At 44.2% G+C, this 69,666-nt stretch overlaps 5 protein-coding genes across 10 annotated transcripts; 3 read left to right on the top strand and 2 right to left on the bottom strand.

The window, feature by feature from the left end:
• Window positions 1–15,512: 15,512 nt before the first annotated feature.
• Window positions 15,513–31,808, bottom strand: cd109 (CD109 molecule). Of its 3 annotated transcripts, XM_028953545.1 has the most exons (33): window positions 31,687–31,808; window positions 31,365–31,525; window positions 31,260–31,288; window positions 30,566–30,802; window positions 30,344–30,469; window positions 30,051–30,090; window positions 29,840–29,921; window positions 29,511–29,604; window positions 29,245–29,386; window positions 29,054–29,163; window positions 27,830–28,087; window positions 27,647–27,745; window positions 27,505–27,567; window positions 25,445–25,621; window positions 24,764–24,913; window positions 24,316–24,405; window positions 24,140–24,206; window positions 23,939–24,047; window positions 23,493–23,607; window positions 23,114–23,227; window positions 22,479–22,697; window positions 21,946–22,087; window positions 20,969–21,145; window positions 20,547–20,628; window positions 20,221–20,449; window positions 19,962–20,133; window positions 19,495–19,685; window positions 18,343–18,498; window positions 18,187–18,252; window positions 17,440–17,573; window positions 17,195–17,351; window positions 16,809–16,911; window positions 15,513–16,477 (listed from the first exon to the last, which is right to left on the bottom strand). In XM_028953545.1, the coding sequence occupies exons 1-33, from the start codon at window positions 31,755–31,757 to the stop codon at window positions 16,290–16,292; spliced, it is 4,350 nt and encodes a 1,449-aa protein (XP_028809378.1). In that variant the 5' UTR covers window positions 31,758–31,808; the 3' UTR covers window positions 15,513–16,289. The 3 variants fall into 3 exon arrangements, with proteins under 3 accessions (XP_028809378.1, XP_028809376.1, XP_028809377.1); XM_028953543.1 differs by having other exon boundaries at window positions 19,962–20,449; XM_028953544.1 differs by having other exon boundaries at window positions 19,962–20,449; window positions 23,939–24,044.
• An 823-nt stretch (window positions 31,809–32,631) lies between these two features.
• On the top strand, window positions 32,632–35,111 carry naa20 (N-alpha-acetyltransferase 20, NatB catalytic subunit). Its single transcript, XM_029002617.1, has 6 exons — window positions 32,632–32,761; window positions 33,047–33,071; window positions 33,316–33,406; window positions 33,853–33,988; window positions 34,390–34,535; window positions 34,860–35,111. Exons 1-6 carry the CDS (start codon window positions 32,709–32,711, stop codon window positions 34,943–34,945), a joined length of 537 nt encoding a protein of 178 aa, XP_028858450.1. The 5' UTR covers window positions 32,632–32,708; the 3' UTR covers window positions 34,946–35,111.
• A 7-nt stretch (window positions 35,112–35,118) lies between these two features.
• crnkl1 (crooked neck pre-mRNA splicing factor 1) lies at window positions 35,119–40,459 on the bottom strand. 2 transcript variants are annotated; one of them, XM_029002616.1, is made up of 14 exons: window positions 40,269–40,459; window positions 39,359–39,511; window positions 38,968–39,059; window positions 38,730–38,888; window positions 38,476–38,642; window positions 38,182–38,360; window positions 37,915–38,085; window positions 37,633–37,824; window positions 36,721–36,780; window positions 36,559–36,639; window positions 36,244–36,483; window positions 36,063–36,164; window positions 35,730–35,978; window positions 35,119–35,641 (listed from the first exon to the last, which is right to left on the bottom strand). In XM_029002616.1, the coding sequence occupies exons 1-14, from the start codon at window positions 40,314–40,316 to the stop codon at window positions 35,252–35,254; spliced, it is 2,283 nt and encodes a 760-aa protein (XP_028858449.1). In that variant the 5' UTR covers window positions 40,317–40,459; the 3' UTR covers window positions 35,119–35,251. The 2 variants fall into 2 exon arrangements, with proteins under 2 accessions (XP_028858449.1, XP_028858448.1); XM_029002615.1 differs by having other exon boundaries at window positions 36,244–36,639.
• Window positions 40,460–40,492: 33 nt separating this feature from the next.
• Window positions 40,493–62,692, top strand: cfap61 (cilia and flagella associated protein 61). 3 transcript variants are annotated; one of them, XM_028953556.1, is made up of 25 exons: window positions 40,493–40,531; window positions 40,740–40,888; window positions 41,614–41,755; window positions 41,855–41,931; window positions 42,278–42,345; window positions 42,458–42,578; window positions 42,842–42,974; window positions 43,572–43,772; window positions 43,974–44,095; window positions 44,573–44,612; window positions 45,407–45,546; window positions 45,798–45,924; window positions 46,791–46,868; window positions 46,971–47,177; window positions 48,183–48,299; window positions 50,696–50,823; window positions 53,919–54,011; window positions 54,891–55,059; window positions 55,757–55,931; window positions 58,200–58,492; window positions 58,566–58,893; window positions 60,087–60,163; window positions 60,709–60,914; window positions 61,508–61,604; window positions 62,174–62,692. In XM_028953556.1, the coding sequence occupies exons 2-25, from the start codon at window positions 40,746–40,748 to the stop codon at window positions 62,375–62,377; spliced, it is 3,486 nt and encodes a 1,161-aa protein (XP_028809389.1). In that variant the 5' UTR covers window positions 40,493–40,531; window positions 40,740–40,745; the 3' UTR covers window positions 62,378–62,692. The 3 variants fall into 3 exon arrangements, with proteins under 3 accessions (XP_028809389.1, XP_028809388.1, XP_028809390.1); XM_028953555.1 differs by having other exon boundaries at window positions 40,512–40,614; XM_028953557.1 differs by lacking the exons at window positions 40,493–40,531; window positions 40,740–40,888 and having other exon boundaries at window positions 41,643–42,013.
• A 670-nt stretch (window positions 62,693–63,362) lies between these two features.
• On the top strand, window positions 63,363–66,027 carry insm1a (insulinoma-associated 1a). The gene has a single exon (XM_028953182.1). The coding sequence runs from the start codon at window positions 63,947–63,949 to the stop codon at window positions 65,144–65,146; it is 1,200 nt and encodes a 399-aa protein (XP_028809015.1). The 5' UTR covers window positions 63,363–63,946; the 3' UTR covers window positions 65,147–66,027.
• The last annotated feature ends 3,639 nt before the right edge of the window (window positions 66,028–69,666 follow it).

Here is a 69,666-nt window from a genome sequence, read left to right as displayed (position 1 = left end):
ACTAAAACAGATTGTGCTATTTATTGGTTGCTAATGAAATTTGATCTTAAAGATGCCAAAATCATTGGCTTTTTTATTGCAAAGTGAAAATGTGCATCAATGTGCATTAACAGCATTAATGACAGTTCAGAAGTGGAAATATAATAGGGCAAATAAAAAAGTTTTCAGTCTCCATTTAAGCTGTGTTAATTTAATCAAGTAAAATAAAATATTTTGGTTTTATGATTTGCCATTAGAGGTTGCATTAGAATATAAAAGAAAAAAAAATAGTGATGCACTAGTAGAATAGTAAACTAGTTCTCTCCTCTGTGACCTGTATCCTTACTGTAAACCAGTTTGTTAAAAAGAGCATGAAAAACCGCCTCTTGTGACTGACAGATCCTTCCTCCAGGACATGCCTTGCCCTTTTAACTTCTTGTCTTTACATAATATCCCTGTCTGAAGGGCAGGAATTCCTCAGGTCCAGGCCTGAATCGCCCTCTCAGCCACCAATGAGCCTCCTCCTTCTGGCAATGCATTTAACTGAGTGTTGCAAAAAGGTAAAATATCCACAGTAAAATGTGAATTTAGATTTGTACTGTCTTGCATGTATGTAGCTGAAACGACAATAAAGCTCAACTTCAACTTCAACCTAGCCTAAACGTACACACCACCAGTTTACCACCTTTGTATACCGACAATGAGCATCTAGCAGTCTCCCCGGAGCAAAGAATCCCCCAGGTACAGCAGTAGCCACAGGCGAATGGCAGGGTAAGCATTACATGTTTCTTTCCCACTACAAAAATTTATTGCTCTTTTTCCACTGGTGATGTATTGGCTTGGGAGGTTTGAGAATGCGGAGTCTTCTCCGTAATGACAGACCACCTGCAGCCTCAGACATTTCATTTTCCATCCACAACGTGACCCGGGACTCGGTTTTCTCACACTGCCAGATCCGTCTGTGTCAGAGAAATCCTAATGTGTATGGTAAAACACAAATTTGTACCTTTTTAAAAATACATTAACAGAATTATTTAGGTCTGGTTGGTTACTGCCAGCCCTGCTTTATTTATTCATCAGCCTGGCATCACAGGGGAACGTGGAAGCTAAACAGGAAAAGGGGGTGAGAGGAAATGAACCAAAAGCCCCCAGACATTCTCTCAGCCCCACAAAAATGTACTTGGTTAATTTATTCATGTCAGCCAAGGTGTGATGTTTCCATCCTATGACACTTGTAGAGGTACAGAAGGAAATTCTTAAAATTTACACTATTAAAACATACCTAGAAGACCTGGACTTCTTGGGAATAGGTGTACTGGAAAGGTTTGAGTAATGCTGTGTTTACATCGTTACAATCTGAAGTGATAGTGAAGTGAAACTGATTATTTGTCAGATGTGACACACAACAGCACAGCACCCAGTGCACACAGTGAAATGTGGTCTTTGTATTTAGCCCATCCCCTAATGGAACAGTGGCCAGCCATGAAAGGTGCCCGGGAAGCAGTGTGTGGGGACGGTACCTAGCTCAAGGGGACCTCAGTGACACCTTGACTGTTTAGGATATGAACCCGCAACCTTTTGCCTTTGGGGTATAATTTTTCCTTCAAAGAGGTACAAATGACATTGTGTGAATTATGGTAATCATTGGCATATTTCTGAGACTGAATGTCATTATTTGACTGATTTTCCCCCTACTGCTGAGAGCAAGACTCCAACCGAAGAAGCATTCATCTTTGGACATTATGAAACATGACTAATGTGCGATCGATAACCTCTGGAGCACTGGATGAGCCAGAACTGCAAGTAAATCAAAGAGTCTGCAGGGTGATGCTTGCAGTTCCTGTGTGACCTGAAGACCTTATGAAGAGTTAACTAAACTCTCCCTTCAAGCTGGTCTACCTCTATGTACCATCCGACCTCTACAACTAATACAAAATGCAGCAGCGTGACTGCTTTTTAACCTTCCCAAATTCTCACACACCTCCCTCTGCTACGTTCCCTCCACTGGCTCCCAGTAGCTGCACAGATCAGATTCAAAATACTGATGCTGGCCTACAAAGCCAAACACCTCGCACTGCACCTCGTACACTCCGAGCCTCCAGTACTGCTCGCCTGGTCCCTCCATCTCTGAAGGTAAAAGGAAGACACTCATCTAGACTCTTCTCCATCTTGGCCCCTCGGTGGTGGAATGAACTTCCCCTCGAGGTCCGAACAGCTCAGTCACTGAGCACTTTCAAACGACAGCTCAAGACCTTCCTCTTTAAAGAATATTTAGATTAACTTGTAACCTTCTTATTGTCTTACTTATGTATAAAAACTACAGCAGAGTGAATAAAAAGATGTTCACTTCATCAATGGTAACTTGAAAGCACGTTGTAAGCCGCTCTGGATAAGGAGGTCTGCCAAATGCCTTAAATGTAAATGTAAATGCAATGTAAACGTGCTTTTTGGTACCTAATGAATGGATGATGTGTGCCTGAGTATGAATATTTAAACTTAATTTTGTTCAACACAAAAACAGCAACATGTTATTTTACTTTCACATGGAACGAGGGAAACCTCATTTAGATCAGGCACTGGATTGTTCATCTTCATTTGTACTGAGGTAATGGAGCTTATTCCCAACTAATGTAAACCAACAATGCATCTAGTGTGGCCTAATGTCATGAATTCTGTGGAGACGTTCGGTTGACAAACAAGGGTCATCTAGAAGCTGGGTGAGTAATTGTCTCAATATAAACACTCCCATTACGGCCCTTGCAAAAACACTTATTTCACCGGCCTCATCATGTGGAGCATTATGGGATCCCTTGATTAAATCCTTTGAAGTTGGTTTTAAAGCAGTCCTATCAGTCACATTCGCTTACGAGATATTACCTCACATGGACAGCTTTTCAAATCTTTTATAATGGGTCAAGTATTCATCTGTTCATAAAGCACAGCATTACATCATCGTGCGTAATCGTCTTGATGTAAAAGGACAAGTATGGCTTTAAGCAGAAGCGTATGTTGAGTTGACATTTTTTGTCATTTGGGCACCAGCTGGTAGAGCTGCTGAGGCCAAAGGGGTGGGCATATCGTATTCTCGTGCCAGGGAAATTAGGTTGCCTGTGATGCAGAGCTGGACTCCACATTAAAAGCCAATCAGCTGCTCATTAAAGCTCAGCGGATGTTTTGTACTGACCTCCACAACAAAGCAGTGCCTTTGCCGTCACCTGCTTCCTTTTAGCATGGGCACACCAGATACCATGGAGTGCACTGAGAGACACAGACAGACGGCAAATGAATTCACTTCGAAATTCTTGGAGCAGCTCTGGTATTTGGAAAGGAAGGGAAAGTGCTTCCCTTATCAACTGAACAAAATGTATCTTGTCTAGTGTTTGAAAAAATAGACAACTATTTTCTTATTAAGGTCTAGAGTCATGGTGACCTAGATGCTGGAAACCATTTGAGACACGTCCCGGACCAAAAACTCCCTACAGCTCCCTACAGCAGACAGACAGATTTAATCAATTCATCAATTCATTCATTTATTAGCTTTTTGGTAAATTATCTGATTGAAGTAGCTTTAACCTATGAGTTTGTTAATGAACAAAGAACACAGCAACTGTGGATTGGGATGTGATGTGTAATTGAAACCTGACAAATAACAACAGTCCTGACAAGCAATTTCAAAGGAAAAGAAAGCCCAGTAGCCCAGTACGTAACACACTCGCCTATAAACCAGAAGACCCAGGTTCAAATCCGACTTACTACCCTTATGTCCCTGGGCAAGACATTTAACCCTAAATTACTCTGGAGGGACTGTTGCTCTGGATTAAGCCGTCTGATAAATCCTGAAAATGTAAAAAACTAATGTAATAAGTTCAAGTGAGCTGTTCTGACTCAAAATGATCAAATGTCATCAGTATTTGTTGGTGAAGGCATGGGTTCTAGAGCTTGGAACTGTACTTTGTAACCGAGCACTGGAAAATTCCATAAAACATGTATGGTAGATTGTAAAATTACACTTGCCAGCTTGCTGGCTTTACCTCACAACAGCAAAATAACCACTGTCTATCAGCAAAAAAATAACGCTCCCTTGAAGTGCCTGTAATTTCAATGTTACAGGACACCAATAGGACATTGTTGGGATGTTACCTACATGTCCCAGGAATTTTCTTGCAGGACAACAGTCTAACATTAGATATCTGTTTTACCAGGATTTGATGCATTGAGGATTTTTTTACCAATGTTTAGGCACCTTATTAAACATATGCAAACTGGTGTCTAACCTTGAGGCACTTTTTTTGCCTCGTCCAAGAGCACAGTTATGTGGAGCCAATCCCCTTCTGCTATGGGATAAAAGTCACAAACACATCAACCAAACTTACTGTCACCGTAATAGGGGTAAATAAATTAGCTCCACAATACAAGGGCAACAGATCCACATTCAAATCCCCATCAGACAAGTCCACTAATGTGTTGCACAGTGTATACTGGAAAGTGACTAGAGACTGGCCTTTGCCACTTTTAAAAAGTAAGGGTCCCTGGAAAATCCCATTATAATATTATGCTGGAATGGGATATTCATTTTTTTAAACTTTGTTTATTGGAATTAGAGCATGAGAAATAATATTGGAATGGGATATTCTTGAAATTTAGAAGTACCAATTTAGAATTAAATAAGAATGTTCCTAGAATCTTCCTCAGAAAATCACACATGGACCAAACTAGAAGTTGTTCTAGGTGTCAGTTATGTCTTGGTGTCTATAGTGAAGAACATTGTTGTGGGGATGCACAAATGTCCACACAATCCCTGTTGCTACAATGCAACTGCAACAAATCATTTTAATGGATATTTTTGGACACATTCCCTAGATACTTACTTTGCTTTATGCCATCAGAAGGAGTGCATATACTTTTTGCATCTGCCAGCCTCTGGTTGAAAACTAGAGTCTGTGTACTAAGATGCATGGTAAAACATTGTCAGGGAAAACATTGGGCTCCAAATGCAACAAATGAATAGACTGTATTTAAATACAGCATTTCAGACACCATAATGCCTTTTTACACATATATATGCATTATTTCATATTATGCAGCAACCACATAACAATAAAGTTTAGTTAAATGCTGGTAAGTATTTGCCTTTTCGATATAGCCATATGTATTTTTTTTGTTCTCTATGTGGAGTCTGGCCTCTTACACCAAGGCAATTTTACCTGAGAAAAATGTATGCTTGCAGCCGGAGTTCAACGCCACACTATGTGCTGCACCACTCATTTCCAGCAGATACTATGTATTTAACCAGCAGAGGCCGTTTCAAAACACTTCCGATGGCTACGAGAAAGTCCACATATCAAAAAATTCCACTGGTTGAGAAAGACGAAGTGCCAGGTACTCAACGACTGACTGAAGATGTCCAGAGAGGTTTGGTGGATAGCTTTCTTGGCAAGCTGTGTTTCCTATATAACCACTTGCCATCGCCCACGTTTCACATCAGTTTTCCTATTTCATATGTTGAGTGTCTGCCTAGCGGGTTTGTGACCAGAGGAGACTGTCAAGAGGTTATTGAAGTACAAAATTACATGTGATCCCAAGCTGCCAAATTCTGCTGCCATTGAATCCCTTAGCCATTCGGGTTTTAAACCAAATATCCCATTGGAAAAGACCCCACTGACCATTTGGGCTGGCCAACCAGTGTGTCAACTAAACTGTTTCCATATCCAAAATGTCCCTGACAACCGTCAGAACAAACCAGTCTGTGTTCCTGTTACTCAATATGGTGTCCATAAAGATATGTTTATGTTGACTCCTATACTGCTCCTGCCAGATGATTTATCTGGAACAGCCCCTCAATAAATCAAGGCTTGAGTATTTGGCTTGAGTTCGGGAGACTTCGAGTCAACAGTGTGCTCATTTGTCGCCATTCAGAAATTTAAGCTCCCTTTTGGAAAATGGAATGCAGAAGGGACAGGCATAAAAAATCGGACTTTCATCACACTTTTGGGGCTATTGAAATTGTAATTTGTAAGAAAACACTTTCTAAAGCAAATAACTAAGCAAATGTTTGATCTTTTCTTTTGGGCCACTAGTCTTTAAATACAAAGTACAGGGATGTTGCTGCTCGGGTTTCCACCCGGCAGTAGTGGGGGGATCCAGAAAAGCATCTCTGTGGGCTACATTTTCCGTTCTGGGCACAGAGCCCTCATAGTGGCTATGATTCAGACGGCAGTGGAAAATACTGCTTCTGTGGGTTTTATATTGTTCTACATGCAGCCCTTAAAACAACCCCTGGGAAGATAACGTTAAATAAGACCTACTGTATGCTGACTGCTGATCATCTATTGATTATGCCTACAACATGCCTTATAAAAAAATGACACCTAAATGACACAGAAATTTTTGTTGCCAAGTCTTTTAGTTAGCTGGTTCTTTACACACTGATGGCCAGTTGTGCACTAAGGTACAAAACTATATGTCGGCCAGTTAACTCCTGCTGGCTATCTCAGCATCCTTCTAAGAGGTATGTAAAAATACAATTGCCAAAATATATTTGTATTTAGAAATGAAATCAAGGTCCAAAATGATTGGACTCATTTATGGTATTGAGTTTTAAACTACATGATGTGACAAGAATAAATACTAGTGTTGATTTAGATAATATTGGCATTAAAACCGTATGGTTATCGTGTGGTCAAAGGTTTTCTTGCCATTTACAAAAATCAATTGATAAAGACTAAATAAAGTTAAATGCCAAAAGGACAGGAGGTGAATAGGCTATGAAGACTACAAACAATCCTGTCACACAGGCAACTTGAAGGACACATTGCCTACAATTCCTTTTCCTGGCTCCACTCAATATGTTTTCAGGTTGCAATGAATCTTCCAGAAACTGGAGCATTTGCTCTCTATGGGGCTGCAAATGACCAGTATTAGGCTGCCAGTTGCCCATCGTTTGCTCAGCGCTGCACTGGAGAATGTGACCTTTGACCTCTGCTGAATGACAGACAGGTTTTTCTGATTTGCAACAGGAAGGACCTGGACCAACTGCTTCCCTCACTTTTTCTCTCCTTCTAGGCTCCATCCATAAATCTTCCATGATCTGCACGGTTTCGTCACTCCTGGCTTTAGCCATGATTAAATGTGCCCTTAAACCTTAAACTCTTTCTAATGTTTGTCCAATCAACTGCAACTCACATAAGATATGGTTTGGAGGGAAGCCTTCATTTAATTTTGAATCAGACAGCTTTAAGGAGGGTTTATGTGTGTTCTTTTTATGTGTCGTTTTGGCCGTCTCTGTGTTTACTACCACAACTAGTACAATATCGGCTCCAATGAATTAAATCAAAAGAGAAGAATGATTCAAACAATTCAATTGATCAGTTTTGTTCAGTTATGGAACTGGCTGTTACATAAGTGACCTGTTCTCTCACTAAGCTGCAGCATTAGTCAGAGCAATGATGAATCCAGGGTTAGAAATATGCAGTTGTGTGTCACCTGGCACACACTTCAGTCTATGGAGCCAGGCCAGACGGAATTATGATTGCGCTTGTTAATAATAATAATCATTTTAAAACAACGAACATAGGGTGGGGTGAACGCGGGAGGATTTTCCATGACTCCCCCGCGAAGCTCTGAGTCCTGGAGCCAAGGCGCGCTGAGCTGCTCACCTGAAGTGAATGCGAATTTTCCATCTGGCCGCAGGGACAGATGAGGTCACTTTGATCTCCTGCCAACTGGAGTCTCTGTGATGCGTTGATGCATGCCGATTTCCACTTTCAATACTGTTAAGGGGGATCATGAGCAAGTAGTGATAACTTGATAATTTCCGATAATTTTCAGACAGGAGCCTTCCTGATGCTGACCCTCAATTTACTGGACTATGTTACAACATTATTACTAATTCATATGATCTATTAAGGCAGGTCTAATAAATGCCGTCAATAACACTTAGATCTGACTAAATTAGAGTCCATCAGTGTGGCAGTGTTGTCTTTTCTGAATGTTAAGACAAATGTTAAGACCCAAGGTGGTCAGATTGACAGACCAGCAGCCCGGGGAATCATTCATACTAACATCGACATTTCTGAACTCTCTGAACTTTTTTTTACATTTCTGTTTCAGGTTGAAAATCTGGAATGAAATAACAAGGATTACAAACAGTTTTTGAGACCCATTGCGTTGTTGTTTGTATGTTTCGGTTTGCCTGGAAACTGTTGTTGTCACGACTACGGACTTACGAGGGAAGGAAGCGCAGAGGTTTGACATTCTGGGAAGGGGGTTTTATTAATACAAACAATAAAGAAATACAAATAAACAGCGGCGCGGTGGCCGAAAACGATTTAACTTAAATAAAGAACTGAAACAAACCCGTAGGCGTGTGGCGATTGCCAGAACTCAAAACACATAAAACTAAACAAGGTCAAGTTCGTGCATAGAGTTCACGAAAATGCCAGCGACCCCGAACGGGCGGAAACTTCCGGCATTTATGGGGCGTCAGGATTGAGTTCCGGTGTGGAGCCCAGCTGCAGGCAATCCTGACAGAGCCCCCCCTCCAAGGGCTACGTCCTCGGAGCCCCAACAGTACCATCAGTGGAGGCGGCGGGGCGGACGGCGGCAACCACAGGGCTCCTGCCCTGCTGTATCCTCCACTTGGAGGACCCGGTCCCTCGGGCTGGCTCCCCGGCGTGGTCAGGCGTGGCGGCCCCGGTCCCTCGGGCTGGCTCCCCGGCGTGGTCAGGCGTGGCGGCCCCGGTCCCTCGGGCTGGCTCCCCGGCGTGGTCAGGCGTGGCGGCCCCGGTCCCTCGGGCTGGCTCCCCGGCGTGGTCAGGCGTGGCGGCCCCGGTGCCTCGGGCTGGCTCCCCGGCGTGGTCAGGCGTGGCGGCCCCGGTGCCTCGGCCTGGCTCCCCGGCGTGGTCAGGCGTGGCGGCCCCGGTGCCTCGGCCTGGCTCCCCGGCGTGGTCAGGCGTGGCGGCCCCGGACCCTCGGCCTGGCTCCCCGGCGTGGTCCCGCATGGCGGCCCCGGACCCTCGGCCTGGCTCCCCGGCGTGGTCCCGCATGGCGGCCCCGGACCCTCGGCCTGGCTCCCCGGCGTGGTCCCGCATGGCGGCCCCGGACCCTCGGCCTGGCTCCCCGGCGTGGTCCCGCATGGCGGCCCCGGACCCTCGGCCTGGCTCCCCGGCGTGGTCCCGCATGGCGGCCCCGGACTCCCGTACCTGCACACAATAATCAGGGCCGATCCATCTGGGTACGTGTGGGCCCTGTCTCCACATGTCCCCTCTGACACGTCTTGTGTCACCCCCTGCACCGCGCAGGGAGATTGTCCCAGAGCCTCCGGCGACTGTTCCAGGCACCCCAGGCTGGTGCCTTCTGGGACTATGCAGCCCCTCTCGCTGCACGGCCCTGGTGCCAAGGGGGGGGCATTGCCAGACCATCCGGCTAGCCCCTTCTGCGTCCGTTGGGACAAGCAGGCCCTCTTCCTGCCTGTCCCAGCTGGGTCCTCATGCCTACCCGGGGGCTCTATGGCGCTCCACCCCTCTGGAGGCAGACGCAGGCCCATGCCTGGCCCGCCCTCCTCACTGGCTACCGGAGGACCCAGCTCCATCGCTTCCCCACCTCCCCTCCCCTCAGGAGGAGTCCCCAACCCGAACTGCACCCCCCCAAAAAATTCTTTGGGGGAGCACCCCCCCCGGCTGGACTTAGGGGTACCTTGGGGCTCGTCCACCTCGCCTTGGACCGGTGCAGTCAGGTTGGGAACTCCCTCCCTGGGGTTCGGCTCTGCTGCTGGGTCACCATCTGGTGGACACAAAGAGGGGAAGTGGGGGCGACATACGGACACATATGCCACGCACACACACACAGACAGAGACAGACAGAAGAGAGGGTCGTCTAGTTCCCTCTCTGAGCACTCCGGGACCTCCTCAGGGGGCACAGCCAGGATCTCGGGAGGCGCGACCTTCTCGTCGCCCGCCAGTGCTTGGTCTTCTTGCCCCGGATCCTGACTGGCGCTGGATGTGGTGGAGGGGCAGAGTTCGATCCCTGGCTCAGGCTCTGGCCGATCAAACTCCGCCCTCAGTCTCTGCTGGAAGTCCCGAAAACTGCTGTCTGTCTCTCCCTGCTGCCAGAGGGCTGCGCTCCAGCCCCATGCTGACCCAAGCAGACACGATAGGATGGTGGTGGTCTTATCAGTGTCTGCTGCCCCACTGAAGGGTCCCGGGACAATTGGGCTGTCCCACACGGGGCTGGGCACGTCGCTGGAGATGGTGGTAGGTGTGTGGTGTGGAGGGGGGTGGACGTCTTCTCCAGCAGGTGTGGGCGCTGGTGCTGCGCTGCCATTTCGCTGGGGAACGTCCGAGCAGAGGGAAGGCGGGTCGGCGACTGGAGCAGGAATGGAGGATTCCCTGCGAGGCAGTCCCGGCAGCGCAGTTGCTGGCTGGCGACCTCCCGTCGCCCTCTTCCACCAGCTTTCCTCACACTGCTGGGAGGGACGTGGGTTTCCACGGACCTCGTGACGATCCTGGATGGGCGCGATGGGCGGAGCCATCCCGGCACCGACTGCCCAAACGGCGTCATCCTGGTCGTCGTCCGTGTCCACCTCGTACCCCCGGAAGTCACATGGGTCATCACGGACGCCGCGATGATCTCGGACGCGCACGCTGGGCGGAGCCATCCCGGCAACGACCGCCCACCGAAAATCCACGTCATCATCGCTTTCGTCATCCGTGTCCTCCCACCGGTGACTCCGAGTGTCGTCCACCCTGCGGACATCCTGGACCCATGGCGCGATAAGCTCCCATGGGCAGAACTCTGGCCATTCGGGCTGGAGGCTGCCCACCTCCTCGCTGGAGGAACGCCGCCGTTGTTGTTGCCGCTTCTCACCCCCCTGGAAGTGACGTGGGTCCCCACGGACCTTGCGACGATCGCAGACTGGCGCGATGGGCGGAGCCCAACTCTCATCTCCCGTGCTCTCGTCGTCGTCCGTGTCGTCCCAGTCCACGGGGAGCCTGGCCATCAGAGCGCAGAGTTCTTGGCTCGACATGCCGAAGATCGTGGGGGTCGCATCTTCTGCGCTCGCTGCCCACGTCACTTCCTCGCTGCTGCCGACGCCAACGTCCTCGCTCCGCCCACTCACCCGCCGACGTTGTCGCTTCCGGGTTTCGCGGAGTTTCCCGGGGGTGACGTCATCACGCGGCGCCGCGTACCACGGCTTCTCGGGGAGAAAACGCTCCACCAGAACGGGCGGCGCGTCTCTCCCCTGCCGTCCGCGTTCGCCGCGCCGCGCTGCGTCCTTCGCGGCGTTTCTTCTCCTCTGTTTTCCACCTCCGCGCTTTTGGGTGGGTCGCTGGCATTCTGTCACGACTACGGACTTACGAGGGAAGGAAGCGCAGAGGTTTGACATTCTGGGAAGGGGGTTTTATTAATACAAACAATAAAGAAATACAAATAAACAGCGGCGCGGTGGCCGAAAACGATTTAACTTAAATAAAGAACTGAAACAAACCCGTAGGCGTGTGGCGATTGCCAGAACTCAAAACACATAAAACTAAACAAGGTCAAGTTCGTGCATAGAGTTCACGAAAATGCCAGCGACCCCGAACGGGCGGAAACTTCCGGCATTTATGGGGCGTCAGGATTGAGTTCCGGTGTGGAGCCCAGCTGCAGGCAATCCTGACAGTTGTACATAACTTATCATCTGCAGACGGTTGGTTCTTGTGTCTCTGCGGTGGGAGTGATGGAGGACCGTTGGGTTGGCCCACAAGATCGGATCTGGAAGCCTCTCCCAGAGCATCAGGCTATAAGCACCAGGCTACAGGGTTCATACTGTTAATTCATTTTTTTTTGTTGGTGAGCATTCCTGTTTATTGCGTACATTCTTAATTTGGCTGTAATCCATGTCTGGCTGGACAAGAAGTGTTTCCACAGATTAGCCTTAAATAAATTAATCATCACTTGACTTGCACTTAGTGGGGAATTTACTATCATGTATTTCTTTGTGGCTTTTCATGCCTGCCTGTGATGTAGGGAGACACAAATATAATAAATCTGATTTATGCGAGGAACTAATCTAAGCCTCAGACCGACGCAACAGGAAGTACGCTAAAGCCCTTTAATGGGGAATATGGCTGACTGTCTCTTCTGAGCAGGCTGAGCGGGGATCCGGAGGTGCAGGCCACGTGATGAGTAGCACGTTTCTGAATTTGTTTTAACTATGACAAGTAAAGTCAGGCAGCTACTGCAACAAAGCACATCTCAGGATCCCAGGGATGTGCTTGTGCGTGTATGTGTATCGGTTTTGGGTCAGAGGAGGCTTCCAGGGACCAGGGATGTGTGTAATTGCAACCAGAGTGGAAAGAGCCCTTCTTGCCTGCTGAGGTCATGAATTGAGCTCCATCGCCAAGATCCCCCTGAAAGAGACAGATCACTATCCATCGCAGACATCACCCTGGGACTGATGTCTGCTGGTCTTGGTTCTGAAGGTTGCAAACTATTTCTGTTCCTCACAAACATTTCCCATCAAAGCTTTTAAAACGATCTTAACTAAATTCATTTGACCTTCTATTAGATTGTATACAGTTTTAGAAGATGCCATGTGGAGGTATAAACATGGCTCCAAGTTGGAAGAATTTTTTCCATCACTGTTCAGCGTCTTCAAGGTCCTGTCGTCTTCTACATGAAGATTTGATCTGTCCTAGTCTGCCATCTAGTGGTAGGTGACAAATGTTCTGCGTGGCGCTCCACATGATGACTAGAGATCAACTGTTGAAAAGTGATTCATTTCCTGAAGTCAATGAGGACTTGTCTGAGACGGGTGTACTGGTCTAAGTAAAAAGTTCAGGCCTGGCTTTCCTCATCCAGACCCAGTTGCCTTCTCTTCAAGAACAAAGTGCCGATCAGTCGCACAACTCTTGATAGGCATATTTAATGTTTTGTTGAGACCCCCTCTAGTTATATGCAAAATTAGATCAACTTTCGTTGCGGTCTGGGGTGGAATTTGAAAGTCCAATGCAAAACAATTTCATCCAATTTTAACCACCCATTGAACTGGAAGAGTCTCTGTATTCTCGATTCTTATTAATTATGAATAGCAGCTTCCATAACACAGCACCATGCAGTCAAATCTGGAATGTATGTGTTGAGTAGATGTGTACACACAAGCCTGAACGTACACACTACACGTTGAGTAATGATGTATTCAGGAGATGTGTTTGGTTGGACAGAGGAGCGCAGCACAAGAAAATGTTTTGCCTCTGGGGAAGTGTTTACGTTCGCGTGGACATTGGACGCATGCGGGCGGGACCATTCTGCAACCTGTTTACTTGAGATGGTGTCTTTGATATGTTTTTTTTTTTTGCTAGCGTAAAAAAAAAGGAAGTGGCGAAAAGGGGCTTTACCACAAACTGTCCTCTTCTGAAAACAAATTCTTATGGAATGTCTTTAAAAAAATATCAATAATACATTGCTTACAAAAAAAAGCAAAAGTGCACATCTTGGCCATACGTTTGTCACCATGTTAATTTGAACAAATCCACCACTGGTGGGACATCTGGAATAGTTCCTCTGCTCCGGGCAGCTGGATTATTTCACCAAGTAACAGTACTGAGCGTGACATCAGTCTCGGGCTGAACCAGGATGTGTATTAACCCCAGTGAAAGATGTACATATTGGGTTAACACTGCATCCCCAGACCTCCTGCAGTGCATTCGTATACAGCCTGAGCACTAGGGGTGGGGGTCAGAGGTCCTACCTGAGCTCCACGATGTGGGCAACAGAACATCTACAGTGTCCTGCTCTGACTTTATACAGCAAGATACTTGACTCCACATCCACACGCAGCCAGAGCCAGATGTAAGCACAAGTGAGTCAAACTCTGCAATTTACTTCACATTGCGTCCCAGACCTACATGAACATAACAATGATAACATATATATAAAATATGTCAGATCAAAAAATGAAGCATAATTTAAAGCGATATGTAATATTTTTATTTCAACCAAGTAGGATTTATAAGGCAATTTTAGTTATTTGTTTGTTTGTTTGTTTATGAAAATGAACATTACAAGCTGCAGTAATTCTACTGGGTTTCAGTCTCACAGTAATAATTGGTCTTCAGCTTAATCTGTGGAAACTCCAGTGTTCATAAAATCAGATAAATGGCATTGATGTACCTTTGACAATAACCACAGCTTGAATGTGTTAGCATGCCCTGTGGGAGACATTACCTCTCGGGGTCTTTGATTTTGATTCAGAGAAATTCTGAAATTCTAGATATATTGTCTTTAACTAAGAGCTGAGGACTCAGTCACACCAACACAATCAGTACATTTACATGTTAGAGAATATGGAATTATAGCGTTAGTCCAACAAAAAAAACCAACTAGAACTGAAACTGTATAAAATTAAACTTCTCAGATTATGTGACTAGAGGTTAAAGACACTCTTGCATGTATACATTTGCATTTATCTGGACCCAAACTTCCCTAGGCACACTGTGCATGCTTCAAAATTTCCTTTCTGGAATTTGGCTGATGGGGGCTGTAATGAGCATCACATTTTGAAAATAAGTATAAAGCAGAATATAACAGCTAAATGCATGCATCTGTTGATCTGTGACATAAAGGGTAAATCAGAAGAAGCACAATACTAATATGCTGTAATTGGCACCTATTTTAACATCAGTTTCCTTCTATGCATGTATACGGGAACAAGAACAGTTGTCTGACTAAATGGGGAAAACTGTGCATGGAATCATTCTGCATGTCAACTGACCTGCTCTTGGCTGCCCTTGTTTGTCAGATTCACTCTCTCTCTCAGAGTTTCACATCTTAATAACTTCAATTAATTTTGCTGTTCCATCTGTTCAGCATTGTCCTGAGCTCAAATTTTTAGGCTGTGTAAAAGTGGTGCCTCTGTCTTTTTTCCCCATGTTTGTCCTGCTGTGCCATGGGACTAACCAGTTAATGACTGGCCAGCTCAGTTCAGCAGGGTGACTCGAAGCACGCTGGACCTTAAAGTGATTATTTTATAGTCGTGTCAATGGGACAGGCAGTAATTCACTTGAAAGGGTTTTTGTTCCATCTGGGAGGTGTGAGGTTGTGAACCCTTGGACAGGCCATCATGAGTTTTACAGACTGACCTTCACATAAAAATGTGCACTAATGATCCCCTGCTACTAATGAACATCACTCTGTATCACAGATCTCCGAGTTTGTCTTTGTGCTCTTCTTTATGTTCAGTTCTTGAAGCACCGGGGAGGCGGCCAGACATGGTTGCTCTGGGCCAGGGCATTGTGGGGGGTTTTCTGACCCCATGACCTCCTGACATGAACTGGGTCAACTGGGTCCATGAAGCATTGTACTAATAGCATCAAGGGAACTATGCATTATGTAGACATGCTTAAACTTTATATGTCTCATCACAGCTGTATTCTTAAAAGAATTCTTAAAACTATCTAATGCAAAAGGTCTAGAAAGCACATTTGAGGATATTGCCAGGTACTGCACTGCAGTGGTTCTATTTTGGTCACTTTGTAACATGACAATTACAGAAATAGGTACAACTAGTTCAACTTTTTATTTACAGTGCAGGTCTATTTATTCATTATTGCAATCAACAACACATTTCACAGATTGATGCAACTTATAAACAATAAACCTTAGCCACCCATGACAACATGATGGTGATCCTGTACAGAGTGTTACAGCAACAATCTACTAGCAATCAAATAATTAAAAACAAACATGGAAAAAATACATGGCAAGGCAGTAGCATAAACATTTGGTAACCACAGGCGTGTGTATTTATTTGTTTAATTTTTTTTTTTATATTTTGCTTTTTTAAATAATTTAAAATGATAAAGGTTTTGTTGTACTGACTAATATTCTAGAGAAGAGTGATCTACAAGTTTGGGAGACCAAAGTGACTTTTAAAAACATTTGGTTAATGTTGCAATAAAACTGCAATATATGTGTGTGTGTGTGTGTGTATATATATATAAAATACACTATCAAATATATTTATACTATATATAAAATGTAGTTGATCCCCAAAAATGTATTTTAAACTGATTTAATAAGGAAAAAAATGTTTTTTAAAAATCTTTCAGACATCCTCAAAAACATTATCAAAAAAAACAGGGTAATCACCTGACAATGGATTTTCTCAAAGATAGTGAATTAATAGCATGCTGTGTTCTAGTGTGTAGTTTTTGTGTAGTGGGTCCTAAGAGTCTATCAGGTTTCCATGAAACAGGTTTCACCGGTTAGCTCCATTTCGAGTTTCTGGGTGGAATACCCCACAAAGACGATGATATGTATATGGCCCTATGTTACAGCCACAGAGCAATGATAAGCAGCACGGTGAGGGCTAGTGCATTTACTGCTATGCGGGGTGAGTAAGATATAATCAAAAAATAGCTATGGGACTCTCCGCAGGCACTGCAATCATTTCCACAGAACCAGCATGGAGAGACGTCTTTCCTCTGCCACGAAGAATACGTCCCCACCGTCCTCCGTCCTGGGGCACAGAATTCCATTTCATTGAAGATATCAGTTACATCATTGGATCAGAAAGGATATTGTAGCAAGAACAAATATTTGACTGTGTATAATAATATCAACAATAATAATAATAATAGTGGACATGCATTAAAATCAGTAGTCATTTAAGTTAGATTTCAAATCAAATAAATTGACCTTCCATTTCTGGAATCGTAGCTTTTGGAGATCACAAGGGTTCAATATAAAATTAAGCAGCCACAGAAACTAATAGAATAATGCAATAAATTATAAAATTGTGTTCATGACATTTCATACGACCAGTTGTATGGCCAGTTAGGTGTACATACTGGGCTCGTAGTAATCGTAGAGGACCACGGCTGCATCCTGAACCTTGGCCACTTTGTAATCCATCACAATAGGTATATTTAAACACACTTGCTCAGTGGACACCTGAAAATAAAATGAAATGAAATGATTCCTTTTTTTGGGGTATTTTTCAAAATGTACCAGAGATTGTTGGCCCTTCTTGTTCGTATCCGTCTGTTTCTGCAAATCCCGAAGACGTACTTGACGTGACATTAATAAACATGCCCCCAGTGCTACATTGATTATAGCATTGTGAAAAAATGGTTAAAGTAAGAGCTTTTGTTTTCAAATAGTGGCATGCAGAAATTAGGGGATGGATTCATAGGCCTTCTTCAGCTCATGAGAAAGGGAAGAATATTTGACCTACTGAGTCCAGGTAAAAGATGACTTTGCCTGGGGCGGTCTCCACTTTCCGAATCAGGTCATCAGTTTTAATTGTATCCTGTAGCAGACTGAAGCCACTCAGCAAGCCCACCTCCATGATGGCCATGCCTGTCTGATTCAGTCCCATGTCTTCATAAAGTCTACAAAATACATATTCAAATAAACAGAGGATATAGAAAGCAAAGAAAAGGAAACTACAGACCGTTTGAACGTTCCCAGGAGTCTTACCTTATGCAGATGAGGAGATGAACATGATAAACATCCATGTCAAAGACAGCAATAAACAAATCAAAAGCCTCTTCTTCAGCATCCCTGCGAGTCCGGGAGAATCCCTGACTTTCCACATTATAGAACGCAGTCATCTGTAGGCAAGAGGCATATGAATATTTAACACTTTTCTTTTTTTAGTTTCTTTCAATAATTGTAACAACTGTACCCCGGTTCCCTAAAGGCATGTGCCCGTTGTTGGGACATATGGGTTTTATTCTCATGTTCAAAATTTTACATTGTTAAATGTAAATATTGCCGACATGAATTCCTGCTTTATATTATCATAGCGGTGGAGGGGAAGCATCTCGTAAAGAAGATCCTCTAAAGGCCACTGGCAAACCTTGTTTTTTCCAAGATATTGCGCTTTATTGGCTCAGGCTTCAATCAAGTGAGCAGAATGATGCAGGCGGGTGGGGGATTATCATGCACAGCTGTTGAACTTTTATTTTCACATGGGATGCATTGTTAATTGGAGACTCCCAGGCACTGGCAAAGCTCTTTGGGGGAGAATTCCAGCTGCTATTGTACCGTGGACCCAACGTTCATGTCGACAACAGGGCCTCTAATCACAGACCAACGGGGAGCGTAAAAAAACGTGATCTAGGACACGTTTTTGTCTCATTGTCATGACTAGGCTATCCCATGGAGTCAAAGAAACAAATGTAGACATGAACTTGGCAGACACTGTGGACGGGGCACTGATACCTGGAACAGAGCGAACCCTTTGCCTTGAGCAGTGATCTGGAGTTTTAACTCTTTATCTGCTTGAATCTAAAGTGTAAGAAAACAGAAACTGCATTATTACGTAAAAAAAAAAAAAAAATGAATAGAAATTTAAAAAATCCTGATTTGAATATTGACCTCTTCACTCTGTTGGATGAGGTGGTTGCCTTTGTTGATGGTGAATGTGGCCACAGTGTTGAAAGGAGACGTGTGCACAACTATTTTGAGATTGATGAGACTGGATCCACTGATAACTGCATACTCAGACAGGGCCTGCAGAGCGATAATGGTGTCCTGTACAGAAAGGGAGCCGATTTGGTGAAATGGTGGTGAGTTCTGATCGGGTTCCGCCCACTGTGAGAGTGTGTGTGTGTGATTGCGTAAGAGCTAGCAGGTGTCTGTCAGCTGGGATCTTGGAATTAAATCTGTGTCATATTGCAACCATTAGAAACAGTAACTTATGCAAAGCCTCAAACTTCACCCAAAGATTATAGTTGCGGTGGTGGCGTCTCTGGCTGCTTTCAGTCGCCTTTCATCTGCACACATTTGGTTTGCCTTTCATGACACACAGCCTCTCGCTCTTATTCATATTTCTTGAAATGGTTTTAATCTGTGGAAAGGCTGCATTCTGTGTCTCAGAGAGGGTAGGGATTTGTGGTTTTTTATTTTGAACCTACCTCAGGAAAGAAATGCTCTGTTTGTGGACTTGGTTTGAAAATTTGTACTTTTGTTTTAGATTTTCTTTTTCTTTGACATTGAATTTGATCAATGAAAATTACATCCTGGTGTTAAATTCTGATGTTTCTAATGGGTAGAGGACTCATTTTTATCAACTCAGTGTTTAATCTTATGCAGACTTTGTTTCATGCAATTGGTCAACCTGAATCCCAGTTCTGTATACCATCTGATACACTTCTGAGCCACTTTCCTTGGTTGTGATAAATGTGTTGTAGTAGCCAAGTGGATAAGACACTCTCCGATGACCCAGAAGACCCTAAAGTCCCAGGTTTAAACCCCACTTACTACAATTGAGTCCCTGAGCAAGACACTTAACCTGATGTAAAAGAGACAGTATCAAGATACATGCAGTAGAGATTAAGGTTGCTTTATATTGTGCTCAGCAGTGTCTGCTCGCTTTTTCAGGTGCGAAATAGTGGTAGAAGACAGAACTTGCCAGCCCAGACTTTCATTCTACATGGTCTAAATGGTCGTGTGAGGTCATTTTGTAAAGATGACATCATAAAGGTATTAAAATGCAACCAAAACAAACTTTGCTGCATTGAACTGAACCTGAGTGGAGCTGTATCCTCCTAGATGGTTTCTCTGCTGGCTCAGCCACTTCATGATGGGAATGCCTGCTTCCAGCTGGCCCATCCTTCGAAGAGAGAGCAGCACGTAGGCAGCCATCTCAATGGCAGTTGAGCTAGGCTGCCAGGAGTCGGAAAGCCCTGTGTCCCCCAAGGTCCACACCGGCACCCCGTCTGCACACAGACATTGCAGCTGAGAAGAGCAGCTGTGCAGCACGTCTAGTTTAACTGCAGCGCCCACAGTTCTTTATGGCTTCAGCTGTACTGCAGACCTTGGCAGGACATTTAAAGAGCCTCAACAGGTTTGGATCAGATCATATGCGTTCTAAATGAATGTAGATGAACTGCATTTAGCTCTGATGGATAAATGCGATGTGGTCCACTGAGCACTCCTAGAACAGGCTTGCAGTTTTACGTATTTAGTTCTGGCTGCAGTAGATGGTCACCCACCCTGATACTCTGCTCTGGCCATCAGATCCTCCAGGGCGGGCTCAGCACTCAGGCTGTTGGCCAGTGACAGAGCGTACGTCACCAGACACAGGCTGTAGTCGCTGTAGACCCCCTGGGCCAGTCTTGATGCGAGAAAGCTTACTGCCGCAGACACCTGGCTCCTAAACTTGGTCTGGGAGCGTGAAAAAAAAATAGAGTGCACAGCAGGGATTTTCACAAGGAGGCAGACAACTTGCATTCCTGAGAAGAGGATTCTCACCCTATAAGTTTCATCTTCCAGAAGGGCCATTAGGACATATGCTGTGAGAGAGGCGGGGCTGTCCTGACCTCCCTGAAGCTCTGTGTGGATGACCCGGCCGGGCTCCATAAAGGCTCCATCGGGCCCCAGCTGGGTCTGGAGCCACATGACTATCCTGTCCAGGACCAACTGATCTATGGTGATGAACTGTCGCGCCTGCAGGAAGCATCTTAGCACAAAGGCTGAAAGCCTGAATTTAAGATAGGATCATCACAACTTGGACGCTGTCTCAGTCAAAAAAAATTCACGTCATTGTGAATTAAAGATGTAAGAGTGACTGTACACACCATGTGCTACCAGATTTGTCACTGTCACCAAAAGCACTTAAAGAGCCATCAGTCCTTTGGTAGTAGAGTTCATGTTCATAACCTGAATAAAAACAAAAGGTTAAACTTAGTAATTCACAGTGTAAATGATAAAAGACTAAAGAATAACCTAATTAACATTATCGCAAAGATTAACTTAATTTTGCTCATCCAAATCATACATTGTTATTTAGTTATTAACTAATGATCTACAAATAATAATATACAGCAAATTCAAACCAACTAAATTATAGTTATATAAGAATTAAACCATAAATTATATCATTAAAATGTGCATAATTGCAATATAATGTTATATAATATATGCATTGTATAATTCTATGCATTTTAATTTTTTGCCGTTGTGTTTATGTCAGGTAAATTAAAGTGTGAAAACCTTTCACCTTTCATCATGTATGATATCGCTTTCTCCCTGGCCTGTTTGTCATCTTGCCCAGTGCTGATGAGGTATCGAAGGACATAAATGTTTGGTGCAAAGTTAATCATATTTTGTTCCCCGCATCCATACGGCATCTGGATGAGAGATTCAAGGCCAGTAATAGATGGCCCGAGGATGTCACCTTTCGTGGCACAAAACATTAAGAAAAGGCAAGGTTTTTGGTCAGAGATAAAAGCAGGAAAAAATGTGCAGTCAGGACTTTTAGCCCTTTGATTTAACAAACTGATTGATGTTGAGGCCCCACCGATTGCCTGTTTCCCCCCACAGCTGTACACCAGTTGAATGACGTCCTCCAGACTCATGATGGACGGCTGTGGATGTCACATTTGACACCACAGAAACACAAACAGGAAACAAGAAGGCTCAGGACCTGGCAACACCGAGCATGCAAATCCCAAACCACAGAATGTCCTGCTTCGTCGAGCAGTACTCACACAGTAAAACAGTGGACCAGGAACAGACTCTTCCTCTGCATTTACAAAGTCCGCCACCTAAACAACATGTCTGTTTACCGCAGGGACCAGCAGTCACAAACTCACACAGAGTCGGGCTGTGCACTTTACTGCAGCAGGTCTCAAAAACAATCACACAGATGTCGGCCATAAAAATGCACCAGTCTGCATGCTTGCCAGACATGCCTTTATTTTTTCACATTTTCCACGGATTCTTGATTAACGACTGTGCATGTCTGATGTCTATCACCCTGTGTCAGTGTTTCCAATGAACGGCAACTTCATACATTTTTTTTTTTTTTATAGGCTAGCAAAAAACACAAACATTGACAGTTTACTCTCACAGACCGACCGCAAAGCACTGACAAAATGTATACATAATAAATTATATTTCCATTTATACTATCTGGTATGTGACATTTTATGCTATTTTTTCATCAAAAGGTCGTCGACGAGGGTGCTGACGTACCAACTGCAGACACTACAATCCTCTCGCTGCCTTGCACCACATTTGAGGGGAAGCTGAAGTTGATCTTCTCAGAGATTGTTGTCTGTGTGGGCACCAGCTCCAAAAACAGACTCTTAGAATAGGACTGTTCAATTCCTTCAGGCTGTAAAGCAAATAGTAATTAACAGTGTTTTAATTAGGAACATTACTACTGTCATCACAAATGACAACCGCAGCGTTTTATTCAAGATTAATTAAAAAACTTGTTTTAAAATATTATATTTGCCACCACCTACCTGTGTTCAATTTATTAACAAATGTAAGACAACGCTACTTTTTCATATGTACAGTACTTTGAGCCAGTAGAACATATAACTCTATAAATACAATACTGTAAAACTGCAATTACCATACTAATACTAATATAGCAGAATCAAAATGACAGATTATTAATTATATTACAGATTATTATATTAGAGTGTATATATGTGTTTGTGTGTGTGTGTGGTTTCTCCATTATGTATTCAGTAATGTAGTGTTTTGCCATACAGCACCTTTACAAGAATTGTCTGGAACAAAGAATCGGATTTGAAGGTGGAGATGGCATTAATTGAGATTGGCAGCTCCCCCGGAGTGATGGGCCTTATGGGAAACAGGACAGAGGTGCTGTTCTGGCTCCAGACTGACACTGTGCGTGTGCTGGCCATGGGGATCCCAGCAATATCCGTGAACACAAACTCAAACGTGTCACTTTCTGCAACTATCACCATGACCTGGGAAAACAGTGGGGTGAATGAAAGAGGGTTGAGATTTCACCTTTATCAGCACAAAGATTACAAAAGGAAAAGGACAAAAGACTTTTCATTCATTCAAAGACATGCTGATCCTTCCAATCTCTTGTCTTGTAAACCTGTGGTAGTATTCATCCATTATCTGATACGTTTATGTTCCCATAAACTTGAAATTACTTTTTCAGGAGTAGCACACCCTCCACAAAACATGCTGAGTCATGTCCAAAAATTAATCATACATACATATAGGCCAAGACTGTATGCAGCGTCCCATTTTTCAATTTAGTGTTATAATGTCAGTAGACGCTGCTCCTCAGACTGATGTGGCAGATGTAAGCTTTACTGTCAGAGCAGGTTGCAGAGCGGTCAAATGAGGGGCTACAAAGACCCTGCATTACCTCCAAATCCACATCCAAGTAATTGAATATGTTGACCTCCAGAATCAGCACCTCTCCTCTAACAATATAAGGTGGCAGGTTGAGAGATATGAAGAAGTCCTGGAAAACAGTGAGCTGAGAAGGAGACAAAGTTCATAATGTTTTTAGTAGACATTCATATTCTTGTTTTATACAAAAAAAGGTCATTTCTTTAAAATTGTACTAGGAACTCATAATTCAAACTCTGAGCAATGATTAGCAAATTAAAAATCATAAATAAATATAAAAAAAGAAATATGGAATTATTCAATAAGGATGGTAATGAATGTTCCGCATGGTTATAGTTACATACACCTTTTAGTGGATTATTCAGAACAGAGAGGACATTGTGACGTATCACCTCTGCTGGAGCACTGACAATACCCAAACCCAGTGTCTCCGACATTACAAAAGCTGTGGCCACCCAGGATGTAATGGCATCTGGCACCATCACATTGAAAGAAGATGTGACATTTCTATGGAAAAAAAGAACATAGATCCAGATGGAAATACTAATACATTTAGTAATAACTAATAAATTGGATGAGGTTCTCTGGATAATCTTCCAGAAAGAAAGAAATGTGTAGACAAAACCTAACACTAGTACGCTAGTATGCAATGGTTTAGTGGTTGTCAATATAATTTAGCTACCAAACATTACATCTTACATCAAAAAACTATACTGTTTCATGCTTTTCATTGGATTTGCACCAATTAAAAGCTAAGATCAATATTTGAAGCACAGTAGATCACAGTAATCACAAAATGAAGCCTGGGTGCGTTATGGCCTCTAACTCAAATCATTACCCTAAGCTTGTGTCCAGCCACAGCCAAGTCTCCGGAAAGCTCTTGCGAACCCGTGTCTCCTCATTCAGACTGGTCAGAACACTTTCTGTGAACATGTCTATCTCTCCTGCTGTGGGACAGAGCCGAGTCAGAAATAGCCATGCTATAAATATAAATCATGAAATAAATAATATTATCAAAACTCTCCATTTTAAAACCTACGAAATTCTGGCATGTAGTTCTCCCTTGGATTTAAGCTTGCATCTGTGAGGACCACAAGGTGAGAACCCTTCAGGGGAGAAATGCACATTGTTTACTTAGTTCAAAACCTGCAGACTGATTGTAAGGTGATAAACATGAGCTAAAAATGTATCTGGTGCACTGGGCATCAAACGTACTGTAAAAATGGAGTACGGATCTCCCATTGTCATGGCATCTGGCACAACTCGGCTTCCGCCCATGTTGTACTCAGCTAGTTCCTCCAGTACCTAGGGAAGAACAAAGGGGGTGCAAATCCCAATACCTTTAGTCCTATGAGACCAAAAAACAACACGACAAAAGAGTCCACATTGTAGTGAGAAAATAGTAGTGAAGAAGGGAGCTTTGTTCTTCTGTTTACACCTAACTGATACTTGGGCGGTGGTCAGTGATAGGGTTACACCACAAAACCAACTGCATGAGAACCAGCTGGGTTTTTAAAGTGGTCCTTGGTGAAAACAAGGAATTGCCCAGCTAAACCGATCTGTTATGTGTTACAATATTTCAGTCAATTCAATATATTTTGATGTGCAAGTTTGCACTTGCTCGCAAAAATATTCATTTATCCAATATCCAAACCTTCCTCACCATTTCATTTGTGATGTCATTGTCCTTGACTGACATTTTTGTTCCTCTGTCCACCACCAGAATTCCCAGAGTTCCAGGCTCTGACACAGACACAGTCAAATCCACGTGTTCACCAGGCTTCACTCTGTCCTGGCTCCAGTTCAAGGACACCTACCATGGTATAAAGATGTTCCATTTAAAGCCACATTAAATATGTATTAGCAGAAGTAGTAGTAGTATTAAAAGGAGTAGTAATTTTAAATGCCTTATTCATAATCTTGTGAAATGTAAACATTGTTGGGAAAACATGACTGTAAGTATGAGTAATTTTTATAGTGTTTGGTTCATTTCCTTCAGTTATCAATCACACTTCTTTCTGAAAATATTGATTATCTGCCCCCCCCTTATTTGTGACCTTTGTTAAGTAACTGGCAGGACAATTTAAGGGACAGGTACTGTAAGAGATCCTTTCTTCTTCACCCAATGGAAGGTACAATGGTTTGAAATTCTATTCAGTCACTGAAATTTCTGCCCAGGTCATGGTGAGAAATTCTACACCTATTTAAAGTTTAACCTGAGTTCACAGCACTGAAGTGAAATGAACCACAAAAGATTTTTACATTACGATCAATGGCAAAGGAGACAATGGCAAATGGGTTTTGGTTGCAGTAACATTTCAACAGAAAAATCATAGCACATTACTTTATTCCTGAGGGCCTGCTGGACAGGAATATGCAAAACATCATTGATGATTTCGCCATTGTTCTGAACGCAGTACACCAGCACACAAGCCTCTGGTGCCCAGGATTCTGTTGGGATCAGTGTGAATGATGTTGATTGGCTCACTCCGGCTAATATCACAATTCCTCGTCCAATTACCTATGGGCATCAAAGTTTAAAGTCACACTTCTCAAACTGAAATGTCACAACAATATGAATATTTCATATTATTCATGGTTTTAAGGACTAATCAATGGATAAAGCACTATACAAAATCTCTGCCCCTCAGAATTCTTCCAGTACCTCAGTTTCAGTTTCACTGCATGTACAACCTCCTTGTTCTACACTAAACACTTGTTACAACATTTGTCACAATATATAGTATTTGCCATGGTTGGTTGGTATTGAGTTTTTACTAACAATCCCAAATTTAAGGAGACACCCCTTTTTCAGACCCCATACAAAAATACATTTCTACCAATTACATTTAAATACAATCACACAAAAGTAGAACATTTACATTTACATCTGTCATGGTAGCTGAACATGTCGAGGAAGGAGGACGCATACTCACAACGTCTCAAGACAGGGAATTTAATACAAAATACGATATGGGAAAACATCACCAATCAACAACACAACGGAAAACAGTCACGAACAGCTTTATACAATCATACACAGGTGAGAACAATCTGGAAACTTCATCAAAGGATGAATATGGAACTCCAGTCCAAACCCCGGAGTAGCCCCTTCAGACTGGAATCTGACAGTAGCCTCCCCCTAGGCACGACTCCTAGCGTGCCACCCAAAACAGTCCATGAAGGGAGTGAGGAAGTTCATACAGACGAGTGGTGGCTGTCCTGTGCCCACATCTTCAGGACCAGGCCAAAGCATGGCCCATCTAAGGGGGAACGGCACCCTGTCCACCATCCACAGGCACCCGCCACGCTCAATGGCAGATTCTACTTGCCCAGAATGCCACCAGACATGGGACAATGGGGCAGGCGTTTTAGGGTTTAATGTCTTGTTCAGAGACAAAATGGTAGATGGTGGGATTTGAACCTGTGTTTCTGTGGTCATTTGGTTTTGTAGGTGAGTGTCTTACTCACTAAGGTCACAAGTAAAAGGACCTTTCCCACTCTTACCCACTAAGCTCACAAGTAAATGGTCCTTACCATCTCTTACCCACTAAGCTCACAAGTTAAAGATCCTTACTCACTCTTACCCACTAAGCTCACAAGTAAAAGGGCCTTGCCCGCTCTTACCCACTAAGCTCACAAGTAAAAGGGCCTTGCCCGCTCTTACCCACTAAGCTCACAAGTAAAAGGGCCTTGCCCGCTCTTACCCACTAAGCTCACAAGTAAAAGGGCCTTGCCCGCTCTTACCCACTAAGCTCACAAGTAAAAGGGCCTTGCCCGCTCTTACCCACTAAGCTCACAAGTAAAAGGGCCTTGCCCGCTCTTACCCACTAAGCTCACAAGTAAAAGGGCCTTGCCCGCTCTTACCCACTAAGCTCACAAGTAAAAGGGCCTTGCCCGCTCTTACCCACTAAGCTCACAAGTAAAAGGGCCTTGCCCGCTCTTACCCACTAAGCTCACAAGTAAAAGGGCCTTGCCCGCTCTTACCCACTAAGCTCACAAGTAAAAGGGCCTTGCCCGCTCTTACCCACTAAGCTCACAAGTAAAAGGGCCTTACCCGCTCTTACCCACTAAGCTCACAAGTAAAAGGGCCTTGCCCGCTCTTACCCACTAAGCTCACAAGTAAAAGGTCTTTACCCGCTCTTACCCACTAAGCTCACAAGTAAAAGGGCCTTGCCCGCTCTTACCCACTAAGCTCACAAGTAAAAGGGCCAAGGGCCTTACCTGCTCTAGGCTAAAACCACCCAATAAACTGTTCAGCTTCTGGATGTGTGAGGATATTTACTTGGTTACAATACAGCCTCTGAAAATGGCTCTAAATACCATGATGTCTGCTTATCTAGCTGACCACCACATGATCCCATTTCCTTAAAGGAATGTTTTAAAAAAAAAAAAAAAACCAACCAGGTAATGGAACTCCTGTAGTAGGAAGCTGCTCTGTATGCTGAACTGGAGGGGAACTCCAACCTGAAAAATAGAGCAGCTAAATTACCAACTCAGACAGCATTCTGGACATATAATAGTATCTTGTGTAGATTTACTCTACCTTAGGCTTGCCATGTCTGTGGAGCTGTATGTATGACTTGCTTGGTGATGAGTAGCTGTTGTACAGCTGAAGTCCCTTGTGCGTGTCCTCAAACTCTGCCTAAAAATAAAACAATATGAAACATCTGGGCGGAGGCAATTTTCAAACTCTGATTGTGTAGAACAGCCTATATGAATGTTTCACCTCAACATTGAGTGTGGCAATGTGATCTGAGAGTTGGACATTAAAAGACACAACACCATCAGCTGGTACAGGCAGCTCCATCACATATGATGGTGAAAAAGTAACCATTTCTGAGCCATTGTCTCCACGTGGGACCATGAGCAAGTCATCCTTTTTCCAGGTCCAGGGGCTTAGTTTCTGCTGAATGACTGTCAGGCGCAACATCTTTCCCTGGTCTTTTACACTTAATGGTGTCATATCGTAGGTGGAAATCTTGACCTGCAGAAACACGGTATGATTAATAAAGCTTCACAGATTCTGTCATGTTGATTGAGTTAAAAGAGCAGACTGGATGCTTCAAAAGGAGGGCGATGCATGAAATCATTGTTCTTCCTCTGTTAACCATGGTTACCAGCAAGGAAACACATGCAGTCATTACTGCGTTGCATAAAAAGGTTTTCACAGGCAAGGATATTTCTGCTACTAACATTGCAGCTAAATCAACCATTTGTCGGATCTTCAAAAATTCAAGGAGAGAGGATCAGGTGTTGTGAAGAAGGCTTCAGGGTGCCCAAGAAAGTCCAGCACGCACAGGGACTGTCTTCTAAAGATGATTCAGCTGCGGGATTGGGGTGCCACCAGTGCAGAGCTTGCTCAGGAATGGCATCAGGCAGTTGTGAGGGAATCTGCACGCACAGTGAGGTGAAGACTGTTGGAGGATGACCTGGTGTCAAGATGAGCAGCAAATAAGCCACTTCTTTCCAAGAAAAACGTCAAGGCCACCATCAGTCCTGTCTCATGCCAACAGTTAAGCATCCTGAGACCATGCAAGTAAGTGGGCTCACTCACAACACAGCCATGAATAAAGAATGGTACCAAAACATCCTCCGACAGCAACTTCTCCCGACCATCCAAGAACAGTTTGGTGAAGAACAATGCTTTTTCCAGCATGAAGTGTCTCAGGTCACAAAACAGTGAGCAGCCATGACAGGCGCCCGGGGAGCAGTGTGTGGGGACGGTGCTTTGCTCAGTGGCACCTAAGTGGCACCTTGGCGGATCGGGATTTAGACCGGCAACATTTTGTTTACGGGGCCGCTAGGTCACCACTGCCCAAAATATTGTCTATTTGCATAAACATGATGCAATTGTCAATAAAAGCCTTTGAAACTTATCAATTGCTTGTAATTATACTTCAGCGCAACACAAAAACTGACAAAAAGCAGCAAACTTTTTTTGCTCACTCACCTGAGCTGAGAAATTCAATGATGGCCTGATAATTCTGGGGTACTCCTGAAAAGACAGGCAGTATTTGCTGCGCACCAGGGTAACAGTGGCATTGCTGGAGTATTTTAGCCCTGGAATGATTTGAAGCAATAATGTGACATTGGCCAGGTTATGCAATAATAGAAATGATCTCACACTGCCATCAAATTCACCTGTGTAGAGCTCAGTGACAGACACCGTGATGTCGACACTCTCTTTCCCAAGGTATCCAAACTGGTATTTGAAGTCCAAGGAGCGTTTGGATGGTGCAATGTGGTTTGGTATGTCAAACCTGAAATCGGCTGAGCCATCGATCTGTTCGGGAGGGAAATGCAGACATGTCAAGCAGCTCTCAAAATCAGTTTAGCACAGTTGTCCACATGCAGTACAGTGTGTGTGTGTGTGTGTGTGTGTGTATGTGTATAAAATACACACCAACCTCTCTTTCTTCATTGTACCGGTCCTTAAGACCATTGAACATGTGATAGTATGTTATATTCATCATGCCTTGTACTGGTTTCCCAAATGTGTACCTGTAAGATTTCGTAATACATTTCATAATAGTCACATGGACATAATCATAGCAAATAAGAAAAAACATGAATGCCGTATTGAAATAGAACAGCACTAATGGTCGATAGAATGGGTATTTTACAACAGATTGGGCCTTTTCAAGTTGCTTTTATTACTTGGTCACGTGGTTTACTGCAGCACATGGATCTTTACTGAGGTGAAGCTCTTATGTGAAATCTTTCTAGCAGCACTCACTGTGCATGGACAGATCCACGCAGTGTTTCTTTATAGAGCAAGAACTCCGGAACATCAATCTTGATTTCAAACCTTGGGAGGACTGCAACCAGACAAAAATTGTTCACATTTGGGCATTTCACAAATGCCAAACTTTTTATTCGTTACGTCCATTTTAACTCTGAATTGTTATTATTTTTGTTGCTGTTGTTGTTTAATGCCTCAGTCTTACCATAGTTGTCGACATTAAACTGCTTCTCCTTCATCACGTCCTGTTGAGGCAAACACCAACTGACATTGTTTACTTTTCATATGTTCTGCGTAATACTCAATTTTATTGCAGTTCTGTTTGATCTGGGTAGAAATGTCATTAAAATAAATAGCCAAATGGTTCGTATGAACAACTGGCTTGAAATATATGGTTTCACATCTTGTGCACAGACTTTGAAGGGGTACTTTTAACAGCAGGTTCAAATAATATTAACAATAATAGACATGTTAAGTGTAGCAGAATGATCAGCTTACCTTGACTACGGTCATAATTGTCCACGCACCAAGAGATGGGTTTTTAGAAAGCTGAAACTCTTTGGACACAACTCCCAAAACACAGTCCAGATCCAGCCACTGCCGGATCCGGTTGCCCTTTGGGTCCTGACCCATAATGAAAGTAGAAAAGAGCTTCTTCAATCCACACCCTCACCATGAACGTCATCCCCGAAACCAGTGACCCCCCAACCATACACCCACCTTTATGACCATGTCCACTGGGCTTTCAAAGGGCGTGCCATCCGGGTGGATGGATATAACCCGGACCTTCACAGTCTGCCCAGGCTTGTAGTTGCTTTTGTCTGTCTGGATGAATGTCGATAAGCTCTTTGACGTGTACTGCAGTAGAGTGGAGTTGGTGAAGAGCACGGTGCTCCCCACGTAGCCTGTGATCACCAGTTCATAAGGCAGCCAGTAACTCTTATTAGTTTCAGGAACCTGCACACACATATATCACATACGTAAATATTTCACTCACATTTATATATTCCAATAAACGAGGAGTCCTATTTTAATACAATTTTATACAGTCGGCCCAACTCAATTCTCTTTATTTCTCACTTACATAGTATTTGTAGTAAAATGTGTGGTAAATTGGTGCATTAACATGATTCCGAGGACAATAAAAAGTCCAGGCCTTAAAACCTACAGACGCATCCAACATTACACTGATAATTATTCCAAGAAATTAATTTGTACCAAATATGCATGCGATTAGAAAGATAGCTGGCAAATACGTTTATGCAAACACTTTTTCAGATGTGATCCCACCTCCATTCTTCCATTATTGCAAAGGTGTTGGGAGAAAAGCTTTCAATTGTAAGAATGCTGCCTCTTGAATTAAAACCTTCTATATATACAGGTGTGATGTATATATTATAAAACGGCCACTTACTGGTGGAAGCACCTGCAGCTGAGTCGAACCTATAAAAAGTATGAGTTTGTTAATGTGTTTTTTTTTTTTCAATAAGTGCATTCTGTAATAAACAATATATATTACCTCCTGGGACCATGCTCTTTATCTTTGATACACTAATGTTGTCATGCATGATCTTTGACACGACAGTGACAGGTGAAATAGTGAAGATTGTGACCGACAATGTGGTGGGGACACCGTGCCGGAACACATTTGGCGCTGATATAAGGTATGTTGGACTTGTTCTAGGAAGATTGCATGGAAGAAAGTAGCTCTTTACATTAAACCAATCAAATCCTAGATATCCTTAACAGGCTTCCAAATAGTCAAATGGTAAAATACATACTATTTTAGTACATCGTTAGTGTATTTCATTTGCCCATATTAATAAACAAAACAGCAGTACCTTGAGCTATTCTGTGCTGCACTGAAAATAACGAAAAGTCCAAAGACTCCAAATACTTGGAGAACCTCCATTTGCAGGTGCAGCGGATCAACCTTTGGTTCTTTGGCTCTTCAATGCGGAGTCGAAGAGTCCCCGGAAAAAAAAGCTCCTCACACCTGAAGTGAAGCAGCTCCACCCACACCGGCCCACGGGCCAAAACATTCTTCCGTACAATAGCCGTATCACATGAAACCTTTTTCCAAAATGACCCCTTTGTCAGCAATTAGTGGAACCTTCGTCAACGGCAAATGAACGACAAGACAGATCATCTTACTGATCGAATTGTACAGTTCTGTGCCACACAATCAGCGTACGCATTAACCTTTTAATGGAGTAAGGCGTATATATTTAAGAGACTAATATTTTATCCGCGTCTGTGTAACGCCATGCTGCTCCAAGCCCACCAGATGGCGACATTTGCCAGCTTTGTTAATTGTGGCCACCTCCGTCTGGTGAAATAGTTTCCTCGATGTGTTTGAAAGCTCCTAAATTGTCGGCGATCACCGTCACTCATTTGTGTTTGGCCTGTGTAATTACTCCACGTTATTAGAAATATGGACTCTGTTTGGTTCGGCCCCTGTTCGGCTCCTTTGGTCTTTGATGTGTCCATTAATATAAAACAATGTCGTGCACCGGTCCCTCATGTTGCCATCTGTTGCGAGACACAGTGTTCGTCACTAATGTGCAAGGTTTCTGACATGGAAACTTTTCGAGGTAGAGGAGTAATATATGGAATAATATATTATATAATTTATTACACTATTCATTACACTCATAATAATAACGAAACCATTATGAAATAGTTTTAAGAGATGTGCACTTCAATGTGTTTTATTCTAAATAACAATAATGATAATAATAAAGAACACTCGTATACTTTCCCACGCTAGATGGCGCAACGTTCCAGAACCGGTCTCTCTTTCATAGAGTGCAAAGTTCAGAGGTCACGGCAGCCAGAGCCGCAGCGACACGCCAGCGTCACAATGACAACATTACGGGCCTTCACCTGCGATGACCTTTTCAAATTTAACAACATGTAAGCTCGAGTCCTTCTTCATCTGCTGATCCTTGTGTTTAATTTTCCTTTTTGCCGCCTGGCTGTGCGGCGCGAGTACTAGCCAGCATGCTAATGAACTCTGCCAGCGTACCAGGTCCGTTTTTGTCGCGATGCTACGATATCCAGACATGCAGACATGTCCGTGTATGGCGTGTAATTGTTTTCCTGGCGTGGTGACTTCTCTATGAATTAATAGCCCTGCCATGTAACATTCTTATTGCAAGGACAACCATATCAGTGTCTCTCTCTGATTTTCTTTTTAAGCAACCTGGACCCCCTGACGGAAACCGTATCCTTCACTGTTTACACTTGGCGAGCTTACATTTATACCATTTACCAGACGCCCTTATCCAGAGAGACTTACAGTAAGTAGTTACAGGGACAGTCCCCCCCTGGAGACACTCAGGGTTAAGTGTCTTGCTTAGGGACACAATGGTAGTAAGTGGGATTTGAACCTGGTTCTTCTGGTTCATAGGCGAGTGGCTACTACCACCCTCTTTACTACCAGCTTCTTTAACCTCTGACCCTCGCAGTATGGGATTCCCTTTTACCTGCAGTACCTGGCTCACTGGCCCGAGTACTTCATCGTGGCGGAGGCGCCGGGCGGAGAGCTGATGGGTTACAGTAAGAGTTTCACTATTCCGACACTGTTGCCAAACAGCACACTCAGAGCACAGCACAGTCCACTGGCAGTCCACTGCCTCATTTCCCGGTTTGAATCCCGATCCGCCAAGGTGCCACTGAGCAAAGCACCGTCCCCACACACTGCTCCCCGGGCGCCTGTCATGGCTGCCCACTGGTTAAAAGCAGGGGACACATTTCGTTGTGCCACCGTGTGCTGTGCTGTGTATCACAATGACTATCACTTCACTCACTTCAATCAATCACAGACACTCCTGCACTGTGGAGGCTTGTTTTAAAGCACCCGCTGCAGGAAACAATAAATCTTCCAGCCATTCGCTTGAAGGCGGAAATGTCCTTGACCCCTTTGCCCACGCAATTGGCATCATCGTAAGTGAGAGTGGCATTTTTGCTCCCCTGTATATTCTTCCTGCCGTTGTTGTTTGCAGTCATGGGAAAGGCTGAAGGGTTGGTGCCGAAGGAAGAGTGGCACGGCCACGTCACCGCTCTCTCTGTGGCTCCCGAGTTTAGGAGGCTGGGCCTGGCAGCCAAACTCATGGAGATGCTGGAGGAGATTTCAGAGAGGTGTGTGAACCACGCAGAACTTATAAAAACTGGTCAGATCGGATTTATTCATGTTACTCAATTAGCACAAGGAGCGGTACAAATAAAGGATAAAAAAAGTCATTGTTCTCATAATGAAACAGTGTATGGTGTAAGGGTGATTAATGATGGTTAAGAATTAAGAGTGAAACTCTCCCAAAATAGACCACTGAAGAACCCCAAGTGGGCACTTGATGATGACAGAAACTGGTAGCTGACTGAAAAGGTCCTAAAATACTAATAAAACCTACCCAATGCACAACTACTAATCCAAGTCAAAAGCTCGATGTGCACTGGACTGCGCTGGTACCGCTGAGGCAACCGAGGCTTCCATAGACGAGGTACTTCGGACCATTTGCAGTCTTTTTCTCTGCCCTTGACAGGAAGGACGCCTTCTTCGTCGACCTGTTTGTTCGCGTCTCAAATCAAGTGGCGGTGAACATGTACAAACAGCTTGGCTACAGCGTGTACAGGACTGTGATAGAATATTACTCTGCTAGTAATGGGGAACCAGACGAAGATGCTTATGGTAGGTGAATTATTATTTTTTCAATTCAGAACCTGTTGGAATATATAGATGTGTGTTCTCCGGAAGTTCACTTTAAAGGTTTCCTTACAATCATTAAATACCACCTCACCGTTGGTGAGCAGTGTGGGCTCAGTGGCACCTTTGGGATATGGGTCTGCTTCCTTTACCCGCTAGGCCACAACTCTCCCAGATTCTATTATTATTATGTAATAGCAAAGTGGCTATGTTGTCATAACCTGAAGCAAGTTTTGTGATGTATATTTAACATGATTTAGTTATTCTTGACCGTCGTGTAATAGTGACACGATGCTCCTCTTTCTGCAGATATGAGGAAGGCCTTGTCGAGGGACACAGAAAAGAAGTCGATCATACCACTGCCACATCCTGTCCGACCAGAAGATATAGAATAACCCTGGAGCGCGGCTCTCTGTCTTCCAAGTAGTTCCCTTTGCCTTATATGAAGTGAATATAATATGTGTTTGGCAGAGAGTCGCTGCTTCTGTAAATATTAATATTTAAGATCAAATCTTGAAATAAAGCATCAACCCTTTTCTTTTATAAGAATGCAGAAACAGACAACGCCTCAGGGTTTTATTACTCGTTTAATAAAAAAAAAAAAAATTGAGAAAAAGACAGAATAGAAATTAACTTCCCAGGAGGTGTGGTACCCCAAGCAGTTCATTTGGTGCTGAAACGGAAAAAGCAAGATTGGACATTTACTCTTTGTCAGAATCACCACATTTATCCTTTTTACTGGGTTGTTCATCTTCACTTTCACTCTTGCTGCTGCTGCTGCTGCTGCTGCTACTACTACCACCACCACCACCACCACCTTCCTTATCATCAGCTCTGTCATCATATGTGCTCTCTGGAACCTTCTTCTCATCCATGGATTCTCCACTCTCCTTTTCTGCCGCTAAGGAACCTTCTACTGACTCGTCCTCGTCCTCCGCCTGTGGCGACTGCTGCTCATTTTCTTCCACTTCATCCTCTTGCTGCTGCTGCTTCTTCCACATCTTGGCCATGGCCAACAGCTTGAGGTTGGGCTGGTTTGCCGAATCTTCAGGGAAGATGTAATCGTAGTATTCCTCCCATCCAGCATCCGACTAGAAGGTTACAGACAAAAAAATCGTGAGAGACAAGTTGATGCCGATGAAGTCTTTCTAGGAACACAGGTCGTTCATTTAGACTTACCCCATCTTCAGCAGTGAGCTTTCTCCTCCTCTTCACCTTCTCAGGCAGGAGCTTCTTCACCCGCTCCCTGGAGCCATCTGAGCCAAACTCCTGCTCGTAATCTCTCCAGGACTCCAGGAGCATGAGCCGCTCCTCCTTCTCCTCACAGCTGCGCAATCCCTTGTTGGCCTCCTCGTAGATCTGCCGGCAACGTTGGAGCCGGTCGCTGCTGTCGATGGACAGTTCAAACTGGGCGTAGCTGATCCAAACCTTCATCAAGAGAACAACTCCTTTTAGACGACTTATGGAAATTCTTGATTGCCGAGAAAATACCTCTACCAGAGCCACCTCTACCTTAACATGCTGAGTGCGCTGCAGAAGTCTCTTGTATAGTTCCCTTGTGTTATCGTACTCTTCCTGCTCAATTTCAAAATCGATGTAGGCCTTCCAGAGCACCTAAATGCATTCAAAATATTGTTAAAACGCAAGTGCAGCCATACGGATTGTGTAAAAAGCAAACGATCTAAGGCCTTACCTCTGGCATATCCAGACGAGGCTGACCAATGGCCAGCTCAAAAATGGCTCGTGCCCGATCGACGTCTCCCAGGATGGTCTCCAGTTCGGCAAACTTGATCCAGGTTGTGCAGTTCTCTGGTGAAAATTCCAGGTATTTCTCATAGAGCTTCCTACATCTGTCAAACTCGCGGAGCTGCAGCTCCAGCTCGATGTAGCCTTTGAACAGCTTGTTCTTCGGACACTTGCCTATGGCTGTACCCTTGAGGGTGGAGATGATGATTAACAGAATTGGCTGAAGAGATATTCTACATACGTAAAAATAAAAAAAACTCACCAGCCCTCGACGTGCACCTGGGAGGTTCTTCTGACGGATTTCAAACTTACCATACATCAGCCACATCTTGGCATAAGTGAACTAAAGACCAATGCTGTGTCAGTACAATTACAGGCAAACCATAAAAAGACTTTTAAACGAGTCATTACTGTCAAAGCATACCTTTTTGTGAGGGATGAGCTCCAGGCACGCCTGGTAGACCTGCCTTGTTCTTTCAGGATCCTGTCACAGAGTAAAGCTTTCTGTTGCTGTACAATATGCTGTATAATACAGGGTGATAGTAGCCTAGTGGTAACACACTCGTCTATGAACCAGAAGACCCAGGTTCAAATCCCACTTACTACCATTGTGTCCCTGAGCAAGACACTTAACCCTGAGTTGCTCTAGGGGGGACTGTCCCTGTAAACACTGATTGTAAGTTGCTCCAGGGGGACTGTCCCTGTAAACACTGATTGTAAGTCGCTCTGGATAAGGGCGTCTGATAAATGCTGTAAATGTAAAATGTAATATACACAGTCTATGATGTGTTATTGAAGCAGATTTCAGGAGCAACGTCAGTTTTTAAATTACATGTGTACAATCATTTCTCAAAACACAATTTTAAGCTGCTGGTATAATAGAAAATTTAGGATCCGGCAACATTGCTGACCGCTCGTATTTATTTCTTTTCGCAGCCACGTCGGTAAGACGGAGATTGAGGCGCCATGCCCTATCCATCGCTTCTTTCATTAGATTCATTGGGTCTGCAGTATTTAAGACTTTAAACTTTGAATTTAAGGATTACTAACTGTAATGACATTTAAGGCCTAAATCCAATTTAAGATCCACAGAAACCCTGAAATTGGTACATTTAGTGTGAGTTAATTTGGGTGTTGAATCCTGAAGCCACACTTTTCCTGGACTGAGACCTGTTCCATTATAAATTGCACAAATTTACTTCTGTCCCAGAAATGTTGGCAGAGTTTAAATCTATGTGTTGGGTTTTAATTGTGTCCCTGATGACAAATGTCTTCATACATTAACACGTCCCAAGTTGATATGTCCCCAAGGTGAAATGACTGTGTAATTACTCACCTTGACCTCCAGCTCTTCATAGAGAGCATAGTTAATCCATAAGTATATGTAACGGCGCCAGTGTCTCTTCTCCTGGATGGGTGGGACGTTGGCAATAGCTCGCTCATAAACCTCTCTGACAGCATCAGGATCGGCATCACTTTCCAACAGACGTAGGTAGTCAAACCACGCATCGTAATTGTGTGGGTTTGCCTGAACAGGACGGGAGCAGTGATGAGGTCAGGTAAACTATGGCATCATTTGAATGAAGCTGAGCGAAGTTTTTAAGCAAAGTTGCCTTACCTTAACTTCTTCTTCATACTGAAATCTTCGTTTGCTGACTATGACGTCCTCAATTCCTCTCCGGTCCCCAAATTTTTTCTCAAACATGGTGTAGTTCTTGAACAGGGCCTGTGCTTGCTGCTTGGGAATCCGGTCCAGTGCATATTTGTAGATGACTCTGACCCGTTCAGACTACACACAGACACAACACGTGTCAGGATCCGAAAAACACGAAGGCAGGAGAAATACCAAAAATACACACACACACACACACACACACACACACACCTCTTTTTGCCGCTCTTCAAATTTGGCAAAGGCCACATACAGATTTTCATCAATATTCTCCTCGCCAAAAAACTCGACTGCCCTCTCAAACACCTTCCTAGAATGTGCAATGTAGCCATGTCTCTCTTCAAAGCGAGAGTATTTGATCCAGTTCTTCACTTCAGGATGAACTATCACAAGTGCATTTTGGATTAAGGAGCATTTTACAAAGTTTTGAACAATTGATACCTTAATGACTAATATGTCTCAACTACATGTGGTGACATAACATAATGATTAATCGCAAAAGGATATATCGCTCATAGATGGTCCGGGCCTTCTCCACTTCCTTATAGCGCAGCTCAAAATTGATGTAAGAATGCCATGCTTGTTCTTCAGGCTCCCATTCCATCCAGCGCTCAAACACCTGACGACAACCAGCAATGTTGCCCAGCATCTCCTCCATGTACGTATACTTGTACCTAGAAAGAAAGACATAAATAATGTTATATTTCTGTGAAAAATAACGATTCAACAAACATCGGGAGCACTTGAGGGAGATGTCTTACCAAAACTGGTTGGCACGAGGCAGAATAGTAATGGCCCGGTCCCAAATGTTCCGGGCGTGGTTCACCTGCCGGCTTTTCATCTCCATCTCGGCATACTTCAGCCAGAGAGTAATGTTCCGATGGTCTACATCGAGAGCACGCTCGTAGATTGAGCGTGCCCTGGGACAGGAAAACGAGAAATGAATGAAAACCATGCTATATACTAAAGGATTGTAATCATAACAATGTGCTATTTTACCTTTGGATTTCGTTTAAGCTCTCCTCCCATTGTGCGTATTTTATCCAGTTACTTATGATAGTTCTGTTCTTTCGGATGTTATCTTCATATCCCTATTAACATGTATGTGATTCAAAAACATGTATGTGACTCAAACAGTGCATTCGTCAAATTCACACTTGTATAACAGGGAGAACTCATAGAACTATGTAATAAAAGGTGGAAAACTGAGTGCTATTACAATATAAGTAGTTGAAAGACATGATGTGTAAACTGGCAAAGAGAAATATTAAAGGAACAGTAGAGAGCAGCAGCGAAAAAAGTTTGCCTTTAAACAACCTACGCAGCATGAACAAAAACTTGTAAAAAGTACACACAATATCAGTGGTTTTCAACAAATTAATGAACGCACCTTGCGCTTCCTTAATTTGTAGTCATTAAGCTCTTCTTTATCTGTGATCTTTTGCTTCGGTGGCGGTGGGAGCAGCTCGAGTTCCCTCTCCTTGGCTTCCCTCAGCAACTGTTCGGCAGTGATCTGCACCTCAGCCGGGGCTTTGTTTTTCACCTTGAGAGAATATGAAGATGGGAAGAAATTTGTTTGATCTGTTGCCCTCAGGAAGACGCTACAGGTGCACCACAACAAGGACAAACAGAGTCCTACATGTACTGACTACACCCCCCGGACTTCCTTCCTTCTAACCTACAACTGGGAATTTACATTTAAAGCATTTATCAGATGACTTTATCCAGAGTGACTTACTATCAGTAGTTACAGGGACAGTATTAGTTATCAATTTCTGTATACCGTTCAATAACATTATTTTCACTGTCCAACTCTCACCACATGTTCATCATTACTGTGAATATTTGGAAACAATGTGAAATAAATGTGCAATAATTCTAATGTGCAATAACATGTAACCCACATACACTATATAAAAAGTTATCTATTAAATCTCATATGTATATAACGCTGACACTTGTAATCCCTGCCCCTTATTGTATTGTGTTTTTGCATATTTTCTACATATATGTCTGCACATGAGCTGCTTTTAATCTCATTGTACATGCGTATTGTGACAATAAATGGCATTCTAAAGGAAATAACCAGGCATGAACAGCTAGCGCTTCTCCGCTTGGTTTAGCAAGCAAACAATAAACACGACGAGCGACGTATTTGCTCCAAATTTAAACACGTTTTAGAAACCAAAATTGAGGACATTGAGGACAAATTTAATAACCCAAACAAACGTTGGCACCACGACATCCAGACCGCACTCTACGACAAAGTTAACCACGAGCTTTGAAACTACGCAAATTACCTTCGCCACTTTGGGTATTCTCTGCTTCCCTGCAGCGGTGGACGCCATGTTTCCTAACGTTGCACGAATATCGATCCAAAAAAATAATAATAATAAAGCCTAAACAAGTGAAACCGCTTTATTTTAATTCCACAACGCGTGAAGATTCCGCCATTAAATTTCCGGAAGTACGTCACCAGTGACCTATGAACTGTAACCCGTGGTGCCAATGACGTAGAGCATGGCGTCTGATGCCATGGTAACCGACCTTTCGCTGAACGGCGGTAAGCTAGCGGTGCTAAGGTTTTTTTTTATCAGCATTCCTGATTATAGAATAATAAAAAGCCAAACAGGAACACATCTAAAGGTTGAGAACCGTTTGACTTTTTTTTCTATAACGCTTGTTGCTTTTATTATGACTATTACATTAACGGGTGTTTTAATTATTTGCATTATATTTACTCGTGATAACATTTTTTTTAATCTTACTAGAACAAAATGATTACAGTAACTTCTTCAAGTGGAAAAGTTGAAATTGTAACAGCGAGAAGTACGGAGGCTGCTGACGCACAGGAGATCAGTAACCTTCTCGGCACGGAGACCACAGCTGTGTTCGGAAGAGTGAATGTCCTTTATCTGCTGTGTGTACTGCATTATATCTTCTATTATCATCCACCTAATTAACTAGTGTAATATGTGTATACAATGTAATGAGTGTGTGTGTGTGTGTGTGTGTGTGTGTGTGTGTGTGTATATATGGTGAAAGTGAAAGTGGAGTGAAAAAGTGAATATATATAGTACTGGCCAACAGTTTGGACGCACCACATGTGTTTTCTTTATTTACTTGATTATTTACATTGGTAGATTCTCACTGAAGTCATCAAAACTATGACTGAACATGTGTGGAGTTATGATTTTACAAAAAAAGGTGAAATAACTGAAATCATGTTTTATGTTCTAGTTTCTTCAAAATAGCCGCCCTTTGCTCTGATTACTGCTTTGCACACTCTTGGCATTCTCTCGATGAGCTTCAGTCTTGAAGGAGTTCCCTGAGGTGTCTTTTTGGCCCCTTTGCCTTCACTCTGCGGTCCAGCTCACCCAAACCATCTGGATTGGGTTCAGGTCCGGTGACTGTGGAGGCCAGGTCTCCACTTTTGGTTAAGTACATAACTCCACATGTGTTCATTCATAGTTTCGATGCCTTCAGTGAGAATCTACCAATGTAAATGGTCATGAAAACACATTGAATGAGAAGGTGTGTCCAAACTTTTGGCCTGTACATTATATAATTACATTATGTAGTTACATTATATATATATAATTTTTTGTCAAATGATATAATCCTTCATCTTTTGTTGATTTTTAGTGAAAAAGCTAATTTGGCAGTGACTCTGATCACAGCAAGGAACAAAGTTCTCGCTCATGCTGCCTTCTGTGACTACCCCATTGGAGAGCTTGTGGCCTGGGAGCCATTTATGCAGAGCTTTTCTTATTTTGAAAAATGCACAGTATGAATTTTTATTTTTTTTACATTGGAATAACAGAAAACTTCACTGCTGTTTAAACCAACCTCCACCATGACAATTTGTGTTGCTTCATGTTCCCAGCCTTTGAACACACTGTTCTTGCACCTCTTCGTCGCACAGCCCAACTTCTCCACCGGCAGCGCTAAAGAGATTGTCCGGTAATCAGATATGTCCGGAATATTTTCTCTATTTCTGGAATGCGCCTTGCTCAGAATGAGGCAAGGGGGTTATGGGCATCATGTGAGCACCCCGCACAGATCACTATCATTTGCTCAAACTAGATTGCCAGTTCTGAGTTTATTCAATTACACATGGGTCAAATCCCGTCTTTGGCTAGATAAATTATATTTCAGCAATAGAGCTGTAGTTGCACCACTGAGTCCTGTAGCCATTAAACAAAATTTGAGATTCACAGAAATTAGATTTTGTGCAATGTTTTCTTGGGATCGCAGATGCCTCTTGTGTGCCTTGCAAAACATAACATCTTATTAAAATGGTTTACAGGACTGTCTTCAATGCCATCATGGAGCTGCAGTATATTTGTTTGGTTACCTCAAATAGTGCCAATCTGGGTAAGACTAGAGGATGGTCTGGCAGTTATATCTACTAATAATTTATATAAGATATGTATAATGTTCTGGGTAAATACTTGGAGTGTTTTGTTTTCTTCATGGGACCTCATAGAGCCAGCGCTGTCAGAAATCTTTGAGCCAGTCAGGTGTGTGAAGGAGCCAGAGGTCCTTTGTTCTGCCTTTGTGTGCCACAGGCACAGATACTATCCTCAACTCCATATCCGTAAAGCACGGTAAGGTCACCACTTTTTTTTTTTTGCTCGGTAATATCTGCTAAAAATTGCACCAATGTTTATGATGATAATATGTTCAAAATGAGGGTTGTTCGTGAGAAAAATAACAGAAAAAAGACCTCACATCTTGAAATGACAAATTATGAAATTATTAAATTATTTTTTAAAAGAAGTACCATTGTGGAATTTTCACATCACAACTAACAGTGAGCTTTGACTCTGCTGAGCTCCGCTAATGACAGCGATGCTGTTTTATGCTGCAGGGTGGAAGATCACGATGACCTCATACACATATTTGCAGAGCAGTTGGAGGATCTCTCCAGTTCCTATGGTCCTTACTTCCTGGCCGAGCTCATAGAATCTCAGGATGAGGAGAATCATGTGGCTGTTTGTGAGGTTTGTCATGCCCACCAACAGGCTTTTCGCCAAAAACGATGCAGTCATTGCAGGCATCCATGCCTTCATACTGAAGTCAACTGCGTCAGTGGAAACTGTGGTCAGAAGGGCTGCAGATGCATTTTTTTAAAACAGAAATTTTGGTGGGGTGCATTCCCCCAGGACTGAAGCGATGACAGATCGTACCCCCACGCACCCCTCCCCTCCCCGCAGCTCAAACTGACATGTGTTCACAACAGCATATGGTAGATGAGAGCTAATGTTCAGCCAAGACATGCTCACACTGAACATATTGCGTCCAGACATCTGTGGCATTTTTTCAGCTTTTTTTTTTTTTTTATCTCTCTGCACGTTTTCTCTGCCCGCCGAACAAAACAAGCATTACATTTCCCAGGGGGACTTTAAATGATCCAAAAGCCTCATTTTCCGATGAATGCTATAAATTATTCCCGAGACATGATTGTCGATTCCTAATTTGCCCACACACCATTATAAATATTTAAAACACTTACATTGAAAAAGTATGTGACGTTTGTACAAAAATAGCATTAGGATCATTATATCCTTAATCTGTATTTTATGTGTTACTTTATACAGAATGAGGGAAGAGCTGTTGGATTTATGGCTTTGAGTGGGACTGTCAATGTGAAGCTCCTGGATGAATACTTTGAACTTGGCCCATTCAACGGGCTGACCAAGGCTAATACAGAACACCCATCGGACACTGCCGATAACGCAGAGAAGCCCCTGCCTTCAAGGCAGGATGGCGGAGGGGTCCTGAAAGAGTCAGATGATGAGGTACACAACCACAAGAATATGTTTTTTTTTCCATATTGCACGGCAATGGAGTTTTTGTGAAAAAACCCTAAAACTTAACATCCAGTTATGATTGTGAATGCAGGTAATTATATTAATATGTGATGGTAGATTAATTCAGTATTAAAAATTATATTGAAGAAATGTGGATGATTTTTTTGACCATTGTCTCGTTTGATACAGTCCGATGGACAGGCCAAAGACTCTGAGCAGTCTCAGATGATATCAGAGCCTAAAACAGACTCAGACATTCCAAACGCCTTCTGCATTCAAATGTTCATCATTGACAAAAGATTTGAAATGAGGTAAGCCATTCGCTGAAGAAGAGTAGAACCGTATGGACCTTGATATTTATCCATTGCATCCTGGGAATGGTCTTTTGTGCAGTCCTCAAAGAATAGCCAATCTATATATATATATTTTTTGTATTTTGCTTTTGACTAGTCTTGGCAGGCTTCCACCAAATATCAGTCCTGGTGCATGTTAAAATGGAGGGAGGCCGCTTGTTGGCTGGCTCCTGCTGAGCACCCCTCTCGGCCACCTTACTGCCCAGCTGTTGTAGTATACGGAGGCCAGTCGCTCCCCACGGCGAGTGAGCATGTAATTAATGAGAAGAATGCTTAAAGTGACAGCCAGTGGAACGGAGAGAAGGCACAGCGGCTTTGGGCAGATTGGTTGGCACGGCTGCACTGCTGTGAGAGTGACATTTCGGCTGACACTCGCCAATATAACCCCCCCATTACTGAAGTTATTACCTCTTTTCTCCTCTACTTCATTTACAGATCCGTGGATTTTCTTCCCTATGTCTTCAAACTGTTTCCTGTGAGTAAATCGCCATACACACTTCATATTACACTTACAATACAGGTCAGCACAGGTCAAAGCAGGTTTGTTTTTAAAGAAACAACTAAATAGAAGTATTTAATACAACGGCAAGAACATATACTACAAATGCAATTTTAATTGAAATTTATATAACCACCAGCAGGACACATTTACTGCATCAAGCGCAATCTTTGGAAACAACTTGTGTTCAAACCCTCCCAGCTACTTTTCTAGATTGCCAGTTCACTAAAGCATAACCTGAGATGTCTTGTTCAACAACCTAATAGCTTTTGTTGCAAATACTTACTATGAAGTATGGAAACTGGCAAGTTACATTTGTTTAATGTTTTCGTTAATAAAAATGAGAAAAAGCTGCATATCTTTCATTTATTACTATTTTTTCAATCTAAAGGTTGGGCCCAGACTCTGGCCTATAGTACTGCAATTACATGCCCAACTAGAAAGAAAAAGCATGTTTCACATATAATTGTGAATATGTTTCACATATAATGACAACAAAATGTACACCTTATTTGCAGTGATTTATTAAAAATATTTAACATGTTAAAATCAATCAACACTGTAATTAATTGCAATCAACACTATAATTATATGCTCACTTGCACACATTGTGTTAAAGCTTGAGGGTGGGCATGAATAATTCTTTGTTTATTTATATAGGTATTCAAGATTCACGTTTCAAGGAGGGTTTATTGTCAATAAAACAATATGCATTTGGGGGTCATGCATTTCCATGATTTTGAAGGGTTCGTGGTCATGTGTTGATACAGGAGCGGGATTTCTGCACCATCACTGTGCCCATGCTGTCCCCAGAGTTTGCCCTGCTGCAGACATTTCTCCGGGTGATATCACACCACATCAGCACTTCACCGCAGGAGCTCTACATCTTCCATCGTGCTGGCCTGCTCAAGTAATTCACTACTCCTATATGAATTTTAGTATGCCCGATAATTTTAATGATCGGGTAAACTGAATCAGAGCCACATTATTTGGCGTGGACATTTGCCATTTTGTGAATGGTTTGCACATGGAGCATAACAAACACATAAATGGTCATGTGAACCGCACAGTTGTATATATATAATATACAACTGGAAAATTCTAAAATTGTGTTTATTATTCAGAATACATTTACATTTAACTGTTTTATCCCCTCTGCAGGTCATTCTTTGTCCGAGTGCCATTGTCTGCTGACATGCCGGCGATTCAGGCCCTGGTCAATAACCTCAGTCTGCAGGAGGCCCTGTTGAAGGACCTGGAGCAGTTCTTCGAGGCCCGCCGAGATCCGGTCAGTCTCAGAGCCAGCCTGCGCTGCTCAGCCAGCACAGATATCAGATCCGCTTCGCCTACCGATGAATCTCAATTTAGTTATGTGACAGAGCTGAGCCTGGAGAGAAACACTTTAAAGCACCTCTCTTTTAATGTAACCAGGCAGTGGAAATGCTGTAGGTCACCAGCTGTCCACCAGTGCTGGTTCCAGCACTATGCCTCAACAGAGAAAAATGTTTGTCATGGAACAGTGGGTAGTGCAGGCAGGAAGGAAGGACACAAACGCACTACTTGACAAGACGGGGAATTTACTCGTAACAAAGACACATAATATAGGACCGTGGAAAACATGGACATTCAATTAAGTGAAAGGAAAGTGATTGTCATTGTGAAGCACAGCACACGGTGCACACAATGAAATGTGTCCTCTGCATTTAACCCATCACCCTTGGTGAGCAGTGGGAAGCCCAGACAGGCACCCGGGGAGCAGTGTGTGAGGACGGTGCTTTGCACAGTGGCACCTCAGTGGCACCTTGGTTCGGGATTTCAACTGGCAACCTTCTGGTTACAGATCTGTTCCCTTACCTTCTAGACCACAACTATCTGTCAATAACCTGACAAAGGACACACAAGAGGGCAGTATTTATACATAATACCAGGTGCAGACGGTCAGGTAATCCGGGGAAAACTTGTGGACTCCATGGAAACTCCTGCCCGGCACATGGGTATGGACACCCCCTCACGGTCGGAACCGGGACAGTCTCCTTCAATCATGGGCTATTTGTTCATGTAATACCTTGGACTGGAGGTGCTGTGGTTGTTTCTGAGCATAGTGGTATAATAACAGCTTTCTATCCATCACTTCTCTTTCTCTCCCTCACACAGGATGGAACTCCTATTCAGGCATTTGTATCAGAAGTGGAGGGACAAATTGTAGGCGTAATAATCATCAGAAATTCGGAGGTGATTGCTGTTGCATTTCAAAGTTTGCCAGGCATCCATGTCCTCATTTCATTATTTTTCTCCATGGCTTCAGCCTCTCTGACCACCAAACTTCGTCCTCAGGACATAGAGTTCATCAGAGCCAACTACAACATCGAGAGCTACATCTACTACAGCCACCATGCCCGCGAGGAGCACGGCCAGCTGTGCCACTTTGTGCTCAACCCCATCTTCCAGCACTATGCCAAACAGTTCCTCAAAGAGGTGCTACGCCAGTCCCAAAAATCCTGCCTCTACTACCCCATATACCCCACCAACCGATGCCACAAGGTAGAAATCTCATTCTGTCTCTGCACCTCTTAATGCCCAAAATTGAGCTCAGCAACAGTCCCTTAGCAAATTGTGACTAGATGTCAAGAATGATACATTTATTTGTCATATATAGTAGAGATGGGTGGGGTATGGAACCATGCTGCCAATCCATTTCTTGACATTTCAACATGGATTTTCGAAACTGATCGTAGCTTAAGCAGCTGGTAGTGCTTGTTAGTGTGAAAATATCCCTCGGTCTTAGTTCATACTTCTCTTCCCTTTCTGATTTGTTCTGTTCCTTTCTTTTGTCCACCACTGCTTTCTTTCACTCTGGGTTCAATCCAGAGAGCTTTTAATGTCTGTTGTACATATCGTATTGCCAAAGCAAATGGAAGATGATGTGAAGGCAACTCAAAAATAACTAGTTATGTACACACACACACACACACACACACACACACATAAGACATACCACTCAAATATGATAAGGAAAGGAAAACAGCTAACAAACAATAGCGAATGACATTAGAGCAAAATGTTTGTAATCTTGAAGCAAGATAGATGAGATCCCTCCTTCCCCCGACTCTCTTTCTATCTCTTCATCAGTAATTCTCTTGCCGAAGACTCCACTCAGCAGCCCGCTCTGCGCTGGGATCTTGCGCTTCTCTGCAGCGCTGGGAGCAGGTGCTGCTGGGACTGCGAGGCCTGTTCTGCTGTAATGCCACGAGGCGCTCTCCTCGCAGCACCGAGGCCTCCTCGTCTGCTAATTACCTTGTACAAATATGCACCAGACTGGGAGATGATGAGGTGTAAATAGAATTATGGGGGACTAACAGAGAGGGAGTGAGAGGAGGACGAAAGAGGACAAGACGGAATGAACATGAAAATCAACGTTTAGGGACTGTGAGGGTCTGAAAGGGGGGGGGGGGGGGGGGGTTCTGATTTATTTGACTCCAATTAACCTTTCGATTTTTACTGTTTATATTCTCTCGGTCTTGTTATTTTGGGTTCTTTGCACTTCAGAACTCCCTTGCCTCCTTACTCAACTACATGGTTCCTGTTCGGCCCCGTCGCCAGATCCTCTACCCTCTGGAAGAACTCGGTGTCGACGCCCCGTCAGTGCACATCACCAAAGACCAGGTGAGCCACCACGTCCATGGGATCACGGTGAACCAAATGAGTTATTACAATAATGCAAAGCGTCAAAAAAAGGGGGGAAAACCCAAATGTCATAGCATTCAGCCAACTGTAGTGAACAAACCAAACTAATTTTTCAGTTTTCCTTTAGTCCCACAAGGGGTCGCTGTTTGGTGTTTGACTGTGCACTGGCCTTCTTTCTCAAACTGTAAATATGTATTCTTTTACGTTTTTTTGTGGCATATCAATTAAAAATTAAGCAGCTATTCTTCTAACTAACCCCACAGTGCCACATGTTTGAATGTGTTGAAATAACACCTTTAAATGAAGCGGATCAAACGTGTTTATGACCCCCGGGTTATTTAATAGCTCATGCTTATATGGCAGATGGCCCCGGTGACAGATGGCAGGGAATGTTTATTGCTGGTGGCTGACAGGTAAAGGAGGCCCCCGAACCCGGCCAGCAGCAGTCAGCATCTCGCATCCACGGCACCTGTCTCCCCTCCCTGGGCTTGGACCAGTCCAGAGCAGCTTCCTCTTTGCACTCAGAGCCCTGAAACACACACATGCCTGTAATGGGATTAAAAAAACACAGGATAAGTGTCACTTGTTTATGTCACCACCATTGGTCACTGGTTGCGGATCAGTAGCATGCTGTACTTGTTCAAGTACAGTTACGTAACTGTTGTGTTGGGTTTCGATGTCTAGGTAATGTTGATGACAAATGTCAAACGGGTGGTAGTAGCCTAGTGGGTAAAACACTCGCCTACGAACCAGAAGACCCAGGTTCAAATCCCACTTACTACCACTGTGTCCCTGACCAAGACACTTAACCCTAAGTTGCTCCAGGGAAACTGTCCCTGTAACTACTGATTGTAAGTCGCTCTGGATAAGGGCGTCTGATAAATGCTGCAAATGTAAATGTCAGTATTTGTGTGTAGTTACACCTGCATTAGGTCGCTATCCCACACACACACACACACACACATACATAAACACTCCCTTTCCATTCTAAGCCATTTCAAGGCTCCATTTAGTATCGCGGCAACCACAGATTTCCACGTTGCCATGCAGATAAGAGTGTGTTCTTTGGCTTTGTCCCCCCAGCTCAGGGACTCCGCAGACGACATGTCCAGCGCGGACACACTAATCATGTTTAAAGCACCTGTTCCCTCTCTGTCAATAGCGTGTCGAGTTACCGTGGGCCGGGGGACTGGGCTTCGAGGCCATTATGCATGAGAAAAGTTACACTTTTTCCACTGCACCTGCTTACACCTCCATGAAAAAACAGTCCTTTCTTCACCTTAAAAAGTAAATCATGGAGATCCTAAACATCCTATTTACGGTTCATTTTGGAAAATATATGTTTAGTTTCCCCAACCCCAGGGACGTTTCATGTTCACTGTAAACAAGCTCCCTTCGGTGAAAACTCTTCAGATTTTGTAAGGAGATGTCAGAGACTGTTACACTTACCAAACACCCCATTATTATAAAAAAAACAAGCCACATGAACAACACACAGCCGTGGGGCTTTCAGTGTGTACTTCACACACACACACACACACACACACAAACAGGAGTTTATTGTGAAGTGATTGCTGAAACACGTACTCCCGCCAGGTGCCTGGTGCATTTTTCCTCGCATCCCACCATTTCTCATCAAACAAGGTGTATGGTGGAGCCATTCCATCGAATTATTAACACTCAAGGACCAATTAGAGCTGTAAGCTCTGGAGGAGATTATCAGCAGTGCGTGGCAGCTTTTGGGTCTGAATCTATTCACGCGCGATCAGCATGTTCCCCTCGTTAATTTCCGCTCACTACATTTGGCTGAATGCTCTGACATTTGGGGTTTTTCCTTTTTTTTTTTTTTTTTTTTACATATTACATTTTAGGAATAACTCAGACTGCAAAAACCTTTTTTCGTATGAAAGCCAGCAGCAGGGCTCCCACTCACCAGTTGCAGTAGAACATTAGGAAAAAATTTCAATATTTTACATTACTGTGTTAGTAATGTTACAGCGTTCCCAAATGTTTTTTTTTTTTTTACACCCACCCCCCCATCCACTGAGTGCATGTACTTTTTGGCTGTTAAGTGCTTGTTGAAATGTGTGTTCTTTCTGCTTGTGTGCCCATTGTCATTCAAAGAAACTCTTCCTAAATGAAAAGGTCCGTGTGCCGTAATCAGCAGCGCAGCTTTTAGGAATGTAATAATTGCCACTGAGCTCTATTGGTTAAAGCAGGAATAAATGGCTGAAAGAATTGCGCTCGCGAGTGTGAGTGCAGACGCGGGCCCATCCGCACGTGCAAACTAATGAATGTTCGGGCTGGCAGAGTCTCGCAGAAAATGGATTGTAGCTTACTCCATCAGACTTTCATTGCTTCTGTTCCCTTATTAGGTCCCTTATGCACTCAGCCACATAAACCGGAAGCTCACAATGGAACCAAAAATCACCATCAACGCCAGGATAGTGGTGGTCGGAGCGTCCGACACGGCCCTGTCGTTTCTGGAGACGCTTGTTTTTTGGTGAGTGCAGCCAAAAGTTCTGAATGTCTAAACTTACAACCTGGCCAGCATGTCAAAGGCTCTATTATGAAGCACAAGCACTGTTTTTACGAATAGGGGGGAAAAACAACCACATCATCTGGAGATGATTGTAATGAGGGGGAGTGACCTTTGGGATTTGAAGGGGCAGTGATTGCCTGAAACATGACCTTAAAGCTTGGTTTATAATCCCGTACTCATATGCAGCACGCCTGTTCCACTGAGGCAATTAGTCTGTCTTAAGTGCACCTGCGATTAAGCCGTATTTGCCCCCTCAACATCCATGATTGCACCTTCAAGGTGGGCATTTGCCAAATAGTGCCAAAGGCCTGTTTAGCAAGTTACAAGTATTACTTTGGTAAAAGTACAAAAGTGTTTCCCTTCAAATGTGTTGAGCTATAAAAGGCAAGGTACCATGATTTTATATGGTTTGAATTTCATATCATCATTATTGTAACAGGATTGTTGGTTATCAGAAGTAATGTTTCACAGAGTGAAATTAACCAGTTAATACAAAGTAATTAATTATTCTGACACCCATATCTGTAAAAATTATGATAAGCCCAAAACACCAAAGGCAGTTGTCATTAAATGATGAATTTATTACGTGTAATTACGTGAGAGTAATAAACAATTCCGGTAAACATTCACTTTACTGCATTGCTATTTATTATACTATGTATACCATAATAAAAGCTGGTGTTTGTATAAATGTAGATATATTTTTGTCATGATCCGGTCCGGCAGGGGTTACTCCGCGTCCGGAGTTTCATGTTCGTCCTGTGTAATGTTCCCTGATTGTTATCACCTGTGTATCATTGTATAAAACTCTCCTGTTTGTGTCTGTTCGCCGTCAGGTCATTGTCTGGTGATGTTCCCCTGTCCTGTGTATTATGTATTAAACCCCTGTCCTGTGACGTTGTGCGTATGCGTCCTCCTTCCTCGCCATGTCCAGCCATCGTGACAATTATGTTTGTACATTTTTATGTGTTTTGGACAGGAACTTTTTTTTTCACCGCTCCTGAGTAAAAAAAGGAAGGTGTATTTTGCATAAATCTAGTAAGATAAGTGACTTTGAATTATAGTACAGTTCAAGTAAAAACTTTATATAAATGGAATGAGGAGACATTATACTGTCAATGACAGTGGCAATTAACTAAAAATATTATTTTGACATGCAAAAAATCTCCTGTAAGTGTCAGCAGAAGTTCTGCCCCTTTTTCAGAACGTTCCACTGAACAATGCTCGGCGCTTCAGGCTCCGCACTTCTCCGCTGAACCCCGATAACTGCCTGGCAACCGGGCCGTTGTTTGCGGTAGTGTGAGATTGCAGAGATGCCGCGTACGTTACTCTCCCTCGGTGCGTTGGCAGGCACGGCGGGCAGGCAGCTGGCACCGGAGCTCGGGTTCGCCGGCGCTGGCCCTTTAATTAGCCACGCCACTGTTCTCCTGTCAGCTCTGGTGCGCACCGATCTGTGTTTGCTGTCACTAATGACTTGACTAATGAGGCAGTTAGTGTCCGCTAAAGCCGTTAGCCGGGACAGCCCCCGATGACGGATGGCTCAGGGCGGGAGGGGCCGGAGCCCCCTTATCAGCTCAGCCCAAACGCTTGGCCTCCAGATTTCCATGCTCTCCATGCCTCCTGCCCTGCAATCCCCAACCTCCTCAACCTCATTCCCCCCTCAAGCCCCCCCCCCCCCCCCCCCCCATCCCCCAACTCCAGCTCCATCACTCTGTGGGACGGGGTCATGATGGGGGAACGGTGGAGACAGATAAGATGCATGAGTCAGCTTGGACTCTGCGCCTTGTGGTCAGGGCCCAGGCCACAATAGCTGTCTGTCGGCCACTGATAACGCACACCCACAAAACAGGAGCGCAGCGAGTGGGCAATTTGGTCAAATCCAGACAGCAGCAGGGACAGGGGATGGACGTGACACCTGACAGCTGCGCTTAACAAATCACACGAGATCAGTTGAATGGAAATGACTTTGCCCCACGGCCTTCCGATAAGCCTTCCTCAGCACCAAGTGCTTTGAGATACGATTGAAATCCAAAGAGCGCTATGGGTTCCATTTTACCGAAGGCATGTAGCATGAAGCCGTTGCAGTTTTTAAGCAAATCTGGTACCTGGTAGTGGAGTTCTTATGGTAAACTGCAGCAAAACTTGAGTGGTCAGCTCATTAAAGAGGGAAAAATGGTCTTTGTTCTGTCCGCTTCCAGGTCAGGGGCTGGAGCTGCATTCATGCCGAGGTTCAGTCCTGCAGGCAGGGAGGCAGACCTGTGCGAACGTTGTGGAGCGCGGGCTCTTCTATCAGCAGCGCATTCAGCAATCCCGCACCCCCACCCACCCCGCTTTTCCCCTCTCTGTTATAACGCAGACGGAGATAATGTCTTTTCTGGCACATACAAAAGAGGTCATTTACATGACAAGAGACCTTTTACACTCCTGAGGGTAAACACAGAAGGGGAACACTGCACACAGGAGACAAAAAAGGAAAGAGAGAGAGGGGAAAAAATGACAAAACAAAGGAAGGGCTTTTTACTGTGATGCAGGGAAAAAGAAAGGCACTTTAATGTATGCCAATGCAGAAGGAGGGCAGCGAGGAATGGAGGGATATCGGCACTCGTCTCTGCATCTGCGTCCCTCTGGAGCAGAGAATAGCCACACAGCTCTCCGACTTTTTTTTTTTTTTTTTCTTACTTGTTCCACTAGTAATAAGGTGCTGTTCATCTGGAGGTTCTCCACGACTCCAAAAATTCAGCCTTGTCCTCTATTGAAAGGAGAGAGAAAGACCCACACATCAGAAGCGGGATTGCGCAAATCATTTGACTGTGCCTCCTCATACTAATGAACAAATAATTCCTCTGAAAAGGAAAAAAAAAAGGCACGACTCACGTGAGCAAAGAGCCTTTGGCCTTTCTGGCGTCTTCAATCACAGACCGAAAACATCTCCCTGGCAGCATGACCAGAAAAATGCCAAGGATATCTGCACATAATGGTACTCAGGCTCAGTCTATTTAGACCACCGTAATGGATTTCTCTCTCTCTCTCTCTCTCGCTCTCTCTTCATTCTGCAGTCCACATCTGAGATTCAACAACATCACTTTGATCTCTGCTCATGGCTATCTGGGTTATTACGACAATGAGAAGATGAGATTCCTGTCCACAAGGTGAGGACACGGTGATCTAGGCTTCATTATGTGTGAAAAAAAAAAAACTAATTTAAAGGCTGCCCAGCAAGTGGTAGTAATATAACATGAATCTGCTGCATTAACACACTCTGAAAAGTAGTGCCTAGTAAAAATGGGTGTTTAAAACAATGACGTAGGTAGGACAGTTTGATATGTTTTCTACTCCAGACCTATTCCGTGTGTTTATTCCATGCACTGGTAGTCACTCCATTAACAGGAAACATGAGTGCAAGGAGCTGTCTATGGTCCTAGAGTGGTAAACGTTTAAACAAGACGGTCAAAGGGGATGCGATTGTGCGACAATATTTATTGATTTTACACGGGAAGTCAAAAAAACGCTCATGCACTCCGCCAACAGAGACAGAGATAGCAATGCAGGTGAACACAAATGCAGATATACAGTGAAGGTCAAAAGTCAAAGGTACGGGAGGTCTATCCTAACATTGCTTGGCCAGCCTCCCCAGTCTTTTGGATGCAGGCATGGCTGTGACAGGTTAAACATCAGAAGAATCACCAGTTTGGTTTTTGGTTGTTATTGGTTGTTGAATGATCTGATCCCTATTCTACGCTGTCTCTATGGGGTGGTAGTAGCCTAATGGGTAACACACTTGCCTATGAACCAGAAGACCCAGGTTCAAATCCCGCTTACTACCATTGTGTCCCTGAGCAAGACACTTAACCCTAAATTGCTCCAGGGGGACTGTCCCTGTAACTACTGATTGTAAGTTGCTCTGGATAAGGGCGTCTGATAAATGCTGTAAATGTAAATGTAAATGTCTCTTAGCTCTCCCAACATTTCTGTTTTTAGCTGCTAGAAGTGCATGTGTGTGAGTCACTGGTTGTTTGGGATGCCCACAGTCATTGCTACAGCGATAAGGAGCATGGCCAGCTTTCTCTGCACGCCTGGGTCAATGTGGTTGAAGAGAAGATGACAGGGATTGACCGGCCAGCCAAACATGTGGTGTTGTCAGGAGGCAGGATTGTGCCTTACCATCATCTCATTCTCTGCACTGGCCAGCAGTACCAGGTCAGACCTAATAACACATGTCCTACAGTATTAAATACATGCATACACTTTAAAGTAGCTGCTTGTATAGTACTTGGTTCTGTGACCCAAATGAATTGGCAAATACCTTTCAACCCATTATACGCAACTATGGGGCAATTTAGAAATGTGGTAGCTGGAAAGGTCTCTTAATGATGGAATATCTGCATACATTTGTCGGCACTTTGTCGGCAACAAGTAGTCTTGAGTTCCAGTGGAACGCTATGTTCGTTACTTCTCTGTCACTTTAAAAGCTTCATTCATTATTAGAAAACCCTTTTCAGTTTTCTTTGTACAGCTGAAAACTGCTGCATGGATTGCTGAAGCAATTAAACTTGCCAGATTTACACAAGTACGGTATGCAGTACTTGTAATGTGCTTGTACAGTCTGTACAGTGTTTAAGTTTTAGTTTTAGTTTTAGTTTTAAAAAAAAACTAAAATTCTGTGATTTCAATACATGGTATGCTGTCTATACTGACAATAAACCTCTCTTGAATATTTTGAGTCTTGAATCAGCAGATGTGGGTTCAGTATTTCAAACATTTATTATTATTCTTTTCATTATTTTCTGATCCAAATTCCTTTAATGTTGTTTTCCATGGCAAAACAATGACTGTTCTAAATGATCCTTGGCTTTTGAACGGTAGTTTATGTTACATCTTAGTATTTTTTCTATAGATACCCCTCCCTACTGATGTTGATATCAGCAAACACCCCTCTGGCAGCTCTATGCCTGCACAACCCAAAAGGAGATACGCAGGTCCCATCCCCTCCAACCTCTTCACTCTTAATGGGCGCCACGACTGCCAGGCTGCATACAACTGGCTACTCAGCAACTTCATAGGCCGAGAGGGTATGTGCTGCTCTCCATCCTTCCCAACAAATGTCACAAATGCCCCCATAAACACCCAGGTACATGTGCTCACACGCTCAGACTTGCATCGACAAGCCTCCAAACACACACTGTATACACTCTGGCACTGACACAAACCACATATTTACCCCAAAAAATGCACACAAATACACCTACACAAACCCAGTAATCCCCATTATGCCCAGTATGCACCTACTGCCACTCAATCATTAGGGGCTAATTAACCCAAGTGAAATCTTTCATCTGTCTGCCTCTGTTGCACATTTTGAAGGGGCTTCATTTCAGAGGGTCAGGAATTAATCTTTGCATCTTACGGCACAGGAGAAATCCAGTGATCCGTGCCTGATTAAGCCTATTATATTAGCTAATTACGGCCTCCTCGAACAATCCGGGAAGTCCAGCAATTATTAGAGAATGCAAATTATGCAGTTGAATGCAGGGCATATCAATTTGGAAGATTAGTCAATTTCCATGAAAAGTGGCCCCTGTTTGTGTTTGCATATGAATGAGGCAGAATAATTTATTTGTCTTGGAAGGAATTAAGCCGAAGTCTTATCTGTGGTTTTTAATATGAATGTTTTTGGAATTATTTAATTGTGCCAAAAAAATGGCATCTGATCCCTGGAAAATGTCCTTGCATTTCTACAAACTGGCCAGTCGAAGAAGTAATGGTGGTAGAACACATTATTTTGTGTGCCGGGCCATTAGGAAGCAACAGTAGGGCTTCAGCACCTTGGACAGAACCCACTGCAACCCTACAGCACGCGTTTATGTGCTGCAGAGCTCAGTGGGAACAAATAATTGTGTAATTAGCTCTCACAACGGCCAAGCCCTACAGGGAAAGGGAACAGGAGCACAAAAAAAGTGAAAAGGGGCAATTTACAAAAATGTTCTTTCCACCATCCTACTTTTCACACATTTCGATCACACAGGGTTTTTTTCCTTGGTTCACCATACAACAGCTGTGTTCTGCAATGCCATTCCTAAATTGTACAGTGCTTGGATAAATCTAAACCTGGATAAAGCAAGCTGTGAATATACTCAATGAATCAGTCACTCAAAATTACGTTTCATTACGTATCAAATGGTCATGACATTGAACCATTGAAATAATTACAAAAATTAAGCATAATAGGCATGATACTAAGTTCACTAGATCAATCTAACATTGGACATATCATTACAGTCATCCAGAAAATTTCACTGCTAAAATCCATTCATGTCGAGAAAATTACTGCGTTTTAGCAGTAATTTAACTATGTCTTCAACAGTATCTAATTGCTAGTTATCTATATGTGTGTTGTCTACACTGTCTACACTGCACGTTGTCTGTATATCATGTTGTGTGTGTGTTATACACTTGGCCAACAAATACAATTCTGATTCTGATTCTGATTCTGATATCTTGGAGAAGAGGACCTGACAACCCAGCCAGACCTTTTTGTTGTTATGCACTTCTTTCTGACACCCAGAATACTTTCATGATGTTCTTACAACCAAAGTTATAAATGGGAGGAACCTATAACCATTGTCGATGGCTCTAGCAATGGTATTGCTGCTAAGAAACAATATTTAATCAGCAGCAAATGAGACCACAATACAAGTGATGAGATCTATAAAGGTCATATCATTATTAGCCAGCACAAGATATCATAGCTTCTGCTTACCTTGGCTTAACTTCTATATTAACTCACATTCCAGTTAAGCTTGCATTCAGTTGTGCGATTAGGGTTTGGGCTTTGCTGACAGCTAATCCGATGTAAAAGATCTTCTAATCTAGCAATAGGTGGGAAAGAAACCAAAAGGGTTGCAAGAAACCAAAAGGCCATGCATTTCAGGGCAGGGCACAACATAAAACCCAATGCCACACCTGATAGACTTGTCAAAAAACTGCAGATGCCATCCGTATCATAACAGTTCCAAAAAAACTGTTGGTTGCTTTGTTCATTCATTTCTTTTCTTGCCATCGTAAATGGGAGCACCATTTGAGACGGTGCTGTTCCCCCCCTTGTAGTCATCCCCTTCTGACCCCCCCATCCTCCTGCTCTACAGTGATTAGAGCAGCTGAGGCACACTGCAGGTACCTCATGGAGAGGCTCGCTGTTGCTAAGTGACCTCCCCCGGTCTGATAGTATCAAACTTTTTAGTCAAAAGACCCTAACAAATTGCCTCCATTCCTCCTCTGTATACGAAATGCACCGAGATTGCCTTTTAAGGCACTTTTTTTTTTTACCTCCTGTCCTGTAGGGGACGCCGTGGTTTATGGAAGCAGCATTGATGCGTATACATGTGTGGAGACTCTGCTGCACCTTGGAGTGAGTGGGTCACGGCTCCACCTTGTCCACCCACCAACCAACAACTCAGGCTCCTGCTTTGGTGACCCCAGGGTGGAGAAGGCTGTGATGGAAGCCCTAAAGAAAAACGAGGTCCACGTGTACCAGAACTGTGCGCTGGCTCAGTGGAATGATGGACGGCACTCTGAATCAATCAGCTCTGCGTGCTTCACCACCGCTGAGCAACCCTTGCGGCTGAAATGTGCTGTATGTTTACAAGATTTTTTGATATTCTCAAAATTTGGTGAAATGCTAAACGTGTCGTTCTTGCTTTTCCCAGGTTTTCATGAACTTCTCCCACAAGGCCGTGGATTACGATACGTTCAAAGCCATAAATGATGCCTGTCTGGTGTATGACGGTCGACTGGTGATAGACTCCGCCTTCCACACCAATGACCCTACCATCCGAGCAGCCGGCCCCCTCACCAAATTCTCCCGGCGCTACCACGCCGACCACATTTCTCACACCAACTTCAACTCAAGGGAGGTGGGGCGGGAGCTGGCGCTCGAGCTGCTGCCCCTGTTCGACCCGACACTGGAGCCCCCAGCCAGTCAGCCTGCTGACATGGACCGCCTCATACCCATCTACAGCCAGGCTAAGATCCAAGGTTTACTGTCCATCCGTACATGTGATACAAATTAGTCCATGTACCCTTTTTTTAATCCAGTAAATCCCAAATGGGACTTCCCTAGTCACATATTTTGCTTTTGATTATCACATTTAATTAGCCATGAAAAAAAAAAAAACTAGGGACTATTTTACAGGGGAGCACTTCTGCTCCACACCCTCAAATGCAGATGTGCCTGAAAATCAATAATAAATGATATTCTAATTGATGCTGAAGTGCAAAATTGTCAAACTCACCCCGCCCCCAGAATTAAAGAGCTTAATGAGACCACACAAATACAAATAGTGCCCAGGCCAGCACTAAAACCTTAGTCTTCTTATCAAATGCATCAGCAGTTAAGATGACCTATTAACTTAAATTGTAAATCTCGCTGACTGACATTAAGCTCTTCGTGGTAACATGAGCTCTTCATGAAAACTCTGCTCCACACAATCTGACCATCAGTAATGTTTAGATGTATTCAGATCTTAACTACCCTTTTTTGAGGACGTTTGAAAGGTCTTGTTTTTTTATTTTAACATATTCATCCTACTTCCTACATCTGAACATCCACACATTGCTTTGGCGTATTGTGCTGTGGCGATGGAAATCTCACAGAACTTCGCTCGGTGGTTATTGTGCCTCCTTTTTGTGGGCGAACAATGGCGGGTTTTAACAATGCTGCATTATTTGTTTGCTCAGTCAGAGGGGCAACAAGGTAATACTGAGCCCCGCATTAACAATGCAGCCACTTCTGTTTGCGACGAGTTATGATGGATGTGCGAGCCTTAAGATCTCCAGTGTCATTTGTCCAAAGTGTGCATTGATGCCCTGTCATTTTCAGTGTAAGTGCAGTGTAGACGCCACCGATATATACAGTTTGATTGCATTGTTTGTCCTGTTTTGCTTTTGCACACTTTTCCCTCATTCACAAGAACAACCTAAATTTGCTTAGGAATGACAGCTTACAGCATACTCGTATTTTATAAGGATTTTCCATACATGTTAAATTAAGTTATCGCATTTCCTGTGCAGGATAACGATGTTAAAATGTCATTTGAATTTTCTTTCTGCCTCTTCCACGTCCGAATGGCTTTAAACACATAATGCTTAAAAGACATCCGTTCAAATATCAAATTAACAATTCAAACATGTGGTAATTTTTTTTTTGTGTGTTGGTTGTGTGTCCACAGGGGGGAGACTACCTGGAGGATACAGTTACCTTCATGCTACAAAACCGACACAGCTCGCTCCATCTTCAGATGCAGCGGTAGGTGGGATTCGGAAATAATTATATGATAGTACCCGACAGGTTAATCGCACAAAAACATAAAAATTAAAGGGTCCAGTAATTACCACTACTAATTGTTAGAAAACCAACAATTATCTGTCCTCAGGCCAAGACACTTTAAAAGTTTTGGTGAAACTAAGCACATCAGGGTCTCCATGGACAAAAAAAACACCACAACAATCCAACTGAGATGCAAGTTTATGAAAAACTTAACTTAAGGGCAAAAAATCTAGAGACCAACAGATGTGTTGCTGGTTTGTGCAGAATGGGACATGAAACTGGAATGGAATTTGAAAGCATGGCTTCATGTCCACAGAATAACATTCTTTATTGTTTGGTCAAATAATTGTATTCAAAGCCTTGGTACTGTCCCCTCACACTACTTCCTGAGCACATTTCATGGCTGCCCACTGCTCACTAAGGCCGATGGTTTAAATGCAGAGGACACATTTTGTTGTGCCGCACCCTTGTGCTGTGCTCATTTCACTAATGGAAAGTGAAAAGAAATTGCATTTGCTCCCCAGGGCAGGGAGATCGTCACGGGGGATGCGGCGACGGGGAACTACTTTTGCCTCCGCCTCAGTCCGCGCAGCACAGTGGAGACCATCACCTGTCTGTCGCTGAGGCCGCTGGCCACCTCCAACTACCTGTGTCTGTACGGGAAACACGAACAACTGCTCAATCATCTGTGTTCTCGCTATGATGAAGGCCTGGTGCCGGACCTCTACAGGTACCCGGCATCAACGCTCCAAGTGGGAAAATATATATAAAAATCCAGGGATCATCACCGTAGACAGCTCCTGCGTAAAACTCGGAAATAGAAGGAAGGGCATTCTGGCCGCTCTGGACGTTAGGCGGTAAACAGGAGGGTGGAAATCGGTGTGATCTGGACACGCGGAACTGTCAGCAGGATATGAAATGTTTAACCCTGCGGGCGTGACTGTTCAGATGTCTGGGCGGCGTGACCCTCTCGCCTAACATTTTAAAACAGGCGACCCCCGCGGGTATCGACTATTGTCCCTCAGCTTAATCTGTGCATGCAGGTGTCCAATCTGTCCTTCTGCTCCGAGAGGAGACAATGGCTCAGCGGCCCGGTCAGTGGCCATGAGGCTCACTTACACTGATTAAATCTGGATTCCTCGCTGCTCTCTGGACGCGGCCCTCCTCGGTGTCATTATTGGAGTTGGGTGAACATCAAGAACCGTTGAAATAATTGATTGACCGTGCTGTTCTACCGGGCCATTAAATGAACATGCTAACTATGTCATTGCATGCGTGTGTGCACCCCCCCCCCCCCCCACCTTTCTCTCTCTCTCTCTTTAGCTATTTCCAGGAAAGCTGGTGTATGGCGTTATATCACGACCGTTTCGCTGACTTTGAACAGGAAGCGCGTCAACTCATGCAGTCTGCACAAGTGCAGGTGTGGATGTTTTTTTTTTTCTGTTTTTATGTACAGTACAGGCCAAACGTTTGGACACACCTTCTCATTTAATGTGTTTTCTTGATTTTTATGACCATTTACATTGGAAGATTCTCACTGAAGGCATCAATAATATGAATGAACACATTAAGTTATGTACTTAATAAAAGTACAATAAAAAAGGTGAAATAACTGAAAACATGTTTTATATTCTAGTTTCTTTGCTCTGATTACTGCTTTGCACACTCTTGGCATTCTCTCGATGACCTTCAAGAGGTCGTCACCTGAAATGGTTCTCCAACAGTCTTGAAGGAGTTCCCAGAGGTGTTTAGCACTTGTTGGCCCCTTTGCCTTCACTCTGCGGTCCAGTTCACCCCAAACCATCTGGATTGGGTTCAGGTCCGGTGACTGTGGAGGTCAGGTCTCCACTTTTGGGTTAAGTACATAACTCCACATGTGTTCATTCATAGTTTTGATGCCTTCAGTGAGAATCTACCAACGTAAATGGTCATGAAAATAAAGAAAACACATTGAACGAGAAGGTGTGTCCATCTGGCGCGTTTTGACAGGTCGGCGGGGATTCGGTCTCCATGGCGGAGCTCATCCGGACTCTGGCGGACGGGAGACGTGACGTCGGCGGGGAGACGGGCCGCTTTCTCCGAGACCGGTTCGAGGAGAGCGGGGGGTTGGACGCCTTCAAGAGAAGCGCCCTGGCTTACCTGAAGTACAACAGATACCACCTGACCATGTACGCGCAGCCGGGATTCCTCTGAGAAAACGAACTTTTTGTATTTTTTTTTTTTTATAACTTTTCTTTAATCGAGATTGTGGGCTTTATGGGTGCCGGGGTGAGGGCCGCTGCAGCGTGCGTTGCTCCAGCTGTATGGTAATCTGCACACACACACACACACACACACACACACACACACACCCCACCCGCGCGCGGCAGCACACGCCGAACAAACAGCCGCACGCGCGCCCCGACGTGACGTGGGGTGACGTAACTCCGTCACGCCGCTTAACGTCCGCGGCGTGTATTCTTTCACGTTCGAAAGTATGTCGAACAATCCACAATAGTTTTATCATACGGTTTTATTTGCTTTTGCGTAATGTACTTTTTTTTTTTTTAAATAAAACCTGCCCCGCTGGATCGGACCCGACCGGCGTCGTCACTTAACTCGGACCCGGAGCAGCTTTATGCTAATGAGGGGGAAACAATGGGCGCCTCGAAAATAATCATTCCTGCAGACAGGCGGATGCGTCGGGATGAGCTGGTGGCGGTTTACGCCTAATCTTAAAAAAAAAAAAAAAAAGTTGGACGCTGGAGTGGAGTTTTGCATCGCTTTGTGTTATAAATAACTAATAAACTGTGCACGTGCTAATAAATAAAACGGCGGGGTTTTTTTTTTTGTTTCGTTATTTCTATTTGGTACCCATAGAATGAAATGGAACCCATTGCTATTTAATGATAATCAGCATAAAATGCTTTTTAAAAAATTATAAAGTGATGGTGATTTCGTATCCACCCGGCCGGTAATGGAGCTCTGGCCCTTTTCAGGATTTCAAGACGCTCTGCTTTTGTCCAGCTGATTACGCGCCACACGCGTTTGGCCAGATTGCTCGGGGCCCTATTTTAGCGTGCAATTTCCTGCCCCCCCACCCCACTCCCCGCGCATATGAGATACAGCTTGCACAAGCGTGGCTTTTGTAATGCAAAACAGGAAGGGAGGGGGGCGGGGGGGTGGCCCTCTTTTTTATTAATTATGTATGCGTAAAGGTGACTGATTCGTATGTCCGGAGTTCAACTGTCGCGTCAAGCACATGTCGCCGTCGGTGCTTTATTAAAAAGTAAAATATATGCATTAATAAATCAAACTGGGGCGCGGGGACTTCTGTGTGTGTGTGTGTGTGTGTGTGTGTGTGGGTGTGTTTTCCTCCCTAAATCCACGCAACTCGCGGCACAATATTGGAGATTTTGGAGTGCATCCGACACCCCCCCCCCCCTCACACACACACAAACACACACACACCACCCCTCCCCGTTTTAATTTCGGATTCTGATGGTCGGCTAGTGACGGACGTCGCCCCCACGGGGACTCGAGTTCCATTTGATTGGTCGGGGATGAGGCAACGAGGGGCGAGAACAATGTCATCGTTTCTCCTTAAAAAGAGTGCAGCTATGCCTCGCTGATGGAAATCATTTCACTCGAGGAGAAGCGACGAGACAGCGGAGAGCAAAAAAAAAAACTCGGATATTATTCTTTTTATTTTTATTTTTTTCTCACCAACACCTGCATTGCTCTGCTTCTGTAAAAAAAAAAGTGCCTTTCCCCACCACGAAGATGCCCAGAGGATTTTTAGTAAAAAGGAACAAGAAAGCGACACCTGTTTCCTACCGGGTCCGCGGCGATGAGGAAGAGGAGGGAGCGCGCGCGGACGCGCCGGCGTCCTCGCCGGTCCGCGACGCGGCCACGGAGGCGTGGAGGCCGGACGCCATCCCGGTCCGGTTCGGGAACCCGGAGGCGGCGCACCAGGCCCTCTCCAGCCCCACCCGACCCGTCAGCAGGGAGCGCGAGCGCGCGTACCTGGGCTCCCCGGTGTCCGCCGAGTCCTTCCCGACCCCCGCCGCGCTCGGCGGCCCGGACCAGCACCCGTTCGCCCCCGTGGACCTAAAAATCGGCACCAGCAACAGCAGCCGGGGCGGGGCGGCCGCCAAGAGACCCCCGCCGCCGGCGTCCGACCCCGAGCGCAAGGGCAGACCCGCGCCCAAGAGACCCAAAGCCATCAGGAAGCTGCATTTCGAGGACGAGGTGACCACGTCCCCGGTGCTCGGCCTGAAGATCAAGGAGGCGCCGGTGGACCAGAAGCCCCGGGCGCAGTCCGCCGCGGGCGACCGGCCGCTCGGGGAGTTCGTGTGCCAGCTGTGCCGGGAGGCGTACGCCGACCCCTTCGCCCTGGCGCAGCACAAGTGTTCGCGCATCGTCCGGGTCGAGTACAGGTGTCCCGAGTGCGACAAGGTCTTCAGCTGCCCCGCCAACCTGGCGTCGCACCGGCGCTGGCACAAGCCGAAGCCCCAGGGCGCGGGGACCGCGGGGACCGCGGGGACCGCGGGGACCGCGGCGGCCAAGCCCGAGAGCGACAGGGACACGCCCAGCCCCGGCCCGTCGGAGTCCGGCTCGGAAGACGGGCTGTACGACTGCCACCACTGCGGCAAGAGGTTCAAACGCCAGGCCTACATGAGGAAGCACGTCCTGTCCCACCACCCCGCCGAGGAGCGGCCGCCGAGCCCGGCGCCCCTCAACCTCAGCTCCCCCGCCCCCGCCGACCTCCACCCGTGCCCGGTGTGCGGCGAGGGCTTCCCCGGCCGGGCCAGCCAGGAGCGGCACGTGCGCCTGCTGCACTCCTCGCAGGTGTACCCCTGCAAGTACTGCCCCGCCATGTTCTACAGCTCCCCGGGACTCACGCGGCACATCAACAAATGCCACCCGTCCGAGAACCGCCAGGTCATCCTGCTGCAGATGCCCGTGCGGCCGGCCTGCTGAAGGACCACGTGCCTTGAACCCCTCGACGCCTGGATTTCTAGTCCTGTTACGAACTCTATTTTTCTTGGTTTTTATCTTAGTTTATCCAGACAGAGTAAACCATTAGACTGTTAAAAATAATAATAATAATCATGATAATAATAATGCAAACGATTATTTTTCTAGGACCTCTGCACAAGTGCTCACGCATTAGCTTCTAGACCTAAGAGAGGGACATCCTAGCTGTGCTGTTGTGGTAAGATAATAAAAAAGAAAGAAAAAAAACAAACAAACAATGCCTTTCGATTCCCAGGCTGTCAATGTAACCTTATCACTTTATTAGCTTTAATATAGCTTGTGGACACTGGACGTTTTAGCTTTGTTCTGAACGAAGAAAAAGAAAAAAAAAAACATTTGACTTTTTCGGAAAGATTTCCCTTTTTAGTGTAGCCAGAAATGCCTTGAAATAGAGTTCTCTGACACTCAACCTTTGGCTGTGCAACTGCCTTAATCATGTAAATGTGGAGTGATTGATTGTCTTATTTATCACTGTTGTGTTTGTCAGGAGAAAAAAAAATCATACGCTTATTATTTTTTTATATATAATTGCAATATATATGCCTTCATGGTCATTTTTATTTATTTATGTATTTATTTATTGAAAGTATTTATTGTTGTGTTTGAGTAATTTGTGAGTTTTGTGTTGTTGTTTTATTTTATTGTTTGTTTGTTTGTTTGTTTTTATTTTCATTGCCAAATGTTCTCCTCGTCAAAACTTGAGTCATGAAGTTTTGTCTAGACGCTGTTAAAAAAAAGAGACCCCATTGCCTTCTAGATACAATCATTCTTTTACAGGCCAGCTGTTCTGTAATCTAGCTTTCACCATACATGTATGTTTCTGCAGTATTTGCTATGTGTCCAAATAACAATGTCAATAATAAAAATTCTGCGAAAAAAAAAAACAACACTGTGCGAAAATAAATTGAAGTCGAACTTGAACACCTTTGCAGAATGGGATGCCTGATTGCATTTCTTCATGCATTTAATTAGTTGACTCTTTTTGCAGCATTGTATTAATTAAAATGGCATTAATATTAAATTTCTGAGCTAATAAATACTTTTATGGTACTTTTAAAAATAGGCGCTTCTAGTCTAAGAAGATGTGAATGGCCTCGCTTGTCGTGTTCAACATCTTTTTCACCTACCGGACATGCTGTACATGGCAAAAGCCCAAGATCCCAGAGGGCAACCTAGTCAGCCCAGCCACATGACTGAGTACGTCGAGGACTGAAGCAGCGTTCTCTGGAGCACCAGCAGGCAGCACTTTACAAGACATGACATAAAGACTAAGTGCAACAACAAATAACCCCACTGAGTGGGGATAGGAGATAGAGAATCGGGTACTAAATACAAGACACGGTAAAAACGGTTTAAAATGACGGTGACATGTGATGGGGTAGGCGTGGAGTGACGGTGTCATACCTGAATAGAAACAGAATTATTCACAGTTTAACTGACACTACGTATCCCAGCATGCATAAGACCAACATCTGTGTTTATAAACCCCGGGAAAAGACAGCATCATGTGCAGACAGATAATACAATATTCTGTTTTCATGGATGAAGCCTGTTCCTAGTTTCAAAGTTCCATTCAAACTCATGGACTAAATCCACGAATGGGAAACTGACTGAATATGTTTATTAGCGGGTGTAATAAAGGGTTTGGGAGGGCACATAGTAGTCAGGTTTTGTACTTTTATTTATCATTTTTAAGTCCTGCAAGCTGCGAGCAAAGCCTTCATCATTCTTGTATTTCCAGCACATCCCACAGCTTGGATTTAGCCTGACTGAATAGAGATCTGGGGAATTTGTCACGTTCTTCAAATCATTCTGGAACAATTTTCGTAGGGAGGCATGGCATGTTATCCAGCCTGCCTCCGTCATCAGGGAGCACGGGCTCTGCAGAGACCTTCATCTAGGTGGAACGTGGCTGGAGTGACACACTGCCTCTGCTGGACTGCCTCCTATCCTGCGGCCATCTGCTTCCCAGGTAAACAACCCGCACACACCCAGCCATCCACATGATGCAAAAGGAAACATGATTCATCAGGCCAGGACACCTTGGTCCAGTTCTGAGGCTCGTGTTTCCACCGTATGCACCTTCAGCAGAAGACAGGGGTCAGCAGGTGCACTGTACCTGCAGCTGTTCTGATATCTACATATGCTCTTCTGACCAGTCGTACTTACCTTCACTCTCCTTGGCTATCAAATGAGCCTTGGGCATCCATGACTCTGACGTGGACCACTTGGTATCAACCATTGCACCTATTGTCGTGAGGTCCATCTGAGTCACTGTCTATCCATGACAGTTTGGTCCTGGTCAAAGGCTGTCAGTGGTTTTAATGTTGTGGCCGATCCTCGTTAATACATAACAGGAAAAAAACAAGGGGCCATTTGATGGACTCAGCAGGTTGTGGCTTACGTGCTGCTCCCTGGAAGCTGTACACCTGGGTAGCACCTGCCCCTCGCCATGGCAACCAAATCCCTGGATGGAAAAAAAGAAAAAACCCAAGTGTGACCTAGTGCAGGTAAAGCAGTGCAATGTTAGCTGTCCCTGTCCTCAGGGGCCCGGGGCCACTGAGCAGCATGGGCATGCTCTCGAAGCAACTGCCGCTTTCTATCGACCCAAAAGCTTTTTTTTTTTTTCAACACATGTATGAATTAAAGACAGATGGCAAGCGGGGAGGTTTTGTCAGCAGGACAGACTGGTTGACATTAAATAATCATCAGTCCATTCTGGCAAGTTTGTTCACAGAAATGTGCACCTGGGGGCAAAGAGAAATGCGTTCTGGCCAAAAACAGTAAAGAGGACGTTTTTATATATATATATATATGTGTGTGTGTGTGTGTGTGTGTGTGTGTGCATGTAGATATATTGATAGTGCTGCTGTTGTGCACTATATATATATATATATATATATATATATATGTGTGTGTGTGTGTGTGTGTGTGTGTGTGTGTGTGTGTGTGTGTGTGTGTGTGTGTGTGTGTGCATGTAGATATATTGATAGTGCTGCTAGTTATATTCGCCGCATTCCATCACCTTCGCTTGTCCCGGCACCGCGAACCCCACCAACCAAACGCAGAAAGCCCGCGTTTGTGCCACTCCCACTGTGAGTGACAGGTGGGGGGCAGCTGCATAGCGGGAGGCTGATAAGAGTGGCAGATAAAGCCCCTCACACACAAACACCGGTACCACAAACTATCGCTGGTAGAGAGGGAATGCAACAAAAGAGAAAGAGAACAGGCGAGGGGCGGTGAAAGTTTCCGTTTTTAGTCACAGGTCATGGAAAGAACCTTCTTGTAAATTATGAATGTGAGTGTGTGTGTGTGTGTGTGTGCGCGCCATGCTGTTAGTTAATGGGATACAGACAGCATCTGTGGTGAATACCCATCCAGCTCCACCCAAGCCAGCACAGCTGACGTGAGCCCCCGGCCAACACTCTGGTCAGCGCAGCCCCACTGACCTCTCACCCCCCACCACCACCACCACCACCACCACCACCACACGCATCCACACACACCTCACAGGTTCAAATGAAATGCTGGACCCCACGTCTGGTTTACTCACTTCAGTGGTCCACACCAGGATGGCCCTGCCAGTCAGCAGGTTATTAAATTTGCCCGATTCTCACAACATATTCATCTCCATTAGCTGCTGTAGGACACACTGTGGCAGGAGAGCTTGGTACCTGTGAAGTTTCAAGGCCAGCAGGGCTGAATTAAAAGAGTTGTGGGTACATGTGACGGGGGTTGGGAATAAAGCTAAATATTCATATCTGTATTTAGTCAGTTTACACATTACACGCATCTGAAATACAGTTACTTTTAATAAAGAGAGATGTATGTACCATTCAGACGTTTAGTGTCACTTTGAAAGTTAGACTTTCCCATACAAAATGATGAACTTACCACAAGATCACTGAAATTGTACTGCCAGTTTGCTGTACTGTTGGCAATATTGTCACTTTGCGTGAGTGTTTATAGGTCAACTTTTTCCACTTTCCCCCCAAAAAATAACAATGATATTTTGTCTGCTTTATTGTGTTTTATCACATCGATTTACGTCGTTAGAAATCTGTCTCAGAATATGATGAATCTATCATTCGTGTAATAAAGGACAGCAAGTGTAGTTACTTTATTACTCATATAGTATGTGTTTGTATCACGTGTTTGTTAAATGACGTAATTGCAAAGTTGTTAGATTTTATAAACATTATATTTATTGTTTTATTCGATTGTTATTATCGTTATTATTATTATTGAAGGGGTAAAAACAGCCTTATGTGCTTTTTGAAAGGTAACGATCAGCCTGTGGCACACCTGCCCTGTGTGTGTCAGCACCGCCCACCCACAAGACTCCAGGTCCCTCTCTTTTCTTTTGTCCTGCCACTCGCCGTCTGCCGTCCCCCCTTTCCCCTCGAAAGGACGGGGGGGGGGGTGTGGAGGGCTGGAATGGAGTGAACAGGCCCTTCTTTCAG

This window comes from Denticeps clupeoides, chromosome 14, assembly GCF_900700375.1.
Source record: "Denticeps clupeoides chromosome 14, fDenClu1.1, whole genome shotgun sequence".
In the NCBI taxonomy this organism is placed as follows: domain Eukaryota; kingdom Metazoa; phylum Chordata; class Actinopteri; order Clupeiformes; family Denticipitidae; genus Denticeps; species Denticeps clupeoides.
The sequence above is the reverse complement of the archived record's forward strand: the minus strand, read 5'-3'. Positions and strand labels throughout refer to the sequence as shown.

What these genes read in the sequence shown, in the direction of transcription:
- cd109 (XM_028953543.1), bottom strand. Translation starts at nt 31,757, where the DNA reads ATGGAGGTTCTCCAAGTATTTGGAGTCTTTGGACTTTTCGTTATTTTC. An exon ending in TACAGGAGTTCCATTACCTG is followed by an intron (nt 25,622 to 27,504) that starts GTTGGTTTTTTT and finishes TGATGCCCATAG; the next exon opens with GTAATTGGACGAGGAATTGT. An exon ending in TCCAGACAATTCTTGTAAAG is followed by an intron (nt 22,088 to 22,478) that starts GTGCTGTATGGC and finishes TTTGCTTTACAG; the next exon opens with CCTGAAGGAATTGAACAGTC.
- naa20 (XM_029002617.1), top strand. Translation starts at nt 32,709, where the DNA reads ATGACAACATTACGGGCCTTCACCTGCGATGACCTTTTCAAATTTAAC. An exon ending in TGGACCCCCTGACGGAAACC is followed by an intron (nt 33,072 to 33,315) that starts GTATCCTTCACT and finishes TGACCCTCGCAG; the next exon opens with TATGGGATTCCCTTTTACCT. An exon ending in CGGAGAGCTGATGGGTTACA is followed by an intron (nt 33,407 to 33,852) that starts GTAAGAGTTTCA and finishes TGTTGTTTGCAG; the next exon opens with TCATGGGAAAGGCTGAAGGG.
- crnkl1 (XM_029002615.1), bottom strand. Translation starts at nt 40,316, where the DNA reads ATGGCGTCCACCGCTGCAGGGAAGCAGAGAATACCCAAAGTGGCGAAG. An exon ending in ACAAATTAAGGAAGCGCAAG is followed by an intron (nt 39,060 to 39,358) that starts GTGCGTTCATTA and finishes ACATGTTAATAG; the next exon opens with GGATATGAAGATAACATCCG. An exon ending in AGCTCATCCCTCACAAAAAG is followed by an intron (nt 36,640 to 36,720) that starts GTATGCTTTGAC and finishes ATTGGTCTTTAG; the next exon opens with TTCACTTATGCCAAGATGTG.
- cfap61 (XM_028953556.1), top strand. Translation starts at nt 40,746, where the DNA reads ATGATTACAGTAACTTCTTCAAGTGGAAAAGTTGAAATTGTAACAGCG. An exon ending in CTCCATATCCGTAAAGCACG is followed by an intron (nt 42,579 to 42,841) that starts GTAAGGTCACCA and finishes TTTATGCTGCAG; the next exon opens with GGTGGAAGATCACGATGACC. An exon ending in ATCATGTGGCTGTTTGTGAG is followed by an intron (nt 42,975 to 43,571) that starts GTTTGTCATGCC and finishes TACTTTATACAG; the next exon opens with AATGAGGGAAGAGCTGTTGG.
- insm1a (XM_028953182.1), top strand. Translation starts at nt 63,947, where the DNA reads ATGCCCAGAGGATTTTTAGTAAAAAGGAACAAGAAAGCGACACCTGTT.